Source organism: Hakea prostrata, chromosome 2 (genome assembly GCF_041222555.1).
Source record: "Hakea prostrata isolate BN-2017 chromosome 2, UWA_Hpros_2, whole genome shotgun sequence".
NCBI classification, from domain to species: Eukaryota; Viridiplantae; Streptophyta; class Magnoliopsida; order Proteales; family Proteaceae; genus Hakea; species Hakea prostrata.
Genome location: NC_142601.1, coordinates 47,688,104 through 47,758,408, shown reverse-complemented (window position 1 = coordinate 47,758,408; position 70,305 = coordinate 47,688,104). Strand labels below are relative to the sequence as shown.

Here is a 70,305-nt window from a genome sequence, read left to right as displayed (position 1 = left end):
AATGGATTGCGTTCACCCAAAAAAAAATATTCTTAATGTGTGGGTAATAAATAATTTTTTTAAGTAGGAGAAAGTAATATTTGGCCCAGTGAAAAAGTTTCCAGACTTTCACCCTTACTTTAGTGGATCACCTGAGTTAAAAAACTCAATCAATCAATTTATTTAATCTCTTGCTGCTACTCTGGATCGAATTTGAAATCAAAACTGGAGGACACCCTCGTCCAGAAGTTAGAAAGTGGAAAACTTGAAAAAAAAAACTATGGGACTTGTTAAAAATTGACAAACCCAGAAAAGAAAGAGTAATTCACACTATGAACACTCAACTGGAATTGGTTGATCAGAAAATGCAGTACCAACTACCAACAGGTCAATGGGTCAATTACCAGACACTCTTTTTAGTGTTAGAAGTGATCCAACCCCCGCTTGTGTCTGGTTTTCTTCCCTCCTCTTTTATTACTTCTCTCGTTCTTCTCTTCTTGATTCCTTTACACGCTCAAATCCTTGAAGGAGGCAGCCATGGGCAAAGAAGAAGACGAAAGACAGATTCCACTGCTCACAGATCTTCCGTCACAATTACTACCACCATCGGATGAGCACTTCAAGAGAACTGGTTAGTCACTTGTTCATTGTTCCCTTTTCTTCTGTCTGACTGTAAACTATGCATCAACTCAAAGACAAGAAATTTAAGATTTCTTCTATAATGAACCTCAGTTTTGGCTGTTTGGGATGTTATGTTCTCTTCCCTACTTCAAGACCCATTTGATATTCTACCTAGGCTTGCATTCTCACTTTTACAAATCATTTGTGGTTACTGTACGCTGGAATTTCTTGCTTGTTAATGAATTACTTTAAGCGCGCGTTAAACATTTCAATCTCAAAGTAATGCACTTTTCAATATGATTTGACCTCATTAATACTTTGTTTTGGGAAACCCCTCAGTGGAACGGAACCACCCAACACCCATTTCTTGTTAATCTACCTTGCTTCTGGATTTCATTCCTTGTAACCTGTGCCTTTGATTGAATTGACATTAAGCATTAAGATAAGAGGTTAGAATTTATTATTTTTCATTATGCTGGTTAAAATTTAAGCAAATTGATGTTCTTGAGCTTAAATTGATGTTCTTGACTCGTGTGAACTGTGAAATTATATTCTGATCATCATCATTCATCTGTGATTGGAAAAAAAAAAAAGGGACCACATGGACTGCAACAGCGCACGTGATTACAGGGGTGATAGGCTCAGGAGTACTATCACTGGCATGGAGCACTGCACAGTTGGGGTGGATTGGAGGTCCTCTGGCTTTGGTGGTCTCTGCAGCAATTACCTTGGTCTCATCCTTTCTTCTCTGTGATTGCTATAGATCTCCTGAACCTGAAACTGGGCTCATCAAGCATCGTTCTTACATGGAAGCTGTGAAGTTTATTCTAGGTGGGTATATCAATCCCCATTTCCATTAGAGTGCCATTTCTGTTTTGTTAAATCTTTTCCAATTCAGTCTTCTTCTGTTTATTGGCTTTGTGCTCTCTCCACAAGTCAGAAAAAGGCAACCAAAGTGCACTGAGGGGATCAAAGAATCAAACCAATATTAATCCTTATCAACTCAGTATTGGTTTTTAGATTTTAGAAATTATTAAGAGATGTAGCTACCAATCTGTTTGGACCTAAACCAGAAAAACCAATAAAATTGATAAACTCAACTATTTCTCAATAATATAAGAGACAATTGAAAGAAAAGTGATAACAGATTAGGACTGTAGCTATAATCTCAGTTTTATTTTTTTTAGTTGGTCCAGTTCATCTGACTTATTATGTACCAAATAAACCACACAAAGGAAGGAACAATTCAACTGTTTAACATACAGGCCTGCATGGATGGACAATGATATGTCTTGGCTGCTCATTATGGATGGCTTGTCCTGCCCATGGATCAATCACATGTCAAATTGGTGTCTTATCTCAACCCTAAAATGATGTAAACCCGAACCTAGGCCTAGGGGTAATCTGGGAATTTCCCTAGATTTTAGGGTTGCCCAGGAACTCCAGCAATAGGGATGGGTGTTTCAGGGGTCTTAGGGTCTTCTAGAGCTTCAGATAACCCTGCTGTAACTGAAAATCAGATCCAAATTTGGCTGTAATTTGAATTCCAAATTTGAAATTCAAACTTAGTCAAAATTAGGATTAGGGTAGGTTTCGGCTGGGGTGGGGATTGGGTCTGTCATTGCTGGTTTGTAATTCAGAGAAAGGGTTTAATGATTTAGAGGTTTTAAGAAGGTCTGAATGTTCTAGCTTAGGGTTTCAGAAGTTCTTAGAAATCTGCAGAATTTCTTCTTAAGGAAGAAGATGAAGTGCAGGTTTTCTCAGTTAGGGAATCTAGGCTGTTTTGGGGAAAATAACCTAGGGCTAGGTACGATCCTAAGGAAGGGAAAAGGGGCTGGGAAGGTGGGCCTAACAGGGGGAGGGACTGCTGCTATCATAGGAAGAAGGGAAAAAGGGGGGGGGGGGGAAGGGGCTACTGTTGCTAGGGGGGGGCATACGGGCTGGCTGAAATAACAGGGGAATGGTGGGGGCGGGGGGGTATTGGCAATGAGGTTGGGATGGGATTTGATGGAGGGATGGGGCTGTAATTACTTGGAGGGAAGACTGTAGCTAGGTTGCTGCTGAAGCTTGAAGGAGAAGAAGAACTTAAAAATTGCAAAAAACAGTGGCATAATTCAGCCGCAGGCCTTCCACCTTGGGATACCCAGGACATCTCTCAAGTCTTTCTTCAACTCAAAATTTCATTCACCAAAACAAAAATTACATTGGACTAATGGCTATTTATAGCCTTTATAAAGAGACTCTAACTTGGGTTTGGATTCCCTAAGTGATAAGGATCCCAACTCTTGACCAAAACACTCAAAATGGAATCAAACTTACCACAAGACCTCAACCCTAGATTTGGAAAAACACATGCTTAATTAAACTGTAGGTGACTTCAAAGGCATATGCTAATTAAGATAACTTAGGACTCAAACAAACAACTCCCAATCAAAATGAGCTCTTAAAAGACAAGAACCCTTTTGGATAAGGAATCTTATTTTATCCCCAATTAACTAACTTATAATGGACGTGGACTCTTCATAACTCAAAAGGTATTAATCCAATAAAAAAAAGAAATTAGATCCATAACCCTTGGGTCAAGGGATTCAAAACTAGACCCACATTGAGCCCTAAATGGGCTTGAAAATGACCAAAATGCCCTTGGGGATCTGGCCAGCTTTAGATTGGCTTCTTGGGGTCTGAGTTTTGGGCCCAATTATAGGGGCCCAATCCTGGTTATATCACAAACTCTCAACTAGATTTTATGGTTAGATACTTTCACATGAAAAATCAGGTTAGAATATAAGATATTGAGTTCATAGAGGATGATCTTGATTCACTTATCTATGGGCCTCAGCAGAGCTGCAATTGATAGAAATGTTACACCTTTAGGCTAGTTAATGAACTTAGGGGCCAGTACTTTGTTCATGTAAACAAGAAGAGGTCTTTTCTACTTTGTGTTGAAGTAGAACTATATTATTTAGACAACAAAATTTCTCCTTTCTTATTAAGAGAATTTATTGTTCAATTAGGAATAAAAATAAAATTTTAAAAGGATTTATATGAGACTATATACCTTTAATATCATGCATGTGGGTAAATAATTTTTAACTCATCTTTGGACTCTAGAGAAATTCTCTAATTCAATATTAGCTTTTGTGGTTTAGTCATGTCCAACAGTTGGATGCTACATTGAGGTGGACATCCACTTGGACTGGCAGCTGCTGATTCACTGTCTTTTGGATGCTTCTGTGGTTCCTCCAGTTTAGGTGTCTACTATCATTTGTGATGTTGGCTGATGTTGTTTAGTTCTGCTGTTTACTCTTTTTCTTTTCCACATTCTAGAGCTGACAATGTCTATGCCAATGCTGTTACCAAATTGGCTCTTACTTACCATCACAGAGGTCCTTGAAAGCTTCTTTCCCCTGAAGATCATCTTAACATTGTATCTACTTTTTGTTGAGGCTTAATAAAAATTTGTCCCTTTTTTGCTGCATGTGCACATTTTTTTTTTTTTTCTGGGTTGGGGGTGGGGTCTTGGGGCTTTTTCTGTACCCAAAAAGTGGAAGGGGGCTAGAGAGGCACAATTTCAAGAATCGGTCATATTAGCTGATTCGGATTGGAATCAACCATGACTGGTCCTGATTTTGGCTAATGAAATGGCCGATTCGGATGGTTTAGATTACCAGATCACTGAGTTTTCAGATCTGAGGGCCAACTATAAGGTCTTTGGGACCAAAATCTGGCAGTTTTCAAATCCATTCTGGATTGAAATCCTCAGGGACCAATTTGACATAATTCTGATTCTAGTACTGCTGGTTAAAATATAACTAAGTGGGTATTTTCAATGTTCAATTTTGGCCGTTCAATCTTTTAGCAAATATAGTAATTTGTTCATGATCTTTAGGTTCACCTGAGGGGTCATTGTTTATTTTCTTTTCTTCTTATTTTGCTAGGTAGGGATTATACTTTATTTGTCTTAATTATATATATGAGCAATTAGAAGAACAACAGAAATGTTTTTGATATAGTTGCAAAAATGACTGGTGGATGATGGTACAGGAGAAAAGAGCTTATGGGTGTGTGGGTTCTTTCAACAAACAGGCTTGTATGGGGGTGCACTTGCCTATACAATTACGTCCGCCATTAGCATGAGGTATTGTTAATGTCTCTTCTTCTCGCTTTTTCGCCTCAATATTTCAACAGTAGTCACACTCATCCTGAGTTGCATAATTGAACTATTCATCATCAACAACTTATTTAGGATGAGATTGTGGTCAGACCCTTAGAGTCTTAGAAAGGTTGGTCATAATAAATTTTGGATGAGAGCAGATGGGTAGTTTGAGGATTTCATCCAATACGGGTGTAAGTATTACTGCATTCTCCCTACCAAAAAAAGTATTAAAACTTTCTGCACAGTGAATGAATGAGTCACAAACCAAGATGTCACATCATCTCTGCACCACTGACCATAAAAAACTACTGCCTTTTCTTTATATGGATTTCTTATGGGTGGAAACACTAGTTTAAGTATCCACAAGATAATGATTTTTGGATTTTAGATACAGCTGCCATTTTTTAAGGAATATTTCAAATAAGAATGTCCAATACTAGAGATGCCTACATCGATATGGATGTGAGAATGTGAGATGTGATAAGACCACCCACTAGTGTAGTTGGTGGTTACTAGAGTGTTTCATTGCCATATCCAGTTATGATTGAAAACTGAAAAGGATTTTGAAGGATTCTTGAGCATTAATTCTCCCAAGGACGGCTCAAGTTTAGAGGATTCAAATATTCACCTGAGTCTTGTAACCTTTTGCTGAATTTCTTTGGTTTCATGTTTATTCACCTGTCACTGAAAAAATATCATAAAATCAATGAAATTTAACTCTTGTAGCAAGTTTTGCAGGTCTATTGAATCAAAAACTCCAGAAAGTTCAAAATTCTTCAAAGATTCTCGCTGAAGTGTAGAAGTCAATCTTATATCTGGGTTCAATATATTTGAACCTTGCACATGAGTTATCAAAATAAAGTTATGACTTCTTGTAGTTTATGAGATTGATCATCTTTTCTTTTGGTAATAATTTTAGCACGGAGACCAACAAGAGCAAGGAGAAAGAAGATAGTATTTGATAAAAAGGAAAGAAACAAAGAAGAGAGAAAGTGGGGAACCCTAGAGCTCATGGTCCACATACTCACAACTAAACAAGTTGTCAGTTACAATCAAGAACTTTACACAATTAGAGAAAACCATTTACGCATACTATTTATCACTTCCCCTAAAGTTGGATCATATATATGTCTTCCATGCCTAACTTGGGAAAACCATTAAGAAACACGGAACAAAATGACATCTGAATGAACATGTCAAGTTGATTTTCTGAGTCAGAAAAGGTAGAATTTAGTTCTTTATAATAATATCCCTCAAGTAGGGAATGATTCTATTTTTGAATGTGCCATATTTTAGTTATAGAAAGTACATTTTATCTCATTGGAATAAAATCTTAGGTAGTTTTGGATTTCAAATCTTTTACTATTTTAGGAATGGTTCTTGGCAATTTCCTGGAGTTTCTAGTTGCTTACCATGTTTCTTTAAAAGTTTTTACTTTTAGTTGCTGAACTTTTTGTGTCTAGGTAAAGCTTTAGCAAAACTATAAATAGGTCTTTTTATTTAGAACAAGAGACTTTGGAGACCTTGAAATCTGTGGCTTAGTCAGTTATGGGGTAAAATCCAAGTTCAACAGCTGAGATAGCTGTTGGTGAGAGACCTAGGATGATATATCCATCGCCCTACCCCCCCCTTCTTCTTTTGTATCCCCTTCTTTTCCTTTCATGCTTTTCTTTCATATGCAAACCAGGCAAAATAAAAGTCTCAGCTATATTCAGTTTCTTCATCCTTATTATTGATCCTGGCTGCAATCAACCCCCCATTCTGCATTAGTGATCCTTAGGTGCTGCAATGTTGCAACTTTGGATATTATTCTGCAATCAATTATTGAATCATCTCTGTTTTGACATGCAGTTTCACTCAGCTTTCATCTTTCTTCTTATCTTTTTCCCCCTTTTATTTTTTCCCGGGGGGGGGGGTGGAGGGTTGGCTTACAACAGAACCACGAAACAGAAAAACATTGGAAATGTTTTTTCAGTGTGTTACCAAATGTGACCTTAGGTTATCTAAAATAGTTGATATATTTGTGAAGTTACCAGAATGTCTCTTAACCATGAGACAATATACTCATAGTATATTAATGGTCTAGAGAAAAAACCTAAGTGATTATCATTCTCATTGGCTTCTACTGATTCTAATTTGTCTTAATTTTTTCCACCTTTATTTGGTTTCTGCAGAGCTATTCAGAGATCAAATTGTTTCCATAAAGAAGGACATGAGGCTCCATGTGCATATGGAGATAACTTTTACATCCTATTGTTTGGAGCTATTCAGATTGTCTGCTCTCAGATACCTGATTTTCAAAAGATGGAATGGCTGTCCATTCTTGCAGCTATCATGTCCTTCTCCTACTCTTCCATTGGATTTGCACTTGGCTTTGCCAAAGTAATAGGTGTGTTATTTTTTTTTTTTTTTTTTTTTTGGGGGGGATCGAGTTCTTACTTTGTTCACCTTGGTCACTCGTATGGATGTGTGAGAAAATGTGATTGGAATTATGGTGGACCATAGTTTTCTTTTTTCCAAATAAGGTTGATCTACAGATTAACATAGGAACTGAAGTCTTCTATTGTTTTGGGTCCATCAATTGATTTGAAAGTCATATCAGAATCTTCTACATACACATTTGAATTTACCTGAAATTTTGTGTGTGCATGTGTGTCCATATGTGTCTGTTTTGTCTGTGTGTTCATTCATTTGTGTGATTGCTTTTTTTCTTCCATGGGTTCAGGAGGGGCCTGGGAGGTAGGGAGTATCCACCAACAATAGGATAGAAGCTTTATTTGTAGTATTTAACACTGTTTATGATTATTGTTCATGTGAGCAGTAACTCACATATAGTGCCAAATATCGTAATGTTGTTCTTCTCTCTTTTATTATAAATGAGTTGCTTGGTGATCTCATAGATCAGTCAAGCATTAAAACCTAAATGTTCTGTCAAGAAAAACTCCACACCTGCTGTATGGTGCTACTATCACCATGACTGTCCTTTTTCATAATTATAACACTGTTCCCACTAATGGTTTTTAATTCAGTTTCTGTCCTTTTCACTTATAGGAGATCGACAGATTAAGGGGAGCATCTCTGGAGTTCATGCAGATACAGTTGCTCAAAAAGTATGGAACATCTCTGAAGCACTTGGTGATATATTTTTTGCATACTCATACTCTGTAATCCTCATTGAGATCCAGGTTAGTCTTTGCTTCTTTTTGAGAAGATGTATGAGGTTTAACTAATTAGTTGAGACATTTCATTTATAAATTTTGTAAATAAAGAATCTGACAATGAATCAAAAAAATTGTGAGTTTCAAGGACACAGTAAAGTCTCCCCCACCTGAAAACCAGACAATGAAGAAAGCATCAACATATGCGATCCTGATTACCACCTTCTTCTATCTCTGCTGTGGCTGTTTTGGATATGCAGCCTTTGGGGACCAGACGCCTGGGAATCTCCTAACAGGTTTTGGATTCTATGAGCCATATTGGCTAATTGACTTCGCTAATGCTTGCATAGTTCTTCATCTAGTGGGAGGATATCAGGTAATCTCTCTTTCCATGGTAGCATAAGGTGTGACTCTACTTACAGCCACTATTTAAAAAATAATGCTGTAACTTCAAGTCAGAAGACGCACGGCTTCAACTGTAATACTGTAGCAAGAGTTAAAATAGTTCATAGGTATCCTAAAGTTTGCTTTCTATTAACTGCACTTTTAAAGTTGGATTAACTCTAATTATCAACTGATACAAATGCTTTGTTTGGTTCTCTTTGCACAGGTATACAGTCAGCCCGTGTTTGCAGTTGTTGAAAACTGGTTCACAGTGAAGTTCCCCAACAACTGGTTTGTGAATTATTTTTACACAATCAAAGTCCCATTGCTGCCCTCTTTCAGGTTTAATCTTCTCAGGTTGTGCTTTAGGACCTGTTATGTTCTATCAGCAACAGGTCTTGCGATTTTCTTCCCTTATTTCAATGAGATTTTGGGAATACTGGGTTCCATGAACTTTTGGCCTTTGACCATATATTTTCCTGTGGAGATGTATTTTATCCAACGGAAGATCGAGCCTTGGACAAGAAGTTGGATAGTTCTTCAATGTTTCAGCATTTTCTGCCTACTTGTATCCCTGGTGGCTTTGATTGGGTCAATTGAAGAACTTGTAAGTGCCAAATTAAGCTAGTAAACTACCTCCAGTTGTTATCATGCAATAAAGCTAGGTTGGCTTTCCATAGGTCCTGCTTGATAGATTTAGGATTTTTACAAGCTACCCCTCATCTCTGTTTCTTTTTGCCTTTCCTATCTGGTTGTAAATAGAGGGCAGGGAAGAAAAATAGAAAGAATCAGTCATTGGAAGAAAATAGAAAACTTTTGTAATCTTGATTGTGCAACTGTCTTAAACTGTTACTAAATCCATTTATAAATCGTTTCAAATGAATTCTTTATTTTCCTTGTAAACCAAAGCATTTTGCTTTGATTTGATTTCACTTCCCTTTGTTTTATTTCTCTTGCAACCAGTTGGAGCTTCTAGGGGATTAGAAGGGAAGTTATGTTTAGTTATTCCCTTTTACCCAAATGTTAGTCCTATCTCCACCTCTTAAAAGCATGGACTTCCATTCATGGCCAAGGATGTCCCGCAATCCTTCTTGATGTGGAAATGTCTCCTTCCACTCCCGGTTTTGTCTTTCAGTGGTAACGAGTGGAGTGCATTAGTCATGGATTCAAATCCGTTACATCGGGGGCTTATCTTTGTGTTTTAATTTTCAAATGTTGATTGGCTTTGGACTACTGGATGCAGATTCATATGCTTTCCACCAGGAGAGTTGGATTATAAGGTGAACATAGGTTCTTATTCTAGAGAACAAACTATTCCTTGCAATCTACATGAAATTTGTGAAAGCTTTAATACGAAAGGCACAGAACTGATCTAATTTGGTATTTTTCTCGACGAACTTGCCATCAACCTAAGCCTCACCTGAAATTGTCACAGAACCATGCAACAACATTACAAAAGTTTCAAAGGTCTCATCAGGTTCATAGGCAAAGGGGAGTGAACCAACTCAAATCTATTTCTAACTAGACTACATGATTGCTAGCTCTCCAAAACTGATAATATCTAGCAGGGGACTATAAGCAAACTAGGGGAGGAGGTATGCACAGGCCATGAAGCACGAGTTAGGATCACCTATCTCCAGGGGCAGTAGGGGCACAATCCAACACTACACAGTGGCTGGAGGCCTTGTCTCTGAGATCATGGATCCTAGGTTGTATGTGGTGTGAGATTTTCCTAAGATCCAAGAAGAGTGATAAGACCATACAATGCTTAGTGAATCCTTATTGAGGAACAACAAATAAACCCAATATACCCAAATGCATTTGCCTTTAAGCAGGAAAAGAAAAAAATTTTGGTAAAATGGAGTTTTATCAAGGCGGAAAACCCGTGGTACGAGAGGCAAGAAACTCTACAAGCCAAGGAGTGGAAGTAGGATATACAATGGTGCTCGCCAATGACTGGGCCATCCTAGCTAGGTGATCGAGCAGGAACAAAGTTAAACAAAAACACCATGCTCTTGAGGGTCTTGTCCACTATGGGCCTTCTTGTTGAGCACCATTCAATTCTTCTTGCATTAACAAGTGGGCCTGGTGATTTAGTGATGGGCTTCCAGATTGTGTTGCTTCCCAAAATTCGTGGTGGCAACCTCAATGGGGGCTCAGTTCCTCCTTTTGAAAATATAATAATTCCTCGCAAAAGCCACACTTGAATTCTTCTTGAATCATTTAGGGGCTCTAAGAAGCATGGAAAGTTATTTCGCCGAAATATCGGCGAAATTCGCCAATTTCGCCCCCTGGCGAAACGATACAGGGGGCGAAACGATATTTGACTTATATCACCGGAAAATCGTCGATTATCCGGTGAATTGCAAGAGAATGGCCGGAGAAGAAGGAGAACTTCGTCACACACTAGATTACTGAGGAAAAACCACCTATTTACAATAAATAACAGACCAATCTCCTCATACCTCTCTTTTCTCTTCTCATCCTCCGTTGGGCCTCTAACAAAATCAGATTAGATTTGAAAAAACAAAAACAAAAGATGGATTTTTCAGCAGCTCTTCTTTCTATGTACCATTTCAAGCTCTTCCACCTGATCATAGGAAGTAGCAGCCTTAGCATCCGGAGCTAGGGAGTTGGAAGAACCTGTCTCACACTCCATTTCAAGCTCTTTCACCCGCCGGAGAGGTTAGGGACGGACGAACTAAAGAAGAGTGGGAGAGAGAGAGAGAGAGAGAGAGAGAGAGAGAGAGAGAGAGAGAGAGAGAGAGAGTTAGAAAGAGTGAAAGACACGGCTTTTACTTTTGTAAAATATCATACATTATATTTGTTAACTTTTTCAACTTTACAGACTTACATGGGTATTTGCACCGAAACTGTAAGTCTGAAATTTGCAAAGATGTAAAGTTGGTATTTGATAAAGCATTAAATAAAGAGCATTAAATGAAGAGAGATGAAGTTATTGCGATTGGCGAAATATCGCCGAAATCTATATTTCGCCCTTTCGCTGGGTTCGCTGCCAAGCGAACCCGTCGAAACGAACGAATGTTCGTTCCATGCTAAGAAGTATCCAATCATCTAGCTTGCTTGGGTGGAGGGTAACTCAATGGGCTATCAATGGTCCTGTATGTGTTTTATACCATTGAGAAAGTGGTTCTACAGGAATTCTTTTCTTGGAGATTTGACTTCCTTTTTCAACATGCCAAATCAGATTTTCGTTCCGTTTTTTTCATCAACTTTTTTATCTTTTCGGCATTTCTAATCCCAAACAATCCTCCTTGTTTAAAAACCAAACTAAAGCTTAGCTACTATCATACTATTATATAAAAGCATGTACTTCTCTTTCGCCACAAATATTTTCTTTGACTATTGTATCCCTCATTTTTATTCAAATGTCATATTTTGTTCTTTATTTCCTTACAAATTGTTGGTATCCTTTGTAATTTTTCCTTTCTTTTCATTTATAAATTAAATTAAATTAAATTAAAATTAGGAAAAGAGAATTTCCTCCTATTGATTTCGTTCTCTTATATCAATCATTAATAAAGAAAATTTTATTCAAATTAGATATTATTCAAAATAACTCATAAATATTGTTATTTTAAATTCAACGCGATTTAATCCCTAATAAAAAAAACTTTTGATTAAATTCCACAATCTTTTTTTATCAATCTATCAAATCTCTAATATTCTACCAAAAAAATCAAATTCTATCATATCATATAATACTATTCGAATATAGTTTGATATAAGAATCTTGAGATTCTTTAAGATATGTTATTTTCTTAATAAATAATGAAATAGGATACAATTTGGTAAATTTTTAAAAGCTAATTAAAAAATAAAAATAAAAACTTCCCCCCCCCTTTTTACTGAAAAATACATTTTTTAATATAATTTTATATTTATAGAAACCAAAATTCTTTATTTGAGATTCGATTATTTATTTTTAAGAAATAATGTCTTATTGATTTATCTCATTCCCCGATTTGAATTTCACTTTTTTTTTAATTAGAAATTATTAGAGTATTCTTAATAGATTAGTTGTCTTAAAAAAACTCTCCTAATTTTATTAAATTCTTTCTATCTCAAAAATAATAATAATAATAATAATAATACTAATAATAATAATAATAATAATAATAATAATAATAATAATAATAATAATAATAATAATAATAATAATAATAATAATAATTTAAAATCTTTTCCTAAATTTGAATCTCTCGATTTCTATATCCATTTTTTTTTCTATCAGAGTCTATTCATCTCCCTAAATTTTTTTACTGTTGATCAAACAACTTCATTTCATTTTATTTATTCTTTGTACTTTTTTAAATAATAATAGAATATGAGTTGAGAAATGAACCTTGATATTTTGTAAGATATATATTTTTCTTAATAAAATACCGTACAATTGGTTAAAAGGTAATATAAAAAAATAAACAAACATAAAATCATATCCAAAGAAACATCTAAGCATTAGAATGATATGAATGAAACAATAACTTTATTGTTATTTATGTTAAGCAATACACTTACGAATAGAATGATGATGTTATAAAATCAATTAATTATTTTAAAATTCATTGATAAATTATTGTTTAGTATGATGGTTTTCTTATCTATTATTTTCAAATTTGTATTTCAATATTTTTCTTTCATTTTTTTCTCATATAAAGTTGCACGTGTATTTGCACGTATAATTTTTTACAATATATATATATATATATATATATATATTGAAATACGTTACATTTTGTAATTGAAGAATTTGGAAAATCATTCAACTAATAAAAAAATAAATAATTTAATTTAATTCATATTGTTATAACATTAGAAATAAAAAATTTAACTGAGATTTTCTTCTTATACATTAGTAGTATTTCAATTTCCTACAGTATGTCAATCATATTCTTCGAAAAAAGATAAATTGAAAATTATTGTGTTGAATTATAACTAAATACAAAGACAACTAAATATAATATCCGTAAACATTTTGATTATTAGTGTGATTTTTGTATGATTATTTATTATCCTCAACCATGCATAATCTATTTCTTAAAAAAAAAAAATTTAAGAGACACCTCAAAACATGTAGCAAAAATGATGGACACCCCAAAAAGATATCAACTTGACAAAGACAACCAAAAGATGTCTCTTAAATTTTCACAATGGTACACTCCCGTTAGTGAATTTCGTTAAGTCATCCTTAGATAATCTCATAATTCATACATTACTATTAATCTCTTGTTACTTTACAATGTTGTTCCCAAAAAAATTGAATCCTTAATCTCATCTTGTTAATTTATCTTTAATTCTTCATTTTATTTTGTGAGATCTAGAACAATACAACTAAGGTATATTTGTCATTTATTTTAACTAATCAATGTTTCTAATAGAAAAAAAAGAAATCATTTCCAATTTGACATAGTTTTGAGGTATTATGCTTTTCGCCAATTATCTTGGAGTGTCCTTACTATTTTTCCAATAAATATCATGCATAGTGTATGAACAAAGTAATTCAAAATTACTAAGAAACAATAAAAAAAGAAATGATATATCTTAAAACGTCTCATGTGTCTTAACAAAAAAAAAAAAAAAAACGTCTCATGTGTTTAGTATTTATAATAAACAGCATAATTTTAAACATTTTATTTTGTTCATTTAAATTTTTTTTTTTTTGGTAAGAATGTTCATTTAATTCACTACTTCACATTATATAGTTCAAAATATTATTTGCTTTTACAATACATCCAACAATCTTATAACTAATGTCATAGATTAATATTTCTTGTATTTGGTTGAGAGCAAATCCAATTTAGTTTTGACAAATTTTATCAAATATTTGAACTCTGTAGGCAGAATATTATGAGATCTATTAGAAATTTTATATACAAATATTTGAAAACTAATTAATTACCATATATATATATAGATAAACTAAATAAACAACTACCTATAATCATGTACCCCTCACTTCTTGTATGTCTTCAATTGTATACTATTACTAAAATTGTAAAACAATTAGGGAAGTTATATGAAAATGACACTTATGCCGATAATGCAGTTTTAATTGAAATTGGACTTTACCACTTTGGCATGTGAACTACCATAAAAGAAAGAAAGAAAAAATCGTATAATATTTTATTTAAGGAAATAAAATATAATGTATAAGGAAACAACAAATATCGAAAAATCGAAAAAAATAGAGTCTTGGGTTTATAACTCAAACAAGAGTGTTATATAAATTTGAAGACAGAATAATTTTAAAGACGAAAGCAACTTTTGGGTTAAAGTATGAATCTCTTCATTCTAGTTTACTCATTCTCATGCAATTTTTGACTTTCATGTTAAAATTGAATTAATCTTAGTTGTTCGTTGTTTTCTTCTTTAAAATTTTGTTTTGTTTTATTTATGTTTAGTATCCCTAATCACTCCATTCCATATCACTGATCTGACGAAAGCTTTTTAATAAACTAAACGATCTACTTCATTTATAAAAAAACTGATCCGATGAAAACTTTAAGCAGAAAACTAAGAATGATAGATGAATTGCAAGATTTCTGCAGGAACTTATCTGCAAATGTGCTTTAACTTGGATGGGAAATGGGATTCCAACCCCTTTTTCTCTGCCTTTTATTCCCTTCTCCTCTTCTGCTCATCCTTTCCGATAGTGTAAAGTATCGAATCGTTGATCGTAGTAGCAGGACAATCACATTACTTGTCGTTCGAACAGTGGTGGTTTGTTCTTAGTGCCAAAAGCTCAATTTTACCCCAAAATTAATTTGGGACTACTGCACCCTTAATCTAAAGTACGAATTCATACTTCTTTCCCTTTTTTATACTACTCAAATCTTTTCTCTATTATTTGTGTCTTATCAAAAATTGTTAATCCCTGTTACAATACCTTCTTCGTTTCCTTTTCTTTTTCTTATCTCTGTTACTTGGTCTATGTTTAAGTGAATGTGTTTATTTATGTTTACCTTATTGGGATCGTAGTATCTATGTGTATTTTTTATGCTATGATATTAGCTTTTTTCAAACCCTACGATGTTTTTTCTTCTTAGAGGTTCATTTCTATCCTACTTTGGTTGGTGGAATTGGTTTTCTTCCATCTTGGGAGGATCTATTAAAAACCAAAATTAATTTGGGATTACCGCACCCTTAATCCGAGAAGCTGCATTCGAGTTGCCCAATGAAGTAGATCAGAATTGTTTGATTTATAGTAGTCACTGTTGAATCTTCTTGTTTCAATTCCAACAACCAATAGCAATGCGGTGGAGTTTGATGTTTGGCTTCTATTTATATTCTAGATTTAGTTGGCTTGGCTTGGCTGGAGTATAATTGGATAGTTTTGGACTACTCATCGTTGTCGATATCAATTCAAAAGTAGAGCATTTGAGTGCAGTTCGACTCTCATAATTAATACCAACCTTTAATAAATTTGGTCAAAATTTGATTTTTGGTAATTCTTATATTCTTCTAGAATTCTTGCTCTTTTTTTTTTTTTTTTTTTTGACAATGCAGTGGTATACTCAAACAACGGAAGTTTAGAGACTAACTGAAAGATAAAGGTTTAGATTGTAACAAGAGTTCAGTTTGACGACTGATCAGGTATGACAGAAAACCATATAATTCAACGTAAACAATTCTAAGTTTCTTACAACCTGAAATTTCAATTGAATTAATAATTCATGCACTATAATCCTTTTGAGGGTATGGTTCTTAATAAATAAAGTAGATCAAGAATGTGAATTAGGGTATGAATCTTACTGACAAATCTGAGGTAACAGGGGAACCTTTGTGAGGGTATAATAGATGGACAATAATGATATATTTGTATCATTAAATTTTTTTTTTATACTTTTTAAATTAAAATAATAATAATTTTATTTACTAATTATTTTTTTGTAGGAAATATGATGGACATTGTTAAAATAAGTCATTTGACAAGTTATGAGACTAACTGAAAGATAAAGGTTGTATTACTGCACAAAAATTTCACTAAATATTATCAAAACAATTGAGGGTCTAAAAAAGTACAAAAACTAATTTTGATTGATGATGGGGGATGTAATAGTTAAAAGACAAAATTACTTTTTATGATCAAACGTTTATTCAAATAATTGAAGATTCATTTTTCGTTTTCTAGAGTACCAAAATTCAAGCAGTCATGTTTAATGACATTGTTGATCCTAAGAAAATCATATTTTATAAGTTCTAGAATGGTAAAACCGATAAGTACAACTTTCAGTAATGTTAATAAACTATATGAAATCCTTTTAAACAATACTTCAGTTATACAAAAAGTTCAGGAGCAAGATAAAGACTGTAGGATAAATATTTACAATTTTATTGAACTTGCTGATTTTAAAAACCAAATTGATATCAAAGAGAAACTAAGTGTTTAATAAGTACTTATGCTTTATTTGAAATTTGAAATATTTTTTAATTATTTAGCTACTAAATAAATTTATTAACAATTGTCATTTATTTCTCTTTTAATTTTCAAATATCATTGGTATTGTAGTCGATGTTAAACCTTTGGCTACAATAATCACAACACAAATAAATGAGAGAGAAAAAAAAATTTTAATTATGAGTTGAAGTAAGTTTTTTTTTTTTATTTAAATCATTATTAATAATGTTATACGATTATCTATAAAAGTTATCAATTAATTTGTTTATTACTATTGTTTATTATTAGGTCTGAACCTATCATGTCAAGTGAATATGCTATAAAAGAATGATATAAATTAATAGCTGACTACATTGAAATTTTCAACTGGTTTTTTCCTCACTAATAACATCTTCTTTTATAGGTAAAATGAATTTATTACTTAAATTTATTTTTTTACTGAAAAATTATAATTTCATAATATATATATATATATATATAAATATATATATATATATATATATATATATATATATATATATATATATATATATATATATATATATATATATATATATATATATATATATATTTCAAGATTTTTACTATATACAATGGACATAAAATGTAAAAAAATCAAAATAGAGAAAAATTAAATATGATAAGTTTAATTAATCTTCATATGTATTAAATATTAAGATTTTTTTTTCTTCTTTTCCTTTCATGTCAATTTTTATTTGAATGCACTATTTCAACAAAATATATTTATTTCATTATTATAACATTATCTATTTAGCAGATAAAACAAAACAAGCGTGCAATTATTTACTAATATATATATATATATATATATATATATATATATATATATATTAGATGAAGTGATTCAAAGACATAGAAACTGAAGAAAGAAGGAAGAGGGAGAAAATAAAAGAAGGTAGAACACCCCACAAATGTCTAACAAGTTTGAATTTCCTAGCTCCTTTGGCTAGATAATCAGCAAAGGAGTTACTAGACCTAAGAATGTAATGATAACAAACTAACCTAAATTCAGAGACAAGTTTTGAAATTTCAAATAACAAACCCTAACACATCCAATCTAAAGAAATAAAAAAACCTAATAAAGTCTGCACATTAGGTTTGAAATCAGAGTGCACTTGGAACTCCAAGTTAAAGAGCGAGTTGTAAGCCATCTCTACTGGCTTCAAACTCCAAAATTGCTGCCGAAGCGCCTTCAATGACTTTACACTGAGCAGCCACAAAGTTGCCTTGGCGAATCCCACAAGATGCATCCTCTTCCACTGAAATGGGTTTCTTTCTCCCAAGAAACATCCACATAGAGCTTAAACGAATCTCCGGTATCGTCCCTATGAGATGGCTGAGCCAATGTACTCTCTCCTCTTTGCAGTTCGTGTCCACAATAGTGTTGAATTTCTGCATACAAAACATGAAATAGCTAAGTGTGTGCATGATAGAAGGTTTAGTCTCTTAAATAACATTGAGTTCCTAGTCTTCCAAATACACCAAATGAGAGTACTTCACATTTGATCTAAATCAGTCAAATTGCCATAATCTTTGAAAGTATAAGAAATGAAGCTAATTCAATCATATAGAATATCACCATGAAAATTAAAAACATCAATTCAAAGAGGAGATAACCTCTAACATTCCTTAGCATGTGAACAATAAAGCAAAGTATGCCCAATATTCTCAATGACTAAACTACATAAAAGGCAAAGCGGGGTTTGGGAGCATTTCCTGCGAAATAAAGATTTTCCAAATGGCCATAGCTCCATATGATGTTCTCCATAAAAAATGTTTAATCTTCGACAAAGTGGGGACTTTCCAAATTCTCTTCCAACAAAAAGAAGGTGAAGAAGAGGAGCTGATGTTAACTCTTGAGAATCTGTCATTGCCATGCATTGATAATAGGCAGGCCTTACCGTGAAATTTCCATGTTGTGACTTACACCAAACCCATGTGTCCTCAGAGTTATGGGAGAGAATTAGAATATCTAGATGGCATTAACCTCAATGGGGAAAAAAGTAAATTTAAGGCCAATCTATTCCAACTCAATCAATTAGATCATGCACCAAAGATGGACTATTTTATTGGGGAGAGCTAAGGATACAATGGAAAGGTAGGGAAGGGACCCATTGATCCTTATATATGTGAGTATGCTGACCATTTCCCACTTGCCTCATTATTAGATCCATTCCATTGGAAAACCATCATCAATGATTCCAAATTTTGATCATCGGTAGAAGTAGATCATATCCAATACTTCTTACGGAGGTTATGTGCTGAGGGACTGGTTCACCCAGAGTGGCGGTTTCCAAACCTATGCAAACTAGGGGTGTAAAGGGATGATTAAAATCCACTCTCGAATTCACATCAGCATCCGTTTATGGTATCCAAATTCATTTGATTAATAATAGGATGCGGATATGGTATACCCTATTCCTTCTGATTATTATCCGTTCGATAAATTATCTGATTAAGCTACTTATTTGGATTTTGTTTTTCCTATTTTTATTTAATTTTCACTTGAGATATGTGACTATTTTCTAAAAGTTTTACTAAAGTAACTACTAAAGTTGTTAAATTCTATATTTCAAACCTAGCCCTCACAATAAAATGACAAAGATGTCAACATGTAGTCGAAAACTTATATTCAATCTATATTCATACCCATTTAGAAGAATCTACATAAGAAAATAAATATCCAACCAAATCTATCAGAAATGATAGGATATTATCCGAATTCATGCGAATATATGATACATATATGGTATTACCACTATCCGATCCAAATCCAATCCATTTACGCCCCTAGTGCAAACCACATCTCCATTCCTATTATTGAAGATATCATCAAGCATGGGAGCTATATTTTTTCCCCTGTTCTTTTCAGGATATTTTCAGGGAATGCAACTAGGTAGTAGATAGATACCCTGGCCAAGAAGGTGGTCGTGTTTGTCGAGTGTGAGACATCTTGGCCATGTTCCCATCTTCCATCCATATTTGGAGATTCAGAGTGTTATATATTGAAGTCTTGTTATTAATTGAACTCAAACTTGATGCATGAACAGACAACATGAATTTAAATAACAAATTCAGTTCAAGACAAAATGAATTTTATCTTTTTTTTTTAGGACTAAGTGATGTTACCAAATCGAGAATAATCAGTTATCATCCAGGCGTACAAAGACCTTAATTTCACCCATCGTTTTGTATGACTCATCAAACAGACTCTGCGCAAGTCCTCCTTTGTTCCACCAATCAAATCCAGTCCAAGTAGTCAAAACAAGAGAGAGAGAGAGAGAGAGAGAGAGAGAGAGAGAGAGAGAGAGAGAGAGAGAGAGAGAGAGTTGACCAGGCATCTTGAGGGTGAGCTACCGGCCAGGAGCTTCACACGCTCAACGGCGTTGAATTCTTTAATGAAATCATGCGACTTCGATGGTCTACTCCCATGCAGTAAGCATCCACGTGAACCTTTTTATTAATACCCACCCTTCCCATTTCTTTTCTTCACTCAGCAACCAGAACAAACACAAACAAACACTTCTTCCCTCCCCCAAATTATACTTTAAAGACCCCCAAAAAAAAGAAACTTATCTCCTCTTCAAAACCTAAAAGAAAGAGATGAAGGTATAGAGAATCTCTCTCTCTCTCTCTCTCCCTCTCTCTCCTGATTCCAAGCTTCCTCAACTTCCTCAACTTCCTCTGTTGCTTTCCCCTGTTTTTTTTTTATATTCTTGTCTTGAGGTCTCATCATCTCTGAGCTCAGAAGAGAAGTTGGTTGGTTTCTCTAATCTCTATAAGAACAAGAGGGGTCAAATTATTTTGAGATGGGTCGGATCCCGTGCTGTGAGAAGGACAATGTCAAAAGGGGACAGTGGACCCCTGAAGAAGACAACAAGCTTTCTTCTTACATTGCCCAACACGGCACCCGTAACTGGCGCCTCATTCCCAAGAATGCTGGTTCTCTTTCTCTCTTTCTTTAACTTGAAAACAGTTTGTCATCCATACATGAATCTTATTATTGGCTTCTCACTTTACAATTCTGATGACAGGTCTGCAGAGGTGTGGGAAGAGCTGCCGTCTCCGGTGGACCAACTACCTCCGGCCAGATCTAAAGCATGGCGAATTTTCAGAAGTAGAGGAACAAGCCATTGTCAAGCTTCATTCTGTTGTTGGAAACAGGTAAAAACCATAATATCTGCTCTGTCTAGAAGTGCTGGTTATTTATCAGTTAGTTGATCTTGTATATCAACAAACATGAGCAGCACTACTACATTTGTCATTCCAATATGATATTCTGATTTTGAGAAAGTGGGTATGGCTATTTGGTTCTCAAAGTTACCCAGAGTGAATAATTTTGCAGGTGGTCGTTAATTGCTGCCCAATTGCCCGGCCGCACTGATAATGACGTCAAGAACCACTGGAATACCAAGCTGAAGAAGAAGCTATCCGGGATGGGAATTGACCCTGTGACACACAAGCCCTTCTCCCACTTGGTGGCTGAGATAGCCACCACCCTTGCCCCACCTCAGGTAGCTCATCTTGCTGAGGCAGCACTTGGCTGCTTCAAGGATGAGATGCTCCACCTGCTAACCAAGAGGCGCATTGACTTTCAGCTCCAACACCAACACCAACACCAACACCAACACCAACACCAACACCAGACCTCCACACCTGGGTTTGAAGTATCTCCATTCTCTGAACCTGTTGGAGGGAGCTCTGCTACTACCACCTTTATCACAGGGAGTACCAACAATGACAAGGATGACACCATACAGAAGATTAAGCTTGGCCTCTCCAAGGCAATGCAAGAACCTGATTCACTACCAACTAACAACAAGCCCTGGACCACAACCTCCACCGGAGAGACATCTGATGGTTTTGCCAGAGCCTGCAATGAATTTCCAGTGGCAGTTTCGGGCTTCCAATTTGGGCCATCTTCTTATGATAATGATGCGGAAGCATCCCCATGGAACCAGAGTATGTGTACAGGGAGTACATGCACTGCAGGGGGAGGTGATCATCAACAAGAGGGATTGCATGAGAGAGGGCAGGATGAGGAAGGAGAGGAGGCAGAAGGTGGAAAAACTGTGGGAAAAGGCTCCAGCATATTCAATTCTGATTGTGTCTTGTGGGATTTACCTGATGATCTGATGAACCCTATTGTTTAATGGGATGTCAAGAAGCATTTGGCAACACCATTATCATCAGAAGAATAAACTTTTCATGGCATTTCTACAAATTATGAACTGTAAATAAAGTTCAGACCATAGGGACTACTACAATGAGGATACTAATACAAGAATCAATTACTTACTCTTTACATATGAAACCCCCCCCCCCCCCAAAAAAAAAAATGAAATAGAAAAAGAGACAGTAAAAAAGGAAAAAGAAGAAGAAAAGAAGTGCTGAAAATAAAATTGACAGCAATTTACCTCAAGTTTCTCCACTAAAACAATCTTTTGGAAAATTCCAAGTACCTGCATTGGTTTGCTGGAACTCCAGAATGGCCTAAATGTAGATCTCACAGGTAAGGTCCCCCATGAAACGGAAAAAAAAAGGTTATGATCAAGCAGCTAACTTAGATAAATGATTAACCTGTCAGTGGCATTTCAAGAACATCAAGTATCATATTTTCATCTAAGTCCTGTGATATCAAAACAGAAGCATATTCTATACAATAGAAATATGAGATTTTTGGTTTCTCAATGGATAGAACCAGAAAAATCTTTTACCCCACAAAAAGAGAGAGAGAAGAGAGAAGAAGAAGAAGAAGAAGAAGAAGAAGAAAACCCTAAACCCTAAACATCAGGATAATTCAAAGATAAACAGAAGGAAATTTTGAGATCAGAGTTAACCAATCTAAATGCCAGGCTGAGTTTTATAAACCTTCCAATATTCATCACTCAGAGTAGTAGATAACAAATATATACATAAATAAAAAAAAAGGGCAAGCACCAGAAAACTACATGTTTTCCAGATTCAGAATACATATGGACTAAGTCCAAAATGTATGCCAGAATTTCATATTCAAAAGCTTCTGTACATTCAAAACTAATCACTGGGAGAGAGTTGGCTGTCATACATAATGGAATCTCAAAGTGCCCATCTAAAGAAAATATTATGGCATCACAAGTTGATTTAAACCAGCATAACTAGATCCATTATACAACTGCAATGCACTTTTAGCTGCCACCAACCATATTTTGTTGAGCAATACTGATCTAGATAAGGTGTTCCTTTTGTAAGACTTATTATGCACTGGCACTTGAGAAGTAATGCTTCTAAAGTTATTCCACCTCATTAGCATCAAACCCAGTCAGGAGGGGTAAATCTTAGAAAAGCTGATACAGGGAAGGCACTGCACTCCTACTATTCCCTTAGAAGTAGTGGTTTTTATCTCTGTGTTGAATTTCTTGATTTAGTTCTAGATCAAACTTGGATTTTGGTCCCTCGGACCCTCTTCTTAAATGTACTCTACTTTGCTGAAAGAAAAGTAGAAGCAAGCAAATCAATGCTTTTGATCCAACATGGATAGACATTGGAGTGCTTCAAGCCAAGGATTGGAATCTCAGTTTCGAGGCGGGTTTCGACCAGGCCAGAAACCGAGACATGGTGGTTTCAACTAAAATCTTAGTTGAAACTTGGAACTTCTCCAAGCAAGTTCCGGCAGCAAGTTTTGGCCTCATTTGATGGTCTTTTCATCTGATTTCTTACCCACTATATTTAAAGCATAATGAACACAATGGAACTAGTATTTTGCTTTTAAAAAAACCCAGTGAAAAGCTATCATTTAAGTATACTAACATATGAGAGGTTCTGAGATATACAAACTTCATAAAATTGAACAAACTGTATTGCATACATGAAATGTTTGATAGAAAATTACATATACAACAAAATATAATAACCAAAAACAAAGTCTGAGGCTTCAGGTTGAAGTTGAGTGCCTAGATGAAAACTGCCTATGACAAGTTATGCCTAAAGATGTCCACAAACTCATTCATTGTGTTTCTATAAGTGTGATCATCAACATAATGGAAATATCCCATCCTAGGAAATGTCATAAGGGTAAATATTCTATACAATGCCCGCTTTCAAAACTGGTCCAACTGGCCCGTGGTACTACTGATGAAACTCCAAAGATGGAGTCTAGAAATGATGCACCTCCATAGGCTCCATTACTATACCCATATGTAGACTGCAAACTGCTGCCCTCATCAGTAGAATAAGTAGATGTCCCGCCGACTCCATTATGAGCTTCTCCATATCCATATGGACCATGTCTATAGCCACAAGCCCCATATGGTACAGACCGGACACTCTCCATACCACTATCCTAGGATTGCAAATTAGTGAATGATGATGGTCTTTGGTATACAGATCCTCAAAGGCTCATCCAAGCTCATGGATCCCATGGAGCCTGCCAAGCTGGCCATATCCATCTGAGAATTGTCATCCTGATGTCCATGGTTGCGTCTGCAACCACCGAGAGAGCTATATGTATATGGTAAATCCTATGGCACAGGTTGACACTGAGCCTCCCCTAGGACTCAGTACCAGTGGTGGTACTAGTACCTTCTCACGTTGCGATTGAAAACTCGCTCTGCCGCTGGCTTAGCTAGAGCTGGTGCTTAACCACTGCTATAACCATCATCATCATTAGATCCCTGGGCCATAGTAGTTTTCTAAGTGGCATCATCATAGGAGTTGAAGAACTGTATGATCTTCATTGTTCATCGATGCACTAGGGTGTGGTACGAATGGATAGACGGGTTAGAACAATATGCCTATTGGGATGACCTTACTCCTCATCCAACAATGGGTGTCCTGTATCCCTGACCCATTCAAATGAGGGGCTCTCATCATCATCTTCCACCTTAAATATGTCAGACAACTCAATCAGGCCATTATCTTGATCTATCCTTGTTTAATGTGATCCTTCCTCAATCTCATATTATAGTACATATAGACAAGGTCTTCTAGCCGCTTCACACCCAATGGTTGCACCTCTTCGAGTGAATGAGGTTGAAAGTGCTCTAGTTTCGCTCACACCCAATGGCAAAACATGTCTGTGAGAGCACTTTACATGCAATCATTGATAAGTTGGGCCAAGGAGGAGTTCGAGGATGCTTGCCCAGATGACCTCCTAGATCTAAGAGAGCATGCCTCCGATCTAAAGGAGCCAAGGGAGTAAGGGCTATTTGAGTCATAGGAAGCATTGCAGATGAGGAGAGCCATGCAGATGAGTGGAGAGTAGCAGAGGTTGGATGAATTGAGGAGAAACAAAGGGCTAAGGAAGCAAGGTACTTTAGAGAGCCAGAAAATTTAGGGAGGTATATCCCAACCCATGAGGAGGAGCCATTGTCAGGGAAGAGGTAGATCCCACCCGAGCCCTATGGCCCCACAGGGCCGACCTTCATCAGCAGCAGCCACAGATCTAGATACACAGATCCTACCCTATTTAAGAGGCCAAAAAACAAACAGAAGAAGTTGAAGCAGATATTGGGGAATGTGAAGGAGAAAATGGGGGTTACTTTCTCCAAATGGGTTTTCTACTACAACAATCCAACAAATGCAGCCTAGGGGCTCTACAATAGTGCAATCTTTAATGAGATCAACAGGGTTGGAAATGGAGTGTAGGGGCTAACCCCACATAAGATCTACAATGTATCTGCCAAAGCATAAAGAAGATCAGAAGACATACATTAAGGGTTGAAGCCTATGTGGGCTCATTATGGGGTATAGTTATGTGTGATGGTTGGACTAGTCCCACTAGTCAATCCATCATCAATTTCATGTTGAATTACGACAAACGGACGATGTTCCTCAAGTCAGTGGATGCATCCCGAGAGAAGAAGGATGCAAAGTATGTTTATATGTTGTTGAAGGCTTGTCATAAATAATGCGTCCAACTTTAAAAAGGCTGGGATGAAGATGATGGAGAATCCCAGGTACAAGCTCTTATAAATTCCTTCTGATGCACATTGCATTGACCTAATGCTGAAGGATATGGGTCAAGTGAAGATTGTGAATGGGTGGTGGACAAAGCACGATGTGAGTCAAGATGGAAAGTGAAATCACAAAGGCAGTCAGGATCGGAATTGGCATAAAAAGAGACTCCATCCTAAGCCTCTAAGCCCTTAAAGGAATTCTCTCTTTTCTATTTTATTCCCAACCCCTAACTGCTACCTTCACGGCTCTACTTGCTTAATGTGGGCAGCACCTTCAACTATAACAATAGGTTTGCACTGCAACTGATGAGGGACCGATATCAAGGTGACTTGATGAGGCTAGGCATTAGGTTTGCAACCAATTGGATTGCATTTCATAGCTTTGAGAGCAAGAAGGCTGGAGTTCTCCATCATAACCAACAGTTCCGGAGGGAAGGAATAGTTAACAAAGGAAGGCCAAATGAATCAGGTTGACGTTGCATTTCCACCCCCCCCCCCCCCAACTTCTCTATCATCACCAACAGTTCCCCGGTGAGATAATTTCCCTCTCGTGTTGGTATCCACGAAAGCTGCCCCCTTCTTCTTCTCCCTTGCATTGGAGGTCTTATCCTATACTCTCCAATCCAAAACTAACCAGCCCCTCACACCCAGTGCAAATCTCTCAATCTTACCCATCTCGTCTTTGCACATGATCTTATGATTTTTCACAAGGCCTCCTATGCTTCTATCTCCTCTATTCTTTCTAGCCTTTCTCCCTTTGAGTCTCTCTTTGGTCTCCGTGTCAATCTTGACACCCTCTTTCTCTAGGGAGTTTTGGGCTACGATCGTGCCTTTCTCCACCAGCTTATAGGTTTCAGCCTTGGTACCTTTCTCATGACCTACCTTGGTCTTCCCCTTATCCCTCATAGGCTAAGTAAACACCATTGTGCCCCATTGCTTGACAAGATTCACAAGAATTTTTAACTTTGGATAGATAAGCTTCTTTTGTTTGCCTATAGACTTGTGCTAACTTGATTTGTCCTCTAAGCCTCATATTTTTATTGATACGGTATTTTCTCCATACCCAAATCCACCATTTGTGAGATGGAAGCTCTACTCTCTTTTATGCCTTCCTCAGGAAAGGACAAGAATCCACTTGCTTCCTCCACCCAATCAGTTGGTCTCATATCTGTAGCCCAAAGTTGGAAGGAGATTTAGGTATCCGCCGCATGCAAAAAGTTAATGTGGCTTGCTTTAGCTTTTAAGCATGACTCCATTTGGGTTAACTAGGTCTACTCCTACCTCCTCAAATCGACTCATTTTGGACAACCTCTCTCCCCTCCAACTCCTCATGGGTTTGCAGAATGCTCCTCCAACTGACACCGCTCACTCTCCCAGCTATTTCTACCCATATTTCCTTAGGTTCCTCAGTCTCCTTTTGGCTTGAGAAGTGGCATCCAATGGGCATTATTTACAACCTCTTTAGCCCCGCTCCGCATATGAAACCCGTATCCCTAAGTTGGCCCCCCACTCCACTTTTATCTCCAATGGCTCTTGGTCCCCCCCCCTACCCTAGTCTTACACATGTCTGTACCTCCCTCACTGCCAGCTATTTCTACCCATATCTCCTCAGGTTCCTCAGTCTCCTTTTGGCTTGACGTGTGGCATTCGATGGGCATTCTTTATAACCTCTTTAGCCCCGCTCCACGTATGAAACCCGAATCCCTAAGTTGGCCCCCCACTCCACTTTTATCTCCAATGGCTCTTGGTCCCCCCCCTCCCCTACCCTAGTCTTACACATGTCTGTACCTCCCTCACTGCCAGCTATTTCTACCCATATCTCCTCAGGTTCCTCAATCTCCTTTTGGCTTGACGTGTGGCATCCGATGGGCATTCTTTATAACCTCTTTAGCCCCGCTCCGTATGAAACCTGTATCCCCAAGTTGGCCCCCCACTCCACTTTTATCTCTAATGGCTCTTGGTCCCCCCCCCCCCCTTTCCCCTACCCTAGTCTCACACATGTCTGGACCTCCCTCACTCCCCCCCCCCCTTTTTGGACATTCCCCGTGACCTTACCATTTGGCTTCCCTTTCAATCCAAAACCTTCTCCACTTCTTCTGCTTGGAACCTCTTTCACTCCCCTTCCCTCCCTATCCCTTAGGTTCCCCTAGTATGGTTCAAAGGAAACATGCCCCACCACTCCCTCACCCTCTAGAGAGCTCTCAACCATGGCCTCCACACTCAAGCTTTCCTCGTTAGCCGTTATATCCCTACTAACCCTGGTTGTATCCTTTGCCAAAATTCAAAGGACGTTGACCACCTCTTCTTCACTTGCCCCTTTGCCCACTTCCTTTAGGCAAAACCCCTACCCTCTATTTGGGCCCGCTCTAGATGGTCCTATGGCTTTGTTTGAGATTGGTCTTGGATCTTGAGGAATTTCTCAGGCAAGTTGGTTTTTGGTGACCAGGTTGGCAAGTTGGTTTTTGGTGCTACTCTTCATCACCTATGGTCGAAGCATAACCTTAAGAGATGTACTCCCAAATCTCGTTTGTTAGACATGATTTGAAAAGCCATCTACTTTGATGTCCCTTCCCCACCCCAAGGAAAAGGCTTATTGTTATCTCCTAGGGTCTAGACCTCTCTTCTTCAGCCTCCTCCTTGAAGGCTGGTTCTCTCTCCCCCCCCCCCCCTCTTTTGTTCTCATTCTCTGGTACATTCTCTTCCCTTTGCGGCTTTTAATATAGTTTTTATTCATCCAAAAAAAAAATGACTCAGGGTTGAAGCCAGTTCTAAGATTTGCAGAAAATGCAAAATGCGTCATGTCTGAGTTTCAACCTCTGCAGGCTTTCATGGATACAGCATTGTTACAGACAAGTTTGACCCATTTATGCAAGATGGTGTTAATTAGAACCAAAACAAGTTTAATCATCAATACCAAACAGAGAGTTCCAAGCTTGGCAAATTAAGGCAGCATAAATAAAATGAACCAAATTGAAAGACAAATCAAAGACATCAACAAACAAATGATGACCCAACATTGGAAAAGAAACCACCACTGCCCCTCATTCCCCACCCCAAAAAAAAAAGAAAAAAAAAAGAGACACAATCCAAACATCGGTTACAGGACCATTCCAAAAGCTGAAGCTAGAACTGCAGACAATGTCAAACTGAAATGATTGTTGCGAGTAGGAAGGAGAGTGTTTCAAACTCTTAATGACTCAGATCCATTTAGGACTCAAATACATTGACTTGGAATCATATTATCACCATGATTCCCTCCCAAACCTCCCAGCATTTGCATCCTTCTCACTCATTGTTACCTAGCAACTGATGGAGTAAGTGAACTGTTACTATACATTTCTCCAGTTTCTATAAGAATCTAAGGCGGCAAAAATTGATCATCTTCTTTGAGAGAAGACAAGGAGATCTCTCTCTAGAGATGCATCTATACAATGATCACGAAAAAAATAAAAAAGTGGATATCCAATATTAACTCGACTCCCCCAACCCCCAAGCTTCATTCTGATATTACCACAAAACCACTTAACCCACGCATTGTAGCATTTAATGTGGACAGCACCGTCCATTGACAAAAACCATTCCATGTGAAGAAAATGGTGTAGGATGGTGCCATTCATTGACAAAAACACAAGGGGAGTGGGTGGCATTTATGGTACCTATTCACTTGTTGAAAAGTGTACTTTGCCTCATCTTTAGTTTGCCTATGAATAGAGGATCTCAACAGAACAAACACTCAAGAGGAGCACATTGAGGTGCATAGAGTGTTTTGTGAGGGTGTTAAGGAAGTGAGTTCTTTTATAGAGCAAGTTCTCTCCTTTGAGTTGGGGTGGATTATCTACAGTAGATTTTCCCTTGTATATTACTTTCTGATATTTGTTTCTATCATTGTGGGTAGAGTGGTGAGAATAATATTGTCAAAGTGAGATTCTTGTTGAGTGGGTCCCACACACAGTGTGAGTGAGGTGTCTATTGTAATCTCTCCCTGATTAGTGAATTGGTTCCATGAAATTTCCCGTGGATGTGGCCACCGTGCCGAACCACGTAAATCCTTGTGTCTTTACTTTTGTGTTTTTCTATTTCCAGTCAGTATCACCGTACTAGTTTTGTACGTACGGATCAGTGCAGGACAAATTTCCTCCACACGCACCCAGCTGGTGGGAGCCTCAAATTCGTTATCAAGTTCAAACATCTCAAACTAAGTAAGCTGCTGAAACCTTCAGAGACTCCCATGTCTAAAAGCAATCATGCCACTTTCATCTCTAACCAATGCGATTCCCAACCAATCATGCCACAATTGAGTACCTGTGGCCCATTAGGGCAAGCTTCTCCAAAACGACCTTCAACAGAACAGTGTGCCCACTAATTCCTGGGCAAAATAGATCAACCTTGGTGAACTTTTCTTCATTCCTGCCTTCATTTCAGTCACCCATAAAGCAACTCCCGAGCATTTCAGAATGTAATATGGAATGAGAACAATGGTTGCACAACATCAAAAGAGAGACCATAGGAATCCAAAATCAACAAAATCAGAACCATAAAACAAGAAACACTGTAATACACATGTACGTCTGTGAGATTTCCAAACAAACGAAGATTATACTTACAGAGTTACAGCTGCGGAATTAAATTTCTTCGACATTCCATCCTCAGTTCTATGTTTGCAGATACACCTTCTTACATTTGAGGTCCCCCTCACATGATCCGACTCGGATACCTTTCTTTCTAATTTTATTTTTGGTGGGTATAGAATACCCTGATAACTGAAGAAAGGAACCCTACTTTTTTCAGATCGATCTCAAATAGACATTTTCGGATCCCAGATACTGGACGGAACAACAACTCCATATAATCAGCAGGCCAAAAAAAGAAGTGCCAAATGTGACCGTTATCACGTCCGTCTCGTCCTGTAACGGTGTTACGTATTACGGAACCGGATTCAGCGTTTCGGGAAAATAAATTACGATATAATAACACTACCTAGTGACCGTTAGAGGAAGAGAATGGTTTTTTTTTTTTTTTTTTTTTTTTGGGTCCCAAATGACCGTTTAAGAACGTTGGAGACCCTACATCTTTAAATATCTGTTATCGTTCCCTCTCTTACCCCCCACAATGCTACGAACCAAACTCTCGCAATCTTTGATCAAGCGCGCTTTCTTTCTTTCTTTCGTTTAATTTATTTACTATTTATCTTTGATATTTTATTATAGTTCAGTTCACGCATCGCTTACAGCACAGATTGTGTTTTTCAATTTTATCTCGTATCATTTCTTGTTTGTTTTCATTTCAAAGTCGCAGACTTTATTTGATACCTGAGATTTAATGGCAGAATCGAAAGACGCCCACGTCGTTGTTGAAATCCCTGTTGATGAAGAACATCAACAAAAACTTGTATCTGCTATGACCGCTGTTTCTGCGATCCAGCAGCACCCTTTAATGGAGATCTCCGATAGCCCTGGTCATCTCTTGCTACTCAAGCTCTGGCAGAGAGAAGAAGACCTCTTCGGGAGGCGAATCGCCATGAAGGAAACCCGATTGGACAACATAAAACGAGAATTATCTCAGCTTTGCTGTTTTTCTTAGCATTTCATGGATTTTTCCTGACAATTCTCTTCACCTCTTCCATCCACTCGCAAGAACAAACTTGCAAGAAATGGTGGCTTCCATCTCTGCTATCCGTCTCTTCTTCAATTGTTATGATCTTTTTGGTGCAGATGAAGCTTTTCGTGTACTGGAAATTTTCAAGCCAGTTACAGCGGGAGAGAACCGATAGCAGAGCGGTTACCAGGTGCATTCAAGAATTGAGGATGAAAGGGAGGAGTTTTGATCTATCAAAAGAGCCCCAGAATGCAAAAAGGATGAAAAGCTCAAGCGTCGAAATCAAGTGGAAGCCATTGACTTGGTGTTCCCAGAATCTTTTAACCATTTGTCTTATTTGTTTCACAGGTTTGGTCTTCCCGGCTTGCAAGTATATCCTCTGCGGTTAATGACGTTTGTTGAGAGCGGTTGGGCATGACATGGAGGACAAGATTGAACTTTGAGTTCATGGTGAACTGGACAGCAAGAAAGAATCTTTTAAGCGCTGATGATACCCATATGATTGGTGAAGAAAGGTTGGTTGCAAAATCCTCTCCAAATGTTTATATGCATTTTTTTCAATATGAGATATTTGAATTTCGGCTCTTGCCATCAATGACACTGGCTTCACTTTCCATTGGTTCAGTTGCTAAGCAAGGCAACCAAGAAACGAGGCAGAGGCCAGGATCCAATTTCTCTGCTGTAGGTTCCCAAGAAAGATGGTAAGTTACTTCTACCTGTTTCAATTTCTGGAAGTTTTTTGTGAAACATCCTTTCCTTATGAGTGTGTCTGTTGGTGCAGATTGGTCGGGGACGAAGAAATACAATCAAGGGCAAGAAAAAGGAATGATGGCAACAATGACCTTCTGTACCTTGCTGGGGAGTGAGGCGTTCAAACATCCTAGGCATAGAAACTCAGGGTGCAAACTTGCTGGTTGCTGAAAATCATCTATTTTCTAGTTGCAACTTTTCTAAGTTTTGTGGGTATGGGTCTTTCTGTGTAAATGTAGCCCTAATCCTCGACTGATAATGAAGCAAATCTTATCTCACCGTGGATGTAGGCAATCTTGCCGAACCACGTAAAAAATCTTGTGTTTATTGTGTGCGATAGTTGTTTGCAATTTCAATATTACACTGTGCTTGTCTGTAAAGGGGTTTCAATTTTACTCTTTTCTTCCACTTGAAGGACAAACGGATAAATGGAGTTCTATTTCCAATTTAGTAGTCAAGATGCCCTTTGGTGCCAATCACATTGTTCCCTCATGGTACGTCAGGTCCAGTGGCTACTGTAGCTTTTTATATAGATATCATTTTGCCTTTTCGAGATGTGCTTTTATGCTACACAAGCTCTGTTCCAAATGGTGGAAATTCCTAGCGACAGCATTGGAATTCTGATTCCCATACTGAGGATCAGTAAACCTGAATTTACTTCCCCTATCGAATTATATAAATGTGCATTGAAGCAATTTCTGTACTGCTGCTGCACACACTGAAGCAGATAAAGGTTCAACAGGAAGTAGTAGGTATAGAATTAGAGAGACTCAACTTGAAGATTTTAATTCCAACACCAATGATCCCCAATAACATTAAAACCTAAATTTATGAACAATGAATTTCTACAACGTATAAGAATTGAAGCACTGACATCTTTGATTAAAAAAAAAGAAAGAAACACCCCGGAAATCTTCAGGAGAATAATACATGGTCCATTGATCCACCATGATTACACACTTTTGGAATTAGCCGCCGCGAGACAATTTGACATGTTCTCCATCTTAGGGAGATGAGCTATTCTCCAAGAAACAAGTCATTGTTGAATAGTTTAAATTTTTAGGGTATTATCTAAATCAGTTCTCTTTAGGCTTATTAAGTGGTACTTAAGATTTTTTATTTTATTATCATGTTTTAGTTTATGCTGAAAAGTCAATAAATGCTTTTTGGCTAGCTAAACCACAGCTTAATGGAAGTCTAGCTGAAGATCAGTTACAGCTTAATCTTCATCCTTTTCTCTCTACTTTTCTTTATTCTGTTGCAACTATTGGTTCATCCAAAGAGTTCAAGTCAAACAGAAACAGAGCATTGGTGGTTTTAATGGTTTGATAAATCCTAGAGTGTTGGTTTGACACATCTGCCAACTTGGATGAGTGTTGCAAGCCTGTTCAATATTTTTTTCATTTTTTGGCTTTTTTTTTTCTTTTTCTTCTTTCAAATTGGTTCTTCACTTGTCTTTGTGAACCTCTAAATTACAGGAAAGACCATTAATATACCTAGGTATATTTTCTTCTTTCAAATTGGTTTGATCTATCCTATAGTGTTCTCAGTTTGACACAGTTGCTCAACTGGATGAATATTGCAAGCTTGTTCAACTTTTCCATTTTAGAATGGTTGTTCACTTATCTTACAGAAAAAATCATTAACATTAGCACATTATAAGGAGTACCAACAACATCAAGTTGAACAACATTCTGCAGGTCATGTAATGAGATTATTTCGAAGGGATCCACAAATGCATCTCACTGATTCTGACCAATCACTTCATGATGTCTAGGACGGAGGATAAAAATGTAGAGCCAAGTGAGGTACTTTCAATTGGACTTCCAGGCTTTCTGAAATGTGAATGCAAATATAGTCTTAAGGAGGCCTTTATGCCAGTTGTTGAGATTAAGAAGATTATTGTCTTCTGGTCGCAGCTATGCCTTTGTGTGATTCTGGAGTATGGTAGCTGCTTGCAGAGAAAACTAATTGATAATTCACATGTAAATATCTGTTTTTTAAGGAGTGAAGTTAACTTGGATGAGTTTAAAAGCTAGGGTCCCAATGTGACTATCAGAAGAAGGCTTATAGGAGCACAGCATAAACATTCCTACAAGAGACAGGTGCTCATCACAGTGATTTTTATCTAGACAGGTTTCCCCTGAAAATCCACATATGAATATCCTTGGAACTTGATGGTAGATGTTTATTTTTTCTTCCAAAAGACAGAAAAGGTAAAGATCATGCAGTTTCCTCCTGAGGAAGGGCTTCCAGAGCAAGGTGTCGACTTGGTCACCTAGGCAGCACCCTGTCACCTTGTTTGCATCATCACCTCAATGTTTTGCTCCCTGGACCACCTTGAAACACCTAGATGTCAAGAAAACTACCTTCCTGAGCATCCTTTTTCTGGTTTAGAAAAAGATAAACCATGTTCTGGTTCTGAGTTATTAATTTACCAAAGGTGTTTATATATTTACCAGAGTACAACGCCCACAATAGAAAGAAAAATTATATCCTTGGTCTGGACCATCGATTAATTAATGCATTCCTAATTATGCCAATGACTCAATCGGTTCTGATGGGAAGAGTTGATCATGCAAGATCCCCCTTCAAGAGCTTTGACCAGGTTCTGGTTAATTGCTAAAATAAATTGCAAAGATCAACTCCTTTATTATGTGCATCTCTTCTAATAGTCTAATGTAAAGGTGAAGGGACGAGAGCAAGGGGGGAAACTCCTTTATGTTGTGCTCACTCCTTTCCATAGGCAGCATGGTCCAAGTGTGGCTATTACGTTCAATTCATGCGAACGTTAGTTGATAAGTAAAAAATTTAGGACTAATCAACTAGAGGAATTTCAGAGTGATTTGGATATGTATGAAAGAGTTCCAACTGGCTAAACACTCAATTTACTTACAACTCTACCATCTTACATTTCTGCATTTGTTTATACTTAGACAGAGTGTCAGAATACCACCCATTTTTGCATCCATATTTGTTTGACTAGTCACCTGGTCCATATGTCGCCACATCTGATTAATTTTTCTTTGGTTTCTAGGTAACAAGTTGATTTAGTTTGCATGCTATGTATAACGCAAACAAACTGTGGATCAATCAATATTCTGGGATTCTTATAGTCCGGTAATAGCATATTTTGACCATAATTTGGGAGACATCAAACTCTCCACAGCTGAAATTTTAATTTGTTCATTTTCCCTGTCATGCGTTGGGAGTTCTTTGTGTATTTGATCTCCATGGTCGCTATTGATATCATTATTATGGCTGCCCTTGATTATAGGATTTGTCGTTATTTTGTAATTCTGGTTATTGATATCATATGATGGATGATTATCATTTTGCTCTTCTGCATTATTTGTCCACATTTCCTTTTACATCTGAGGAGGAGACTGGAGTTATCATCTAATATCTGAAGATTGTCATTGTCATTGTCATCTGCTCGCTTAGCGCGACCCCCCCCCCCCCCCCAAAAAAAAAAAAAAAAAAAAAAGACATTGTCTGCTCTAGTCATTAGTTGAGGAGTATTATTACTTGCTTATTTGTTCCATCTGCTGGTGTACTGAGTCTGCTATGATGCGGATAACTGGTGTGGTTGAGTTGATACTGCAACCGTAATGGAGTTCAGTATATACTCAATGTCATGCAACTGGTATATATTCATAGACTCCAGTTTGGAGGGAGTGTTTAAGTTACTCATGCTAGGGGCAGTGTCCTATTGTGTTTCATTATTAAAGTTGTCCTTTTTAAGTACTTTAAGCCTTTTAGTTATTGTTAGTTACTTTTATGAACATGTATGCGCAAGGTTTATTTGCATCATTACAAGGCTGTTTCTAGATTTTCTAATTTGAGATCTGGTATGACCACCGAACAGTCTCATGACCTGTGGACCTCAATTCTTGTCCAGGAATACTTTCCCAGATGTCCAGCAATGCTGCCATCCATCCTGATCATTCCATCACACAGTAACATCATTCTGTATGGCCAAGGGTTTGTAGGAGGCAACCTCTCCTACAAACCCTTGGCCCATCAGGTTTATTGACAGCAGACCAAATCTTAGGAGTGCACATCTATGTTGTGCTGGCCTCTCTCTTAATAATGATGGTAAACAGTCATTACTAATGAATCAAGGCGATCCAGTTCGATCATCAGAAAGCTCTATGTTATGCATCTTCTTCTAACCCTTCCAGTTCCAAGCTTGGTCAAAGGCAGTTGCCACACCCAGCAAGCAATGGATTAGCCATGGCACTAGCCATGGCACAGTCGTGTGCTGGAGAAGAGAGGGAACAAGATCCAAGGAAACGTCTCTAGAAAATTCAACAAGAAGCAAAGACCATAGTATGGTAGTTCTATATTGCATTATTGCTTGGAGGAAGGAACATGATCCTTCGATTTAAATGTTGTGGATTTGCCACCACCAGTTTGAGAAGCAACCTAGGGTTAAAAAGGTGCGTATAAAACTCTCCTTCAGGTTCTACCCCCTTGTCATTCTTAATATTTCACCATTTTAAACTTGTTCAGATAAGTGTTCAAATAAGTGTACAATCAAGAGCAAATTAACTTTAAGAGTTTAAATCAGAGAATGTGGTGAATTGATGATTGCATTTTCAAGTGATCGGAGAGATGTCAAAGAAGCCAACTCCCCAGCCTTCTTCTTTTTATTCCCATTCCCCCCCCCCCCCACTTCGCATGATAGGCATGCAAATTTGAATTGCTTCACTTTCTCTCAATGTTAGATTTCCAGATAAATAAGAAGTAGGTGCAAATTTATTTCATTTATTTCTTTTGTTGGCATCTAGTACACAATGTTTTTGAAACTGTTCTAGATTACACATCCTTCTGAACATATGAAAAAGAATTTCTTTTAAGCAATGTGATGCGTACAATAATACAAAAGAATAGTGAGAAATATGAATGGAGGTACAACCTGTACAATAAAAAAGAATTGAATAAAAGACACTGAAACAGGGCAGGCAGCCACATATTCAGCTACAATGAGAAGTGAAACTCATTCTGCAAATTCCTTCAATGGGAAAATGAAATTTCTTGCTCAGAAATAGAAGTAATTGGATGGATCCGTTGTATTTTGTGTGTCTCTGCAAAGAACGGAACGAGCTTCAATTACTGATCGAGGGGGATCAAGATCTTTTGGTTGCAGTGCATTCCCTTGCAATCTCTGCATCTGGGAAGCAAAAGTGTCATCCAATATCTGCGACCAAGGTGAGAAAGAAGTTAACTTGTTATTGCTGGAATTATTGCTCTATTCACTGTAGCATGCCGGTAGATTAAAAGTCTCCCTCTTAACAGTCTATGCATAGTATTAAAAAGATTCATAATTCAGATATCAGATTCCCCAAAATACTTTGGTGATGCTTTGGATAGGGAAAAAGAACTGTTCTACAAAATGTGGACTTCATAAATTACTCACCCCAAGAGCATGATACGATCCATTGTACCACATTCGGTTTTCTTTCCTGCTCTCAAGAAACTTCAAGACAGTCTAGCGACATACCACAAGGAAAAACACATGAACACTTCAACTTTCATTCTTTGAAAAAAATGGCATAAAACTAGAAAGGATAATGCATCTCGCTGTTACCTGACCCATCTTGTCCCAGAACCCACGACATACTGCAACAAAAATCCTGCTTGAGAAAACCTTATGCAAATTTGTAATGGATTCTATGAGTTGTGAACTTAGCATTTGCATCCTTTCACGGACTTCAGCCTCCCCATCTGCTTCTTTGGTTTCCTCCAGTATTCTTTTGAGCCTTGTGCTTCGATTGGCTTGTGTCTGAAAGAAAATGTAGAACTTCCTTGTGTATTCTTTTCCAGATTGAGGCACAATTTATGATAGACAAATTTTTTTAAGAGGATGTAATATATATTCTCAATAATAAAGACTGATTCGGTATCCTTTCTTTTCTAAATCTATTTACCATTGCAAAACAAACATTTAGAGACATAACTGATAGCAATAGAGAAAGAAACACATACATTGAGAACAAGTTTCTCTACAGTTGCTTGCATGTAGTTCTTGTACTTCGTTCTTAACATAACTGTAATTCCATTCATCTGTTCCCCAAAGACTGATTTCTTTTCTCCATTGACAGGAAGACAGGAAGCCCAAGGCTTCAAGATATCCTCGACTCTACAGTGCAGAACATCAAGAATTCTTTTGATGGTATTCAGGAAAGTTCCCAACTGCAAGATGCATGAGATTCTATTAACTGATGTTCCACATAATATATAAATCTGAAGTATTTGTCTTTCAAAATGGAAAGGAAGTAAGAAGTGTATATTCCATACTTGACTAGGAACAGAGTAGACAGTTGTGGATTGTCTTCTTGTAAGTTTCTGCACATGCATTCCAAGTTTTTTCGGGATGCTATCTTTCAGAGGCATTAAGGTTTCACTGTACTGCTTTTCTAGTGCCTTCACAACTGCTTGTTCTATGTTTGCAACCGCCTTGAGAAATTAAAAATTGACAATAAAGATGAGAATATTATTTAGATACAAATATATGTCATCACCAATTTGAGGCTGCATCGAGTTTGACCCAACTTTGTATTGAAAGAACATAGAAACACTTACATTTTCTAGTATCAATGAGTACTGTGGCCATCGGTTAATCACCACTTCATACTCACTTAGAGCTTCTTTAATTTTCTCATACATATTCTCAGCAAATGGTGAAGTGGAATGATTTGTACTTACTCCATTCCATGGTACCTGCAACAGGGGGTTAATCAAAATGGAACTGAATGAACTAAATTGGCTTCACAAAGGTAAAATATTGTTTCAACATCTAGCAGTTCAGTATTTTATAAGAACAAATCTCTTACATCTGTCAGGCACAAGAAGGGGGGGGGAAGGGAGAGAGAGAGAGAGAGAGGGAGACCTTCTCTGCCTTGCAAAGGTCAAGCATCGAGAGTTGCCAATCTTCTACCCAGACCATTATATAATTGTGGAACAGATTCCTTGAGTCCACACCTCCATGAACAGGGCTGAGGCAAAAGTTGGAACAGTAGAATACAAAAAAGGTAAGATGGATATCCATGAGATACTGTCCAAAATTCATTTGTTGTTTTTGGTAAGCTATTGGGAGAGGCCTCCTATAATAAACAACAAATACGATACTAGGAGATTTTTTAAATTGAACCTGATATTCCATGTCTCAAGATCCCTCTCAAAATCAGCAGCTGCGATCAAAAGCTCTGTTACATGAGGCAAAGGGCTGGATGGAGGCCAAGCTGCCAAGAACCCTCTTAATCTATTGCACAACTCAGTGCTGTAGACACCAGCCGCTATGTTTGACAGGTCTATTGAACTGAAAGAAGAACCTATATGTCAAAACATGCTGGCAAATAATCGACAGTAAAAAATTACCAAGTTGCACTTCATACTTCTTTCTAGTTGTTTAACACCCAAAATTTTAACAATTTAATGTAATCTAGTATCAAATATTTAGTGCTACAGCAACTGCAAGTGCTTCCTGGTTGGGTTACTCATGCATCTTCTAGTGGATAAGTTTATCAAACTTCAAAATGGGATGAATACCAGCTCCCTGCCATTCATGAAGTTAAGATTAGAACATCAGGATGTACCTTGGAAGTATATGCTGATTATGAATCTTGATGTCTGCCTGAATCTCACTGCTTATGTTTATGCACAGGTTCTTCATCTTGAGATACGCAGTGGAGATGGTCATTGAGTCCATATGAAAACCTTCTGGGTTGCTTGACATGAATTCATCAGTTTCCATCATATGTCTCCTACACCTTTTTGTAGTTGCTTTCTGTAACAAAATTCTGTTTCATTAGATCTCTTTACAGCCATGAGCAAATCCTGCCTATGGAGGCGATCCAAACAATCAAATTGTTTAACCTCTCTGTAAAGTTATATGATGAAATAAAAAAGAAAGAAAGACCAATTCCTGAAACACAAAAAAAGGGATCCAGATATTCCAATGATTTCTTATTTGAACTGTCAGCATATCCTCAAACATATTGTTTTAAATCTAAGATTCAATGTCCAACAGGATTAGTCCTAGATAATACCCATCCATGAGAACTACTACTATTTAGTTCAGATTGATCACTTAGCAAAGCTGAGACAATCCAAATGATAAGTAAAATGGCAATAGCCGACTGCAGCTGTATCTTGTGATTCCTCATGCATTATGATTATATTTTGTTCCATTGCAACACAAATTTTGAGTAACTTCCCTGTAACCACTTAGCTTTAAACTATCCAGCAATTTCAAATCTGATGGTCACATTATGCACTTATTATTATTGTGGTAGATATTACTGTGGCAGTGGAAGTGTCATCAACATTGATTGACCATAGGTACATCTCCCATAAATTTTGCAAGTTTGATATATATATGCATGTCTTGAGGAAAATATTTGTCCATATTTACATCTGGATACTACATAACTTACCTTAAGATAATTTCTCAACGTTGTTTGTGCTTCTTGAGCAAGGATATCATGAAGAAGGGTGTACACTGTCACTGCAGGAACTAAAGCTGGTGCTGCACAGTCTGGTATTGGACCAAATGAGTCTGCCAAGCCTGTTGGACTGACTTCATCTAATGATTTGTAGTTCTCAAAGACATTGGCTAACAGATTCTCAACTTGAGTTTCACAATCCAGCAATATACTTTTCTGCAACCCAAGAAGAAAAAAAAAACTGATATTCTTTCTCACATAAGTTCCTCTAAATAATAGAACAATTTTTCAGAACAAGTAAAGCACTTGAGTCCTAAAGTTGCAGTCATCATAAATATATTTGGGTCAATTAAACATATAACTGAAATTGAAAATTGAAAATTGGCAGTTAGTCATTAACTATCCTACATGATCTCATAACCTGAGAAATTTAAGGTGATATGGTATAATCTGCAGGCACAGTCTAGAACCTACCAAACCAAGATAATTTTCATTAACAAAATTTCTTCTCTATGGTCGTTGGTTCACCTGTACTATAAAACTCAGATTGAAGTACAAAACACAAAGACCTGTCTTACATTTAAGATATAAGCAGTCATTGAAGTAGACCACAAAAATTTGCTTTTAGTTGCTTGATTCCATTGTTGATGAGCTGTCATCAATGTAATTTTGTACAATTTTTTTTTACCTTAGTTTGAATGCTTTTATATTTTGGAGCTTCTGGCTTCTTCATAGATAGAACCTACAGTACTAGTGAGAATGTAATTGAAGACAATAATGAAGTGCACTGATGGGCTCACCTCTTGTCGAGTTAGACTTCTCTCTCCTCGAGCCTTTATAACTGGTGCAAGTAGCTCATGCACAAGCTCTAAGCAATTCTTAGTTGGAGTAGCCACATTCATGACGTATGAAAGATATCTATTTTAAATAACAGAAGGGACTGAAAATTAGGACCTGTTCCATGGATGTAATCATAGAACATTAGCTATAAGGAGTAATTTGACAAATTTTATATCTAAAATACCTCAATTTAGTGTATGAATCTGATACTCCATAGTAGTCAGAAAATTCAATCAACAGCCACCTCCAAGGTCCATGTAACCTCAAGTTTCGGGGATGAAAATGCTGCGCACGCAAAGCAGACTCTAACACAAAGTCATAAGCCAGTGTTTCCACGACAGGGCCGCTCTAGATGCAAAAGTTAAACAACCAATATTTCAAATCAGAGAGGTGTCACAAAGAAAATTAATTGAAGTAACTATATGGAGCAAGAAAGAAAGAAAATCATGTTTGGACATTCTGTGGCAGGTCTACAAAAGGCTCACTCTTGTAAGCCATGTCCAGCAAAACAAGTCTAGAGAGAACTGGGACATTCAACTACGTGACTCATTAATGCTCCCTATTTTACACAGAATCCAATTTGAATTTGAATTCAGTGGTGGTCTAATTAGGTAGTTATGTGGTTACTAGATGCCAAATTGAGTCTTCTGATAAGTTAATTATCAACCTTTGGAGTCACCATGTAACTAAGAGAATTGATTTTAGATGGCAAGGAAGATTGAATCTGCATTTTGTAGGCAATTAGCATTTCACTATTTTATGTTGTTAAGTTGAACAACATTATTAGACTTCAATTTCAAACTCAACTTCTAGCAAGTTGAGTAGTGAGGCTTTTGATACCCTTATCTAACCTTTTACCTTTCTCCCAAAGGATAAGCATTTCTTTTCTGGTTTCTATATCAAGCAAGAAGCAAGAAACAAACCTTTGTGGGATTAGTGTCATCACAGGTAATTGTACTACCAAGAGAGAGCTGAATCTTTCCAACACATTCATTATCATCATGGTAAATTGGCCACCACCGAACTCTATCACTCTGATCAGTTTGGAGAATCACATCAATCAGAAAGTATAGTAGTGGATAAACTAAATCTTTTCATGGTGGAAAGAAGGATCATACCAGATTTTCTGTCAAGGATGAAATTTGAATTGTGGCCCGACCTTGGATAACTTTATTCTTATCCTGGACTTCTATCAATAAAGCATCACCTTGGCTTTCCGGAAAACTGAACCACATTCGCAAATCAGAAATTACTTATCCAGCTGCAATGAAATTTAACTTTGAATAGAAAGCATGGTTCAAGAACTCAAAGTCCCGAGGCCTTTTGAACACAATGATACCATCAGATTTATGGAAAAATGGTCCATTAAGGTTTGTTTCTGGACATTGCTTATAACCACTATGATGTATTAATGTCTAAAATACCCTATTCTATGCATAAGTTAGTCACAGAAAGTAATCAAGTCATACACTCAATGTATAATAACTTCGACTATCAATGGAAATGTTCAATTTACATTCTTTTAATGTGCTTGAAACTAGGCTAGATTGGTCCCAGATGTGGGCTAGATGTAGTAGTAATCATCTTGAGGGGGCAACTTCAGCAGTTTCTGTGAAAATTGAGCAAAATCTCGAAAAACTAAGCTTCTCACAGCAAATTGCAGGACCTCAATCAAACTACTGTGAAATATCTAGAAATCGATCAAGTTCTGGGTCCTCTTATGCGTTGAGCTGGGTCAAAATCCAGTTGAACCAAGATCATGAGTTCACCAAGATATTTTGCAAGTTGGTGCAGGCTTTTAATTACCATTGATCTTAACTCACCTTTTTAAAATAGCAACATATCTCATGAGTTCTCGGTCTGTGGTAGAAAGTACATGAAACCTTAACATCAAATATTTTTTCCCCTTTTGAAGGTTTGACTTAAAATAGTCAACCTTTTACATCATCAAGCCAAAGCATCATATTATATTCAAACACAATTTTAATCTGGGGGTGATCTTAATCCAACTAATGTACCTTTATGGTGCACAGTTGTTTTTGTTCCCCCCCCTTTGATAGAAGTTGTCAAGGCACCTTGGACACCTTGCTTGGCTTGTTGGTGTTGCCTCCTATCCAGGCAATGTCAAACACCTTAGGTTGCCTATACCACATGACAGCTATATCCTGACCATTTCCTAAAGTTTCTGACCAATGAAATTAATTGGATGGTCAATCTTATAATACCACTTCTGGCCTTTAAATTTTTAAGTCAACAAGGATCTATGAGACCGTTGCACCAATTTGACACCAACAATGGATTTATTCAGTTTTGGTCTTTATCAACTTTAAATTTCAACCCTTCGCAAATAAAGCCACTTAATTGGGAACAAGTAATGACTTACAAAACATGGGAATCGCCACTTCCAGGATGCAAACAAATTGCAGAACCTGGTTCCACATCTGTTTCTTCAGCAGAACTCTTCAGTCGGATCAAGCATGATAGTGCTTCTGCAAACATGTTTAGCCATCAGTAACAATAGCCTGCCTAACTACTTATTCTATTATAGATATAGTCAGAAAATTCATAAAGATGCCTGTCATCTATAATTCAGATGGTAAGCTCAAGGTATATCTTAATCTATTATTATAGATGCTCAAGTGCAAGCTAATGGGTTAAAAAAATAAAAGTGCAAGGATCAGAAAAGACAAATGTCACATGTCAGATGGTTTCAAGCATAAATCTTTTTAATTTCAGCCTCAATCTCTTGTGTTTGGACTGGACATAAGGTATATGGCAGGTAAAAGCCCATCCAGGGTAACTAACATTCATATTGTTGCATTCCCCTGACAGTCCAACTCTCTGAAGAAGCTTTAGTGTTCTGAGCTGAAAAGACAAACCTTCTGATGCCATTGACAATGGCGGCAGCTTAAGAGAATTGATACCAGTTCGAAGAAGACCTGAAACATGTCGGACATAATCTGCTCCTGCTTGCACATAGAATGCTCCTCGCTGTGAGTATGTCATCTTGAGCTTCCTTCTTGGCACAACACGAATTTTTTTTACTGCATCAGTATAAATTTTGTAGTTACATCTCAAAATCATTGTTTGAGAACAATTTGATTGCAAATGCTAAATATTTCTTGGTCAACTTCAAAATTAAAAGATGGAAAATTAACAGTGACAAGTGAACGTGTAATGGTAAGGTTTGAAGACTGAAATTAAACACAGATGAGCTCCATTTATGTAGAAAAGGTAGAAAATACCACCCTGAAGCTCACCAGAGTAAAATACATCAATAATGTCATCCAGAACTTTTAAAGTTGACTCATAATTCTCGTAATCTTCAAATAACAATTACAGAGAGAAGTATTAAAACAACCTATTTAAGTTATATTGCTGTATTACCTTCAACTCTAATCTTTCCAACAACCTTTGTTGCCTTTGTTGTGCCTTTTTCTTCCGTAATCTCAGCAAACCCTCCTTTTGAATATATATTTCGAGGCTGCAGTAAAAATTTGTGCAAACTACATTCACAGAAAAGGCAGAGTTTACTACTCTTCAGATTTAAACAATAATGCTAATTGGTATAGGGGGAAAAAATGCAACAATTAATTGATATTGGTGGGAGGCTAACATCATACCCGAAGGCACTTCGGAGGACCTGGCACTCATCCTGTAGAAATTCAGGTGCCTCTGTGCAGCCTCTTGCCCATGCAAACAAGCATAAACGAATGCATGCATCATAGCAAATCATAGCTTGCCATGCATTCTGACCACTGTGATGATAAATCAACAAAATAACATAAAAAAATGGGGTGATATTAATTTCAGGCGGTTAAACAAGAAAGTGTTTTCATCCATTGATGATAAAGTTATGTTCATGTAGCAGCAATATACTTCGGCCTTGCATGAATTGATTCCCATACATACAATATTCCACAACATCATCACATCATAAACCTGTCTTGATTATTTAAAGCCAGTTTGGCACATATTATTCATCTAACCTATGCACTCACAACATTTTCATGATACCTACAAGAGTAAAGGAGTTAAAATCATATATAGATCCATAGCATAAAATCTGAAAGCTACCAACTAGAGTCATGAGGCTAAAAGAGCCACAAGTGTATTGATTGGAAGATTGTTATCTACAGTTCAATTTAATCTTTGTCTGAGACTGCTAGACTTTATTAGTCTCGGTGCCCAAAATCTGATTGTTTTTTGTTGACAAGTTCTTCTAGTCTGGCAGATCAACTGACATATACCAAATGGTAGACACCAATGGCCCTGCTCACATGGCAGGTTTCAGCCAAAACAGAGTTGGTCATGTAGCAAAATAAATCTTTTAAAATCCAATGAAAAATAAAACTTTTCTAAAAAAAAATATACTCCTGAAAATACATGGGAATAGTAAGCCAGTTTTCTTATATAATTGATTTGAATTAGGTCTGAAATTTGACAAGTGACCATTCTATTGTACATTCCAAAACTTACTATTGGTTGAGATATACTATTGACACTTGCTTGTTTAGACAAATTTTGAGATAATTATATGCAACTGACGCAATTTAGTTTTATTTTAGATTGGGTTGAAGATGTACCAATAATAGGAGGATTACGTAATTGATGAGTAGACAGCCTAGCAGATATGTTAGAGCATGAGAAAGCACAAACTCTAAATGTTTCTTGTCAATGCAAGAGCTTAATAATCATACATTGGAAGCTGGATAAAACAGTCGAAAGGAAACCAGATGTGGCCCACCTATCCAAACAATCACGAATTAAAGAAGCTTAGGAAAAAGAGGATACCTTGTACTATAATAGGGTACTTGATCCATTGAGGTTGTCTGCCATTGCGATGTACCTGGCTCATTGCTTCCTTGAGATTGTGTTCCAGAATCTGTGGGTGTTTCTTGCCTTCCAAAGCAGGCGTTTGGTTGACTTGTTACATTTATCTCAGTGGCAGTTCGTACCGTTTCAGAAAAATGTGTTGGAGATGGCCAATCCTGGCTCGCTGCTTCAAAATTGCTTTCTCCTGTATCATTTTCCATGATGGGAGGTGCACTAGGAGTTCCCATGTCCACTGACTTGTCAGGCAAAACTCCGACTGTATTGGGACTCTGCAATCAATGTCACACAAGATCAGGAAAACTTGAACTTCATTTGAAACCCTAGATGATATTAATCACATGCATCAAGGTTTCCCAACCTGATCCCGAGGTAGACTACTGCCAGTCTGATTTGAATTCCTCTGGGCACATTCCCTGAATGCACCATCTCTAAATCTTTTGATGTTATCCGGTACTTCAATCCTGAGTTTCTCCTTTGAAGACCCTCTGATTATAGGTGATTTATGTGGATCATCTGACTCTCGAAATTTTGAATTTGGTTGTACTTCAAAAAGTTCGTCATTGTAACGCTGCACAAATGGCCTATCCTGCCAGTCATGGTCACTAGATCCCAAACCTTCCTCCTCAGATTCATCAGAGTAACCAGTATCCATATCAACTGATGCCCCACTCTCATCATCATCATCATCACTCAGGCCAAGAGTCAATGCACTTTTAGGTGCTAGAAACCCAGAGTGGAACTTCAGTGGAGGCAAGATCGGTGAAGAAAGATAGTTCTTGCTGTTGTGGAAAGAAGGAGATTGTGAGGTTTTACCAAGACTAAATTTTTCAGCCAAGGGAGACCTAAGCTGTGTGTCTCCATCTGATCCCTGCAAGATTCAGTAAGGGTTACATCGAAGCTCCAAGAAAATTCCAGATTGATAAAAATAACACTCGTTGAGAACTACATGAAAGGAACCTTGGACAGACGATATAATGCCACGAATCAAAAGCAAAAGTTTCTCCTTTTCTTTCTTCTAAAATAGAATCTTCCTTTTGGGTGGAAGAATGCAAAGAACCCCAAGATTCAAATTAAACATCAAAGACCTCAAATGAAACACAACAGATCAAAACCCATGTACGAATCACAGATATAATTTAAAGAAAAGATATCTGCAGATTAAAAATTCATAAAATGCAATTCAAGCATCCACAGATTGAGTACCTTCTTGATCCACTCAATGGCGCTTTCGTCTAGGCCTTCTGTGAACATTGTACTAAGCTTGAGAGCGAGATAGATCAGAGGAACAATGAGACAGAAAAGGCAGAGTGTAGATTGAAGAAGAGCTGAGAGAGGTTTACGACTACAGTCCTCAGGGAGTTGGGAACGGGAGCGCGATGGACACCGACGGAGCGTTTGAAGTCAATGTAACGGCTAGTTTAGAAAGTTCTTTGTCTTGTCCCTTTCTATTTGTCTAGGGTAATCTTTTATAAAATGGAAAGAAAGAAGTTCAAAAAATAAAAATAAATAAAAAACCCATTTTGACGGCAATGACTTCGTAATTTCTCGTATACCACTTATCAATAATTAAATTGGAACCGACTCCTTTGGTAGCCAACCAACGGCTTGATAGACTCTGGCTTCTTCTTCCTCTTATAACAAGTGATTTTATATCCGAGGGGTGGCTCAGTTGGCAAAGCCCAATGCTTCCACGTAAGAGGTCAGAGGTCGAATCCTTGAGGATGTAGTTCTAGTCCGCATATTTCATTTAAGACGGGGAATTTGAATCTCTTTCATTCCTTCAATCATTAATAAGAATTAAGAGGTTTACTTAGATGATAAGTAAAAAGGCAGTAGGAACTAGAACGAAAAGTGCAGTAGCAATAAATGCAGGAATATTTTCTTCCATAATAGAATCTCATTGTTTTTACTGCATCTCGGGTCTAATCCCTGTGATGTAAATCTTTCTCCTGTTTCTGGGTGCTTTGCATCCCAATTATATTGAATCGGTTGCGCGCAAACGGGCTCTGATGAACCTCATTTCCAAAAAAAAAAAAACAAGCAATTTTATATACTAATTGGGGGTATTATGAATAGGCAGGCCATACCCCTAGTTGTACAAACTCTTGATCTCCCACTTACAGTTGTTAATTTTTTACGTACAATGGATGTCATGTCTGCCCAAGCGATGCTTTGGTAATACTTGGTGCATTGTTATTCTTGATTTTATATTACGTGGGAGTGGGGGCTATTACATATACTCTTAGGAGAATTGAACCCTAATCTCTTCACTTGAAGATTTTGGTTATTGTGAATTGAGCTAACTTTGGGTGGATAGATTGATATATTCTTTAAAAGGCAAGATGTTCGGCATTTTGAAAAGCTTAGATCAAACAGAATTTCACTGTGCCTTCGACCTATTGAACTAGCCCCACTATGTGTAGGTATCCTTAAAAGGATGAATGTGCCCTTGATGTCTTTGATGTAGAAAAATGGCTGCTTACAATAGCTAAGAAGCTTTAGAAGAAATATTGGAGGATATGGGGATTTTTTTTTTTTTTGTGAACAGGATATGTGGACTTATGCAACTCAATATGAGAAACCATAATTTTTTACTAGTAATGGAAACTTTTTTTTAAGATAAAAAAAAAATTTGTTGAGCCAACGTTTGATGTAATCGCTTAGATCTCTTTGTTGTAGTAATCCAAGGGCCTCATGTATTATTATGCTTAAACTGTGAAGAGCTGCTGGGAGTGTGACTGGAACAGAGTAGAAGCAAACATGTATGATTACGAAAGTCATGAGTCTCGCGTTATGGTCTTCTCATTCTCGCCGTCTGTTGAAGTTGATTTCAAAATCTTGGCGTGTCAGCCCTTCAATTCCTCCATCTTCCCTAAACCCAAAACGAACATTGAAATGCGAAAGAACTCCATGTTCAATCTATGGAGACTACAACCCCAAATCAGTCGATTCAGATATCTATAACTATAATTTGGAGATTACAAGACTGGGTCGTCAAAGAAAAGTTGGAGAAGCAAGTCAAGTATTCGCTGAAATGCCTCATCGGGATATTGTTTCTTATACTTCTATGATCACCGTTTATCTGAAAAATCGAGATCTTCCTAAAGCTGAAGAGCTATTTCGGACAATGCCGGGTAGAAGCATTGTAGCTGATTCTGCGATGATTGATGGGTATGTTAAAGCTAATCGAATAGACGATGCTAGGCGAATCTTCGACAGAATGCCTGAGAGAAACGTATACTCATGGACGAGTTTAATTTCTGGTTATTTTAGCATCGGTCGCGTTGATGAAGCTCGTCGGATGTTTGATCAAATGTCGGTCAGAAATGTAGTTGCATGGACAACAATGGTATTGGGTTATGCTCGGAATGGTCTAATCCGTGATGCTCGAGATTTTTTTGACAAAATGCCAGACAAGAACGTCGTTACATGGACTGTAATGATTAAATCTTATGTGGAGGACTGTCAAATTGATGAAGCACGCAAGCTGTTCAATGATATGCCTCACCGAAATCTGTATTCTTGGAATACAATGATTTTGGGATATCTGGATGTTGGGAGAGTGAGTGAAGCAATTGAATTTTTCAAAGGAATGCCTAAGAGAAATGCAATTTCTTGGACAACTATGCTTACAGGTTTAGCACGAATTGGGCTGATAGAAAATGCAAGGCAGTACTTTGATCAGATGCCCAAGAAAGACATTGTTGCATGGAATGCAATTATCACTGCATATGCTGATGCTGGCCTAATGTCTGAGGCAAAAGAGCTTTTCAATTTAATGCCAGAAAAGAATGTCCTCACCTGGAATACAATCATAGATGGACATGCGAGGAATGGACCAAAACATGAGGCCTTGAAGCACCTTGTTCTCATGCTCTGGTCTGGCTGTAGGCCAAATGAGGTTACTGTAACGAGTATATTGACTGCATGTGCTGGTATGGTTGAAATAGTGCAAGCTCATGCACTAGTTATATTGCTTGGATTTGAAAATGATACTTCCCTCACAAATTCACTGGTTACTATGTATTCAAGAAATGGAGACATTGGTTCTGCAAGGATTGCTTTTGAGAATCACAGGGCTAAGGATTCTGTATCATGGTCAGCAATGGTACTAGCATACTCAAACCATGGGTATGCATACCATGCATTAGAGGTATTTGCACGGATGCTAAGATCTGGAGCCAAGCCAGATGAGATTACCTTTGTGGGGGTTTTATCAGCCTGTAGTCATGCAGGTCTGCTTGTTAAAGGTCTACGGCTGTTCCACACAATCAGCCAAGCTTATGGTTTGGAACCAACAGCAGAGCACTACTCATGCCTTGTTGATCTCTTGGGTCGAGCAGGAAAAGTCAATGAGGCTTTTGAAGTAGTGTGTCAAATGCCAAAGGGAATGCAGGATGGAGCTATTCTGGGGGCATTGCTTAGTGCATGTAAATTGCATGGGAATGTTGCTGTTGCTAACCAAGTGGGAGAAGCACTGATAGAGCTGGAACCAACCAGTTCAGGAGGGTATGTGCTCTTGGGTAGTGTTTATGCAGCACATGAGAGGTGGAGTGATTTTGCAGTAGTGAGGAAGAAGATGAAAGAAAGGAAAGTAAGGAAAGTTCCTGGGTTTAGCCAAATAGAAGTGAAAAACAGAACTCATGCTTTCTTTGTTGGGGATAGGTCACATCCCCAAGTCAGGGAGATATATGCATTGCTAAAAGACATTCTTCTACCCCATATGATAGATATGGGTTACTACTGTAAGAGAACCCCCATTCTACTTCTATAGTTAAGGAAGGAACTGTTATTCTCAAATTGAACATCCTGTGCTTTCCACTTTTCAGATCCTCAAACCATTGCTTTGGGGCAACAGTAAGTTTGAAACATTGCAATTAGAAATGGTTTTTAACTCTCTCCCCAATTGAACTAGAAAGATTAAGATCTTGCAGTTGCCTGTCCCAGAATAGAACAGATGATTGAATGAAAAGGCAGGCGTGGCCAGAAAAAGAAGTGGTTGGTCCCAAGTGTAAAATAATTAGAAATAGTTTTCTTAAAGTTATATCTTTCAAAGGAAAAGTTTGATGAAACTCTAGCATTTCAAAAATTGTCTATTGGCACCCTTTGGAAGACTCAAATTTCTATTTCATCACATCTTATAAATCTCTAATATGCTCCCTCATAATAATACCCTTCTTTCTTTTTCTTAAAAAAAAAAAAAAGGAATTTGTATGAAACATGATGGGTGGTCAAAGCAAGGAATTAATAGAAGAAGATAAACACAAGAGAATAATATGTGACCCACCAAATAACAAACAGAGGTTGGTCCACTGCAAAGAGACAGAATGCAAAATCTGCAGTCCAAGAAAAGAAAGGAAGAAATTATTCAGAAAAGTAAAGCAGCTAGCTAGCATGCACGTTTCTTTGTTATCCCGCCAAATGAGTCATCGATCCTTAGCTTTTTATCAACCCAATTGGCGACTGGCGACCAGACTCGAGAACTGGAAATATGGAAAGAAAGCCTCGAAACCACTCATTCCTCTCTTCTCTCTTCCAATGACGACTTTATAAAGTTCAAAATTCCAACGGTCATATTCTTTTTCTGAACTGTAAGCTTTAATTTCCTCGTATAGTTTTTAAATGTCTGGCTAAACCTAAGGCTTACCCTTCTTCTTCTGCTTCAAGCTCACGCTTCTTCACTGTTACCCGACAACAAATGTGTGAATGTAATCAACCGCCAGCTTGTTTTCAAAAAAAAACCTTTTTTTTTTCCCATGGTAAAAGAAACAATGGCATGCACCTTATTCTAACTCTTCTTCTGTGAGTTTGGTATTTGTTTCTTTCTTCATTGCTTACTCTATGGTGTGACACCCTTGGGGGAACTTATCTAACATGCAATTCCATTTTCGCTCTTGTACCAAGCATCTAGAGGCTGACTATCATTATCTCTTTGGATCTTGTGGCAACTACTCACTCTCTCTCTCTCTCTTTCTCTCTATTCAGTTTATTTCTACTGATGGATATATATTTAACCAAAAATCTTTCTCGGACCCGCTTTCTGCATCTTCTTGACAAGTTTGTAGTTTTATGACCTGCAGCGCTTGAGGGAGCATGTTAAACAATAGATCAATGGATCCCAACTCTACATGTCTCATTCATTTGTTAGTCTTATCTTAGTTCACTCATTATATATTGATTGATTGCTTGAGTTTATTATTTCTACCTTCGAATGCAACTTACAGCAGCAGGTGGATTTCAAAAAAAGCCGCATACTGTGATTTGAGAGCCACACATGAGATACAAATACTCAGGGGCGGACCTACATTGGGGCTGGGTTGATATGGCCGGCCCCCATCACCAGAACTTTTTCCTTCTAATTTTTTAAAAAATCTCTTATAATGTTCTTTTTATGTGTGAAATACTAGCACTTGCCTTCCCTTCCCTCCCATTCCAATTTTTTTGAAACTTAGAAAATTTATTGTCTTTTATATAAAATGTCAGTTGGGCCCTCCTAATGTTCAATCCTAGATTTGCCCTACAAGTACTATAGCAAACAAAACTTCTATCTCCACAAAATAAGGATGAGGAAAAAGATATCGAGATAGATGTGAGTAAAGCAATAGACGAAAATCTGAAATAAAAGAAAATAATATGTATAAAATAAGATTTATGTAGTTCACTTAACTGTTATACTTAAAGCTTTGTGATGGTTTTACCCTAGAAGGACAAAGAAATTTAAATTTAAATCCTAAAAATCAGAGTTAGAACCATAAATACCATGAAATTATCAAAATCACATTGGCCACCTCTTAGACAATTTTAGTACGAACCTACTACCAAATGAAGTTGAAGTTTTGGATGATTTGAACGTAATTCACTCCTCTCAGTAGTGAATTTTGCCGTACCAAAAAAAAAAAAAAACAAAAAATTTTGCTATTTTGTTGTGACACGAATACTTTTGGACATCAAAGTTCTTTTCCATTACATTAAATTGTACATTACTCTACCCAAAAAAAAAAAAAATTGTACATTACGCAATTCAATTTCATGAAACTTTCAGTAAACTGCAGTATTCTTTTTCAGTAGTACTTCACATTCTCCAAAAGTTATCAAATGCTACCTTGAGTTTGCACTCTTCATATGGAACTTGATTAAAGTGGGATTCCAACCCTTTTCAAATCTACTTCTTTCCTCAGAATCGATGAAGACCACAAGTCTTGTAATTCTACTTTAAAGTCTTCATTTGGTAGAAAAAAAGCCATTCAATAACCTCTAACATATAGAAGAAAGACTTTTCTGGGTAGGAAGTTCGCAATGCTGTTACTCTCCAAAAAATATAAGAGAAGCCAATAGAGGAAAAGTAGGCAAATAGGTGCAAAATATGTTGAGTGATACAAGTGACTTTAAAGGGACATGATCGACAACCCAAAGTGATTGATTAATTGTTGGAAATTCCATTAAATAACAACTATTGGCATATGAACCTGATATAGAAAAAACAAACTTGAACCGGGTTTGATCACGGTCGGGATGGTCACTCCGGTCGTGGTCGGTCTGATGATCGAACCATCAAGTAGCGTGAAGAAGAAGGAAACTGACGGTTAAAGAAAGAAACGTGTACCCGTCAAATTTGAAATACATGATCGTATCATTAAAGGTAATCACCACTAACTCAGAATGATGGGTAAAAACCCTAAGATCGAACGGCCATAAGGGAGGAAGGTGAACGCATCTAACGGTCAAGAACAACAAGTAAAATCTATATAAATTAAAGGATCATACATAGTGAAGGTAACTAAATCATTTCCCTATATTAATTCGTTCAATTCCAACTCTACAACTAGTCAAAGCTTTGTGGTGTTCCAACTACTGACTCAACCTTTGGAGGTGGCTATCCGACTACACAGTCGGCCCTCATCTGACTTCTATTTTGCAAGAATTTGAAGGTTGAACAATTTTTAGACGCATTAGAACCTAATATACGTTACATGACACAAGATTTAAGAAGTTCTAACTCATAGAGGGATAGAATCCATCACCCAGATGAATACAGATAGAGACAGATCTCCACCTTTCATGATGGTATGAACTTACCTTTACAGTGGAAGACTGTGCTCTATAGAGAGGTCAAATATGTCCCTCACCCATACTATTAGGATTGAAAATTAGGACTGCAACAAAGTTATAGTTGAGTTGAGCTGAGACTTTTGAGGCCTAAGCTAACCCTAAATTGCGTAAACTGAGTCAAAACTCTTGGGGGTGAAAACATCCAACCTTGACCCTAGTTGGTGTTAAATACAGAGATGGAAAAGTGAGATGCGACCGTTGAGTGAGCAAGCTCAAAAAGGGTACGTATCAATTATTCCATTTGGTTATGGTACTCTTTAAAATGGCAAAATTCAAAACCAAATCAAAATCCCACTACTATTCACTAGTTTGTATGGATTTGTATTTTCTGATTCACAACTAATGCCTCGACTATATATATATTCAGAGAGTAGCTTAATTTACATACTGAAGGAATTTGAACTTTTAAGCTTTAGCATTTTCAACTGATCGATTAATTACCACTGTTCTAGCCATACTGTCTATTATGAGTATCCCCATAACCTTGCCCTGCATTCCTAGGCTGAAATGTCAAAATAGGGTATGGTGTGGGTCTAGTAATATCTTTTCAGTCCTATTAACATAATTCGAACTCTTATTCTGCAAAGAACTCTGGAGACAATAGTTTTCATTCTCGGACTCTTTGACCTTCTTCGAATTCTGCACTATCTAAGCATAACTCTTAATAGGAAGGATAGTGACATACGTCTTGATTGATAGTCTCAAATCTTTGAAGAACTTCTTCTCTTTCTCTCAATTTGCTTTTACTGACTCAAGGGCAAAAAAAATAGTTCTCCAAACTTTTACTGATAAGTAGTACAGCACAAATAAAGGTTCTTACACAAGAGTCATGAACTCAGACTCTTTTGCATTTTTCACGGCTTCAGAGAAATAATTCTTACAAAATGCATCTTTAAATATTTCCCATGTAATACCACCCATATGCAAAGTTTCCAAGATACGGCGAGTGGCATTCCACCATGCATCTGCTTCATGTTGAAGCTTCTTGTCGATGAACAAAATCTTTTATGCTTTAGTGCACTGCAAGTTCTTGAAGGTCTTCTCTAATTCTCTTAGCCATTTACTAGAGAAAATAGTATCCTTCGTCACACCAGTGAAGTTTGACACTTGAAGTTTCAAAAAACTTTCCATCAACTTGACCCTAATTGATGTTAAATATAGAGATGAAAAAATGATATGCAACCGCTGAGTGAGCAAGCTCAGATAATGGTAAGAATCGATGTGGTTTCAATTATTGGATTTGGTTATAATACTCTTTAAAATGGCAAAATTCAAAACCAAATCAATCAAAAATGAATCAAAATCCCACTATAATGTCATATGATGAGACTTTAGTCTTTTACCAAAATAACAAATCCTCAAAACTAATTTATATAAAATTCATTCATAATACATGTTTTAAGAATCTTCTTTCCACAGTGGTTGAAATATAAAATGTCACATAGTGGCCAAACCAAAACCAACACCAACACCAACACCACCACCACCACCTCAAGATCAGAAACAAACATGAAAGTAGGGTAACCATACCCACCACAACAATGTAGAAATATTACATGCCTAACCCAATACACATTTCCTCTTTCATTTCCAAATATAATACAAATTTTTTAATATCTAACCAAACAGTTTCTGTTTTTGTTTTTGTTTTCTTATCTATTGGTCACACTTGGCAGTGGTTGATTGTGGAATGGTGATGAGTGGGTTGGAGTGGTTGTTGGAAATCGGACAGACACAAACCGGAAACGCCGTTTTTATGGGACCAACGGGCCAAACAAGTGGACTAAAAACTTGTGGCTTAGAAGTGTGTTTGGGTTCTGGGAAAGGAAAAAAAAACCACCCAAGCACCTCATTCAACTCTGAGCAGTGAGTAGTGACTACTAGTGAGAGTCTCTGATTGCATTCCCTTCCAAAAGAAAAGAAAGATAAGCTTGGATTCTGAGGAATCATTACACCACTGCTTTATTAAAATTTGTTGACAACTTTGAGAGTGGGAATTGAAATTGACCTGATTACCTTGTTGGCTTCCCCTTCCTTTATTATCTCTTACATGAGGTTCTGAAGATAATAACAAAGATGGCTGAATAATCATCAAGTGGAGTTTGAATTTTGAACAAAGATATAAAGTGGGGAAAGAGGAATAAAGATAAAAGAGAATTCTAATCTCTTTGGGTCAGGTTACAACAAGAATGTAGTCGAGATGTGCGTAGATAAATTCCCGATCCAGAAAAGAAATCTAAAATTCTTCATTTTAACTCTAAAAATATAAAAAGACAAAGTTAAAAGAGAGTGGTAAAACAAAAGAAAAGTAAGTTAAATGTGAGTAGGGATTTCAGAACCTAGCTTGAATCAAATATGGATTGACGTGACTTTGTTGACCATTGTTTGGAACTGGAGAGCTTCTCATGTCGAATTGAACTCTAAAGATCAAATATGAATAATAATAATAGAAACCAATAAAAAATTGGTCTTACTAATAGAATGAATTGCATCTTTAACAATGTAAACAAGAAAGGAGAGTGACTAAGAAGTGGAAAATTTAAGAATATAAAATGGTATGATACAAATATATGTTAAAATGTTAAAAATGCTCAATACATACTTACATATGTACCATAAGAAATATATACGGAAAACTCGAAGTATCGGGTTAAGATATTATTTTAGAAATTAAGATCTTGATACTACTCAATGTGAGAGAGACATATAATAGAGAGTCTAGATCTCTACCTGCAAGATATGAAGTCACTGAACTCCTCTTATACCTCTTCGAATATTGAAGTATCGGTATCAAGCGTTGTATCGTTCATGTGATTTTAAGAGATGTATCAGCTAGTATTGAGTATTGTATCGTACTAATTAGTGTGTTTTAGTGCAATCCAATAGAGATATGTATCGATGTGTATCATATCGGTCGTATATAATATGGATACATATCGGCTAGTATCATATTGTATTGTGGGATATTTTAAACCCTGATCCCTTACCATACATTTTGGAGGAGAAATCATCACTAAACATTGACAATGTGAATGATAGGTGAATCATTTGCCTAAGCATATGATCGAAAAACATGATGAGAGCATAGTCTTTATTCTCGTAAATAAAAAAAATCTCTACACAGAGTCTAGATCCTCTCTACCCTAGAAGACGAAGAACAACTTGCTGGATGAAGAAAATTTGAATTACTCTAGAATTACATACACCATTTTTTAAGCAGATTTTCTTGTAGATGGAGCTACTAGACTTAGAATCTCTAGAGTTTAGAGTCTAGTATCTTTCATTGAATAGGAGGAGGGTTTCTTCTAATATTTCTTTTGATTATAAAATATCATCTTTTAGACCAAAACCACAACTTGACAAGGTTCAAATAAATTTAGGAACCCTACCCAAAAAAATAAATTTTAGAAAGTTCTTTAGTATTTACTTTTTAATAATTAATTAATTAATAAGGGGTGGAGGGTGGGGCAATGGAATGACAAATGCTTAGTGGCAATGATAAAGTTGGGTAATCTCTTCAAGTCTGAAATCTGTGGAAGGAGAATAAAAGCAAAGCAGCAGGAACAAACACAAGCACTGCTCAAACGGCAGAAAGTTTCAGAGCTCTGTGTCTTTTTCAGTTCCCATTTTTCCTTTCTTGTTCTACATTTCACATACACAGAGACATACCTACCACTACCAGGCAGCACTAGCTAGCAGCAGTTGCTATAGAATCGATAGCGAAGCAGAGAGAGAGAGAGAGAGAGAGAGAGAGGAAGAACCTCTCAGGCAGGAGCCAGAGAATAGACGACATCATTGTTCGCCATGGTTGGAGCTTCGAGTTTCAGAAAAGCAGCCACAAAGATCAAATTTCCTTGCGCTTCTTTCTCAAAGAATCAACTTAAAGACGATGCTTTCGCCGCCGTTGTCGATGATAACAATGTAGGTTTTCTTTCTCCCGTTCTCTCAAATATTCTTTCCTTTCCGTGTTTGTGATTGGGGATTTTCAGGTCCCTTCTGTAATTGTTACTCCACTCCAATCCTGGTAGTATTGTTCTCCAAATTTCCTTCGCTACCCAAGAGAGAACCTTGTCTCTTCCTGGCATTCTTGGGATCTAAAAGAACTGGAAGTGAACCATCCATTCTCTGCCTCTTTCCTAGATTCTCAGGTTCCTGGTGTCTGGGAAGAACACACAACCAATACTCACCTCTTTCTTGTCTTTCTTTTCAGATCTCGAGTTCATCATTTGCAATGGAGCGGGAAACTGCTTTGGAGATTGTAGAGGAGACAGAATCCAGTTCCATCAACAAGGTAAATTTAATACTGCTAAAAGAATTTTGAAAAATATTTGTCGAGAACTCGAGCAGCTCTAGGTATTAACGACTCTTATGGTGATGGTGTTGCAGAGCTTGTGTGCGATATGTCTGGAGTCCTTGAGTTACAGCACGACTGTCGGTAGCCCTGGGCAGGCTATATTTACGGCGCAGTGCTCACACGCATTTCACTTCAGTTGTATCTCCTCCAATGTCCGCCACGGAAGCGTTACTTGCCCCATTTGCAGAGCTCACTGGACACAGCTCCCACGCAACCTCAACCCACCTCCTTTCCATACTCCTCTCCCTTGCACAACCCAATCCGATCCCATCCTCCGCATCCTCGACGATTCCATCGCCACTTTCCGTGTTCACCGGCGCCACTCTCTCCGCTCCGTTCGCTACGACGATGATGACCCTGTTGAGAATGACCACACCACAACCCACCCACGCCTCCACCTGAGTCTCATCCCAATTCCCTTCACTCCTCTTCCCTCTGCAACACCTCCATCTCCATACAATCAAGTTCTCAGAAACAGAGCTTACCTATCTGTAACTCTGGCACATCACCAAGCGACAGACCTTGTTCTTGTTGCCAGCCCTAATGGGCCACACTTAAGGCTCCTCAAGCAATCAATGGCATTAGTTGTCTTCTCGCTTCGCTCAATTGATCGGCTAGCCATCGTTACCTACTCTTCTGCTGCAACGCGTGCGTTCCCTTTGCGACGCATGACATCTCATGGTAAACGAACGGCTCTGCAAGTCATCGATCGTCTCTTCTATATGGGTGAAGCTGATCCAGCTGAAGGCCTCAAGAAAGGCATTAAGATAATAAAAGATCGTGCCCACAAGAACCCACGTTCTTGCATTCTACACCTTTCTGATAGCCCCACCAGGTCTTACCTTGGCCATGGCCTTGACATGCAAGTTCCTGTTCCAGTTCATAGGTTTCACATTGGCTTCGGTTTCGGCACTTCCAATGGATTCGTCATGCATGAATTTGAAGAGTTCCTGGCTAGATTACTGGGAGGAGTCATTAGAGAAACCCAGTTGAGAATTGGAGAGAATGGAGGAATTGTTCGACTAGGAGAATTAAGGGGAGGGGAAGAGAGAAGAATTCCTCTGGATCTGGGCGACCCTGAATTCATTTGTGTTGGTTACAGCTATATTGAAGGTGGACTGGATGAATGCATTAGATGTGGAGAAGTTGTGGTGGGGTTGGAAGATAAAAGGGAGAGCAGCAATGGTGGGGGAAGAGACGTTAGCATAGGCGGAAGAACCAGTGTTGAGGGTTGGGATTACCATGATCCTTACATGGCAAGAAGGTGGGCAAAACACTTGCACGGTTACAGGCTTTAAAATCATCCCTAAACCATAACCCAAATTCCGTATATATATTTCAAATACACAATACCATCTGTGTCAGTTGGCTCTGTTCAGTTCAATGTGTTACAAGGTATGCTTTTCCTCTGGTCTGAGATAACCAACCATAGAGCTATGCTCCAAAGTTTTCCAGAAAATTCTTCAATATTCTCCCTCATGTTTGGGACCAATTGTGTTTCTGTATTAGTGAATCATAAATCCTGCAATGGATTGATAGTATCTTGTGGTCTTGTACAGAGAAATCCAGAATATTTTTGAAGTTTTGGCTTGCGAAACCAAATTTGATGGACATCTTTGAATCCATGAGCAAGGTTTTCATGCTTTGCAATTCAAGTTGAGGGAAGCAGAGCAAAGGGCATCCAGGCCTGTCCAGAGTTGCAAGTTATTTCTGAATCATATAGAATGAAACTTTGAGCACAATTTGACCAAAACTAAACTAGAGAAGAAACCCAAGTTATTCTTAAGGATGTTGGAAATTTCAATATCCAATACCTAACTTCTTTTTTTGGGTAAATCAATGCCTACTTCAGTCCTCTGCAAACCAGCTGAAAACGGCAGTAAGATTTTCTTCTACTTCGTGTTTAAGGATGTGGTAGTGCATGAGCTCTTGGTGCAGCAAGGGTTTGCAACGGGCATAAAAACACATAAGGAGAGGCCGTTTCATTAATTAAGACCCACGTAGGGTAATGTGATCATTTAGTAATCTGTTCCATCTATTAACAATTTGGGCTCGGGGGAGGCGAAGAAAGGAGGGGTGAATTAAGGTCCTCTCCATATAGGATGGCGCCCACCAAGGCTTTTGGATTGGCAACGCATGGCTGCTTGGTATCTGCACTGAGTCATGTGTCACCCATCCAGAGGCCTAGGCAGATGGGCAGACAATATTCTTAGGCAGAGAGCAAATCTTTTAATTTGGAGAGATGAATGTTTGATCCCAGGACCTCTTTGGTCTTACTGGTTTGCATGAGAAACTATCAGCACTGAACATCTAGAATTTAGTGAACTACCGGGGGCATTTATAAGTCCTGTTATAGTCTAGAGGTAAGGGTGTCAATCGGTACGGTTTCGGTGCGGTACCAACTTTGAATACAAAAAATCAAAACCATACCGTACCGAATTTAAATTGTACAATACGGTTTCGGTGTTTACAAAAACAGTTCGGTACTGTTTCGGTATTAAATCGGTACAGGAAAATGGTTTAAACACGGTATCTAGTGCGGTACAATTCGAATGAATTTATACCACTTTTGTTATTAGTTCATTAAGATCCTAATGAAATTGTGATCAACCAATTGATATAATTTGAAATTAACATAGATAAAGCAAATAAATCTAATTAATAGAGACAAAACCAGTAAATTAAACGAAAAATTGAAATAGAAAATTAAGGATAGGGAAAAGATTAAGTGTTTTAATTGTAAAATTATAATTTATATCTCTTAATTTGGTATAGTACCAATTCCAGCATGCTTCGCCGATGAGTGCATCACGGGGGCATGAGTACCTAAAACTGGAACTGTACTGAAGAAATTTGGTTTCGGTACGTAATTTTGAACGGTACAATACTGTGCGGTTTTAGACTGTATCTCAACCCCCGCTAAAAAAAAAAACGTATTTTACCCAAAAAAACTGAGAACTGTGTAAACCAAAATAGAATTTCGGTTCGGTTTAGGAATCAAACCGAAATTGAACCAAAGGAACAAAAGATTATATTATACGTTCTGAAGTACTGAAACCAAAATCGAAGCAACAGTAGCGGATAGTGGATTCAGTTTTAGACGAGTGGTTCGGTTTGGATTTTCTGTTAATAAGTTTTCAACCTCTTATCTTAATTAAGAAAAATCAGAAAATCAAATTAATCTTATCCGATTCGGCAACGATCCGATTCCGATTTTTTGAAACTGTACTACGGTACTAAGTACCAACAACCTCGAAGGGCAAAGGGTAAGCCATGGCCTCTCCATCCATCCATTCATGGTTGCGTCCTTCTATAATTAACAGCTCACGCTCTCACAGTTCTTCTTCACCCACCGACTCCAACTCCAACTCCAACTCTCCGCGAGAACGAAGCCCTCGCCTTGGTATCTCGCTGAGATCTTACGCCGATCTTGCTGCTGCTGCTGCTGCTATCTTCTAGCTTCCGAAGGATAAGGTGAAGATGTCCTCCGGGAGCCGGTATTTGCCTTACTCGCCTTCTCCTTCAACTACGCCTCTCTCAACTCACATTCAAGGCTTCCGTTCTGCTTCCAATGTTCTTGTTGAGCAACACGAGAAGTAAGCTCTCTAAACCCCCTCATTTCCCTTCTTCTTCAACTCTTTCTGAATCGATTCAATCAAGCTTCATAAGGCAACTGTCACAAAAAATGAAGCTCATCTTTCTTGTGTTTTGGATCAAATGAATTAAGTAAAATTCTGACGTTTCGAGTTTTTAAAGTGTTCGATTTCTGCTGAAGATTAACCATGATCAGTCTTTGTTTCACACGATCCTGCTACAGCGACGTGGTTAAGCTGATAGCTCTGACAATTAGGTTCGTCGATTCATTTTTCAAGTATATAGGTCACTTCCCTCTTGCTAGTCGGTGTGTCTGATATTGGAGACTGATTATGAGCATGCGCCAGACTAGCTTCCTTTGGTATTGTGCTTATTCCATCTGCATTAGATCATTCGTTGTCTATGATCCATTTCCGTTGCTCAAAGTCTACTTTTTTTAACTGGATTCTAGCATCATAGACACCCGAAGTTGATCCTACTATTTGGTTGTATTCTCACTCACGCCTGCAAATGATATTTGTGAAGTTCTATTATTGGTCTTCGATTTTCTCACTGGCCCTTGCTTTAGTTTTGTATGTTTTCTTGCGTGGTAACGGTTTAATTCCTTACAACATGCTATTTTCTCAAGCAGTAAGTTTATAAACGTCTGCTTTCTAAGACTACATTTTGTCTTCCAGTTGTTTTTAATACGTGAGATGAAATTCTTTCTAAGCAGTCTGCTTAAATTGATTGGTGATCTGGTTCTTTTTATTCAAGTTACAAATATCATTACCTTTTGCAACTAAGTAGGCCTGTCAATTGTCTTCTACTTTACTATGATATGTTTTAAGTATAAGCCATTTCATTTATTTTTGCAATGATTTTTTTGTTTTCAATGTCATTAGCTTTAATATTACTTTTTGGTGATATAATCAACCTTACGGTTTGTTGGTAGGTATCTCTCTGAGTTACTGGCAGAGCTGCACAAGCTTAATCCCTTTTTGCAGGTGCTGCCTCACAGTTATCGGTTATTGCATCAGGGTGAGTGTCAACTTTAAAATCTGCGTGAAATTACCGAAGTTCATTCTGGATCTGACATAAGGCCATATTTCTTTGCTTCTATGAGTTCTATCTGCAGAAGACTTTACATTCCTGAAAACTATTAATTTTGATAATCAGAGACATGGAACATATATATTTGGGCATCAATTCCACATTCTGCTTTTCATTTCTGGCTTTGAAAAATGTTACCATTTACTCTCTTATGTTAAACACCTAAACTACAAGCTTCAAATGGCAAATAAGTTGTTTGTATAATTCTCTTTTCGTGTCTGTGTGTTATGAGAATTTAGATGAGAGATGAATAGTTATATTAAGATCTCATCTGAAGAGGGGAGAGAGAGAGAGAGACAGAGAGCAAGCGAGCGATGGTAAGAGCTTTTAGTAAGGTTTTGAATGCATTTATATAGGGAAGACATGATCGACTAATGCCTTTAAAATGCTATAAGTTGAGAAGAGGGAAGTGAATTTTAAAGTTAGGGAGCAGAAACCCAAAACCTGAATCACATTTAATAGTTCTATGGAGCATGGTTCTTGGGTGGATTTATATGTGGTTCACATTATAAAAATGCCTCCATTTGGGAATTATCAGTATTATCTTTAATGGCACCAGGTGCTTACTTTTGAATTCGTTCAAGATGAGGTTTTTCATTCGTTGGTGCTTCTTGAAGGATGTTGTGGACACTAGTGTAATGTTACTTGTAACATTCTAGAAAATGCTTATAACATGCACTATGTCTTGGAGATAAGTTGTACTTGCTGATAATTGATTACTGTGATAAATCTGTGTTTGCTTCTGTTGTTTGTTATGGAGTAAATTGTTTTAACTCGAGAAAACTCTTAGGCTGTCTGTCCCCCCAAATGTGGAATCCTTTGTGGGATCTATACGTTGCCGATGATGGAGGGTGTTTGATGCCAAGGCATTTTGGTTATCTCATTCCTGAGTCTAAGGGGCCAAAGAGATCTATAGGTGTCATAGACAGCTTAAAAGAGACAGATTGATAGTATGGCGAGCTCTATAGTCTACCACATAAGCATGTATATTAGGGCAAGTGACTGGAGAATTTGAGGAATCATGAGCTGGAATTACACTGAGGCAATGATGCAGATTTCTTTGGGTTTTTTTTTTTTTTTTTTTTTATTTATTACTTTGAACAAGTGTTGTTTTACGTAAATAAGATCTGATAATCGTTCTCAGTCCTTCATCATTCACTTTAGTTTTATCTTGTTGGTTAAAACAATACTGGTCAGACTTAGGTCTGCTGTATTTTTACTAATTACTATTCTTTTATTTCTCTTCAATTTTTTTTTGTCTCTTTTTAAATCAGAGATCATATTAGGAGAGGGCAGAAAGCTGCCTACCCAAAGGATCTAAAGAAGAACTTGCAAGTGTAAACAAAAGCTACACCAAGGAGTTTTTCCACTGGTATATAAGCTGCAGTAGTCATACCCTCGAACTCTTACACACTGATGCCCATGAAGAATCAATCTCCTTTTCTTTTATTGCAATCGTTATGTTTCAGCCTTAATGACCAAAAGAATAATAAGAGGGAAAAGTTTACTGGTCTGGATTTCTTTTGAAGTGACTGTATGCATTGATTAGGAATCCCAGGTTTCTTAAGGTAGCGCTTGCCTATCGTGGAACATTTTACTAGACCTTGCTTTTTGCTAGTTATTGGTTCTAGAAATTCCAGCTTGCTGACTACTACAAGTCCTAAATTCTGCAACTTATAACCCCTTTCATTTTTATATCTAAAATTTAGTCTTTTGTAGTTCCAAGACTTCTAAGATGAGTTTCTTTTTCTTCACACATTTCTGTGATTTTTTAATTTTAATTTAAGCCGTAGGTTTTCTGATAGTTGATTGATTCGCTCTATTGTTACCATATATTGAGAAAAATCCATCAAAAGGGCTTCTACTGAAACAGGGAGGTGCTCAACATAGAGGACATACGGCTAACTAGCTACTAGTTTGAATTGTGTGATGTCACTCTGCTTCACTGAGAATTTGTGGCATCATAACGATTTCATTAGAAACCTGGATATGCATTATTGGGCTTTATTTTTTCCTTATAATCTCATTATGTTGCTTTTGATTGTTGTCTTTGAAGCAGTAGGTTCATTTATGAGACATCATGTGTTTTTCCTTTTAGTATTGCTTAAATAACATACCATATTTTGGGTACATGGGGACGCTCTGCAGGTGGCTAGATTAACTTTATTGCATAGGGGAGTGCTGATATCTAATTAACCCATTTAATCGAGAGATGTTGTTTATCCGTTCTGTGGTGGCTACCAACTAATTTCTTAACAAATGCTAACTGGTACATCTTGTTCTTGAAATTTGACATTTTGGAGCAGAAATATTGCGTGTAACCACTCAGTTGGGGAATGCTTCACTTTTAGATCAATCTGGGCTTGAACATGCTAGCCCTCTGACATCTGGAGGAATATTTTCAAAAGGAGGAAGAGCCGATATGAATGGATGGGCCTCACCAGTTCAATCAGAAGTACGGATACTAACCATTAACATAACTTTTCTAATTTTATAGCTCTTCAGAAGCATTTCTAACATAATTGTGCACATCTAGTACTAACCTGAATTATATTTACTGAAGTGCCTATTTTTTGAATTTCCACTGGATAATGTAAAGCAGTCTAAGGCTAAAATTTGCCAAATTAGTTTTGAAAAGATTTAATTTAGTAATTTGGCTCCATTTATAATAAGAAATGTCCTTGCTCTCCTTCTCTTGGAGAGAAATTAGAAAAAGCGGGGTGGGGGGGGACAGATCATCTGCAATTTTTGGACCATTTGTTCTAGTGATACTTCTTTATATGTTGTTGGTGGGACAAGCTGCCCCTCCCCACTGTCACTTCCCATTAAAAAAAAAAAAAAAAAAAAAAGAAGAAGAAAGGTTGGGGGTAGGGGGAGTGGTTATTAGCTTGTGGGTCATAGTATTCACCAAGGCCGTTATATCTTATATAAGTTTAGGGTCATAAATCATTATTGATTCTCTGTCCCTGAAAAGATATAACAGTTTAGGGTCTTAAATCATTATTGATTCTCTGTCCTTGAACATCTGGTTGGAGTGTATCACTTACAGAACTACATGAAAATGTGACTTACAGTTGCAGATATTGAAATGAAATTTAGCTATGGTGTTTATCTTTTAGGAGCTCTGGATCTAAATGACAAAGTTTCTCCATGCCAGAGTACTATTCCAACTTTTGAATATGTGGACTCTATGATCTAATTTGTTTCATCGACCAGATATGTAATTACTATATGTGGACTCTATGATATATTAACCTATGGTAACCTTTTGTATTTTTTTATTTGAACCTTGAGGATATATTTATTTTGTCTGCTTCCAAACTGTTTCTTCATTCACCTTTTCCAATTTCTGTTTATCAACATGTGAAAATTGTATGTGCAGAGGTTAGGATTCTTACCATCTTCACCAGCACACAGTTGGCTTGGATCACAGAGTGGCTCTTCAGGTCTTATTGTCAAGAGAACAATCAGAGTGGACATTCCTGTGGACAAGTACCCTAATGTATGTGATTATTATGTTGCTTTGAATTTATAAAGCCCAGATGGCCACTGAGGGTAAAATTATCCTTAAGAAGAACATATGATTTTGATCATGGAGGCAGATGTGGCAAATTTGGCCATTGGATTTCTAGGAGTGGTCTGAATTAGCCGCATGTTAAATTGCAGCCCCAAATCTGATCATTTACCCTCCCATCCAAAGCCATATGTCCTAGTTCCCGTGAATGGCCATGCAACCCCACCCAACCACCCTTAAGGGAAAAAGGAAAAAAAATGGTAGGCGTATTCATCCTCTTGGTAATGCTAGATTTTTCACTCCCTTGTTTTGCCGCTGGGAAAAGTTGGGTTGATCTGAAGGGCATGTGTTGGGACCTTGAGGTTGTCTACCTGACACAAAATGTCTACTCTGTCTAACCTGCCATGTGACAGATCTGATACCCATTAAGGAGAGATTCTTTGCTTAATGTCTGTGTTGGAAAACCAGGTTCATGTTATTATGCATTGTTGTGACTGGATATATGGTGTTTGACACTGAATGGTTGTGTTCCTTTTTCTTTTGTTATCCCATACTCAGCAGTACAACTTTGTTGGCCGTCTTCTTGGTCCTCGAGGCAACTCTCTTAAACGTGTGGAAGCTGTTACTGAATGTCGTGTCCTGATCAGAGGGCGTGGCAGCATCAAGGATCCAACTCGGGTAATAATTACTGCTTTATTTTGCACATCCATGCATTTTGTAGGATGCTATCGGCAATTGCTCACAGTTTCCCGATGACTAGCTACTTGGACCTCGGTTGTCATGGTGTCTTGGTGACCCAAGGCATTGGATGAGGCCTAGTGCAAGGCAGCCAATAGGTGACCAAATTGGCACCACTTGTTAAGGTGTCTGGAAGTCAAGGCACTTGGGTGATGCCTCGGTGACACCCAGGTGATGTGTCTACATGAATGACTAGACATCACCTTCAGAGTTACTTGTGTCATGATGAGTGTGGGAATTTAGATATACTAGAATCCCAGTATGTTCAGGAAATTTTGTAGGCTTTGTCCATTTTTTCTGCTGGTATGATAAGACCTGAATCCCCCCCCCCCCCCCCATACATTTGTTCAGATGCTGTACCCATTGTTAATGAAACAAAATATCTTGCTGCATTCCTGGCCCTGATCTGCAATTATCACCCAGGTATTACATAATAGCAATACTATAACTAGTGTATTTTACTTTTCTTTATAGGAAGAGATGATGAGAGGGAAACAGGGATATGAGCATTTAGATGAACCTCTCCATATACTTGTGGAGGCAGAGTTACCTGTGGAAATAGTTGACGCCCGCCTGACTCAAGCTCGTGAGATCATTGAAGATTTGCTCAAACCTGTGGTAACTTCTTCCTCCTTTCTGCCTGGTCTACCCCATCTATTCACATATAGGAATGGTTTCAATTGTATTTCTGTGTGGCACAGCATTTCCTTCTGATGGTTTTACACTTTTATCCTTCTGTCCCTTGCCAACATTCAGGATGAATCTCAAGATTTCTTTAAAAAGCAGCAGCTCCGAGAGCTAGCAATCCTCAATGGTACACTCCGTGAGGAAGGATCACATTTGCCTGGGTCTATTTCCCCATTCCACGATAGCCTTGGAATAAAGAGGGCCAAGACAAGGGTATAAATCAGAATAACCACCCTTACAACTTTTGGAGTCTGTGTGTTATTTTTAGATTCAGCCTGCTCATTCACACACAATAGGTGTGTGGCATATGCAATCAATTACTTCTCGCACCAGCATTGATGCTTGTCGGTTTCAAACCTGTTTCTGTATGATGTGTGCTTATCTCTAATTTGGGTCAGTGGTCTGATAATACTATAAAGTAGGTACAAGGTATTTCCGGATGAGATCTGGCTCGATATGTTGATTTCACAACTGCAGTAAGAATCTCACCGTGTTGATTTTCTCATGTTGTGCTTTTTATTTCAAGCCTGTGATGACAGTTTTGCTTCAGTGGTGAGTCATATAGGAAGACAAAAATGTTTGCCTTTTGTATACAGAATAGCATCCCATGATGCAGGGTGGTCAGGTAGGTTGATCCTGTATTTATGAAGCCGATGATCGGCAGAAGTTGGGGATGTCGTTTGCTTAACTACATGACAAAGTATTGTATGGATATTATGCTTTTTGGAAATATATTGTTCTGAAAATTACACATTTGTTTGAAGGAGCTCAGCTAGTTATGGCAAGGTAGTAAGATGAAATCCTCCTGTTCATGTAATGTTCTGAAACTACAGTACAGGCTGATTCATTTGCTGCCCCTTTTAGCCCAGTTTTGCCCGTAAATATATGCAGGTCCCATTGATTCTTGTCACAGTTGACTATGTAATATTTTCAGAGATATATATGTATTAACTATTAAGTTCCTGCGTACATAATGCCATGACAAAATGATCACCATATTTTTTAGTACTTGTAATGTGTTCTGATTACCTCGACTACTTCATTAAATTCTAATCGATGCAGCCCTTGAAGAACAAATAGAAACACATGGCCTTCAACTGGGAATGAAAGGAATCTTATGACAGTCCCACTTTAGGCGAGCAGATCTTTTATCTAAGAGATGTGTTTTCCACTCTCAGTGCTTTAAATTAGTCGTGTTAGAACCCATGAGATATTCAGTGTTTGAAATTTGGTTGAGGTAACCCAATTTTTTATGAGTTTCATGATGTATAAAGTCCTGTTGGATTTGTCCTAAGGTGCTGTAGTTATTCAGCATCATCCATTAGTTGAGAGACACTCGACCCCCAAAGTGCCGGACCCGTAGGTTTACTCTTTGTTACTGCCCCCCACCCCCCGGTTTGTCCGAAGACCCATTGGGTGTCCCTCGCTCACAAGGTGGCAAGTCTATGTTTTGGATGGAATCACGAATTGGGATCTTCTACCTGTGAGAGTAGAGGATTGTAATATCTTTACATCTCTCCAACGTATATTTAGAAGAAGGGTTTATCTTTGATTCACTTTGTCGACATTTAGAAATGAATTTTTCTTCTAAATGTATGATGAAGAAGTTTAAGGGGGCACAATTATCTGCTCCTATGAATGGAGAACTCAGACTCGGAATCGCCTCTATTGAGGCGGCATTGCTCGGTGAAACAAAGTGGAAAAAGAATGAGCCCATAATTTCAGTAACCTACATCTACCTCGGTTAGTTTACTGGCAATCAAAAGAGAGATGAACTGAGGCTGTGATGACGATTTTTGCTTCACCCAGTGTAAAATAGACTCTTCATACACCCCTTCGCTATGAGTTTTTGAAGGGTGGGAACCACATTTTGTCTAGTAGACGGCAAGTAATAATGAGATTCCAATGGTGGATTTCTCTGTGCACACGCTGTTAAGAAATAACATTGAGAGGTTTTTTTTCTTTTCATTTTGCCCACTTAACTCGGGCCCAAGGCTAGTTTGTCCACTTAAGTGGTCAATATTTCAATTTGTCCATCTAGTGAACTTGGAATAATTTACCAAAAAAAACTT

General features: G+C 37.5%; 6 protein-coding genes and 1 pseudogene across 10 annotated transcripts; 6 read left to right on the top strand and 1 right to left on the bottom strand.

Annotated features, from left to right (window-relative positions):
* Positions 1–258: 258 nt before the first annotated feature.
* On the top strand, positions 259–9,544 carry LOC149024558 (putative amino acid permease 7). Its single transcript, XM_089144790.1, has 7 exons — positions 259–610; positions 1,195–1,431; positions 4,645–4,738; positions 6,931–7,145; positions 7,808–7,941; positions 8,063–8,290; positions 8,525–9,544. The coding sequence occupies exons 1-7, from the start codon at positions 517–519 to the stop codon at positions 8,924–8,926; spliced, it is 1,404 nt and encodes a 467-aa protein (XP_089000916.1). The 5' UTR covers positions 259–516; the 3' UTR covers positions 8,927–9,544.
* Positions 9,545–20,443: 10,899 nt separating this feature from the next.
* On the top strand, positions 20,444–22,004 carry MYB80 (myb domain protein 103). Its single transcript, XM_089142965.1, has 3 exons — positions 20,444–20,680; positions 20,773–20,902; positions 21,084–22,004. The coding sequence occupies exons 1-3, from the start codon at positions 20,548–20,550 to the stop codon at positions 21,889–21,891; spliced, it is 1,071 nt and encodes a 356-aa protein (XP_088999091.1). The 5' UTR covers positions 20,444–20,547; the 3' UTR covers positions 21,892–22,004.
* Positions 22,005–30,797: 8,793 nt separating this feature from the next.
* Positions 30,798–32,524, top strand: LOC149024556 (uncharacterized; annotated as a pseudogene). Its single transcript, XR_016171434.1, has 3 exons — positions 30,798–31,784; positions 31,895–31,970; positions 32,051–32,524. The product of XR_016171434.1 is annotated as an uncharacterized LOC149024556 (transcript).
* Positions 32,525–36,833: 4,309 nt separating this feature from the next.
* LOC149024555 (portal protein) lies at positions 36,834–47,571 on the bottom strand. 3 transcript variants are annotated; one of them, XM_089144785.1, is made up of 21 exons: positions 47,349–47,571; positions 46,504–47,013; positions 46,104–46,414; positions 44,933–45,067; positions 44,697–44,815; positions 44,189–44,353; positions 43,693–43,798; positions 42,428–42,533; positions 42,233–42,343; positions 41,494–41,657; positions 41,270–41,387; positions 40,461–40,685; positions 39,621–39,811; positions 39,176–39,343; positions 38,915–39,020; positions 38,608–38,745; positions 38,323–38,481; positions 38,011–38,217; positions 37,613–37,807; positions 37,442–37,513; positions 36,834–37,222 (listed from the first exon to the last, which is right to left on the bottom strand). In XM_089144785.1, the coding sequence occupies exons 1-21, from the start codon at positions 47,394–47,396 to the stop codon at positions 37,064–37,066; spliced, it is 3,513 nt and encodes a 1,170-aa protein (XP_089000911.1). In that variant the 5' UTR covers positions 47,397–47,571; the 3' UTR covers positions 36,834–37,063. The 3 variants fall into 3 exon arrangements, with proteins under 3 accessions (XP_089000911.1, XP_089000912.1, XP_089000913.1); XM_089144786.1 differs by having other exon boundaries at positions 44,234–44,353; XM_089144787.1 differs by having other exon boundaries at positions 44,249–44,353.
* A 1,207-nt stretch (positions 47,572–48,778) lies between these two features.
* On the top strand, positions 48,779–51,043 carry LOC149024554 (uncharacterized). The gene has a single exon (XM_089142964.1). The coding sequence runs from the start codon at positions 48,910–48,912 to the stop codon at positions 50,917–50,919; it is 2,010 nt and encodes a 669-aa protein (XP_088999090.1). The 5' UTR covers positions 48,779–48,909; the 3' UTR covers positions 50,920–51,043.
* Positions 51,044–57,767: 6,724 nt separating this feature from the next.
* On the top strand, positions 57,768–61,313 carry LOC149024553 (putative E3 ubiquitin-protein ligase EDA40). The gene is made up of 3 exons (XM_089144784.1): positions 57,768–58,175; positions 58,465–58,545; positions 58,641–61,313. The coding sequence occupies exons 1-3, from the start codon at positions 58,059–58,061 to the stop codon at positions 59,904–59,906; spliced, it is 1,464 nt and encodes a 487-aa protein (XP_089000910.1). The 5' UTR covers positions 57,768–58,058; the 3' UTR covers positions 59,907–61,313.
* A 578-nt stretch (positions 61,314–61,891) lies between these two features.
* LOC149024552 (KH domain-containing protein At5g56140-like) lies at positions 61,892–68,979 on the top strand. 2 transcript variants are annotated; one of them, XM_089144783.1, is made up of 7 exons: positions 61,892–62,204; positions 63,137–63,222; positions 65,601–65,749; positions 66,677–66,796; positions 67,370–67,486; positions 68,021–68,164; positions 68,303–68,979. In XM_089144783.1, the coding sequence occupies exons 1-7, from the start codon at positions 62,089–62,091 to the stop codon at positions 68,450–68,452; spliced, it is 882 nt and encodes a 293-aa protein (XP_089000909.1). In that variant the 5' UTR covers positions 61,892–62,088; the 3' UTR covers positions 68,453–68,979. The 2 variants fall into 2 exon arrangements, with proteins under 2 accessions (XP_089000909.1, XP_089000908.1); XM_089144782.1 differs by having other exon boundaries at positions 67,367–67,486.
* Positions 68,980–70,305: the final 1,326 nt, after the last annotated feature.

Bases quoted from the DNA above. Each gene is read 5' to 3' on its own strand.
- LOC149024558 (XM_089144790.1), top strand. From the start codon at position 517: ATGGGCAAAGAAGAAGACGAAAGACAGATTCCACTGCTCACAGATCTT. The intron at 4,739-6,930 runs GTATTGTTAATG...TGGTTTCTGCAG, and splicing joins ACGTCCGCCATTAGCATGAG to AGCTATTCAGAGATCAAATT. The intron at 8,291-8,524 runs GTAATCTCTCTT...CTCTTTGCACAG, and splicing joins ATCTAGTGGGAGGATATCAG to GTATACAGTCAGCCCGTGTT.
- MYB80 (XM_089142965.1), top strand. From the start codon at position 20,548: ATGGGTCGGATCCCGTGCTGTGAGAAGGACAATGTCAAAAGGGGACAG. The intron at 20,681-20,772 runs GTTCTCTTTCTC...TTCTGATGACAG, and splicing joins CCTCATTCCCAAGAATGCTG to GTCTGCAGAGGTGTGGGAAG. The intron at 20,903-21,083 runs GTAAAAACCATA...ATAATTTTGCAG, and splicing joins CATTCTGTTGTTGGAAACAG to GTGGTCGTTAATTGCTGCCC.
- LOC149024555 (XM_089144785.1), bottom strand. From the start codon at position 47,396: ATGTTCACAGAAGGCCTAGACGAAAGCGCCATTGAGTGGATCAAGAAG. The intron at 44,354-44,696 runs GTAATACAGCAA...ATACTGATGCAG, and splicing joins TGGAAAGATTAGAGTTGAAG to TAAAAAAAATTCGTGTTGTG. The intron at 38,482-38,607 runs GTAAGTGTTTCT...TAATTTCTCAAG, and splicing joins ACTCATTGATACTAGAAAAT to GCGGTTGCAAACATAGAACA.
- LOC149024554 (XM_089142964.1), top strand. From the start codon at position 48,910: ATGATTACGAAAGTCATGAGTCTCGCGTTATGGTCTTCTCATTCTCGC.
- LOC149024553 (XM_089144784.1), top strand. From the start codon at position 58,059: ATGGTTGGAGCTTCGAGTTTCAGAAAAGCAGCCACAAAGATCAAATTT. The intron at 58,176-58,464 runs GTAGGTTTTCTT...CTTTCTTTTCAG, and splicing joins CCGTTGTCGATGATAACAAT to ATCTCGAGTTCATCATTTGC. The intron at 58,546-58,640 runs GTAAATTTAATA...ATGGTGTTGCAG, and splicing joins AATCCAGTTCCATCAACAAG to AGCTTGTGTGCGATATGTCT.
- LOC149024552 (XM_089144782.1), top strand. From the start codon at position 62,089: ATGTCCTCCGGGAGCCGGTATTTGCCTTACTCGCCTTCTCCTTCAACT. The intron at 65,750-66,676 runs GTACGGATACTA...TTGTATGTGCAG, and splicing joins CCTCACCAGTTCAATCAGAA to AGGTTAGGATTCTTACCATC. The intron at 68,165-68,302 runs GTAACTTCTTCC...GCCAACATTCAG, and splicing joins AAGATTTGCTCAAACCTGTG to GATGAATCTCAAGATTTCTT.